Here is a 72089-nt window from a genome sequence, read left to right as displayed (position 1 = left end):
TCCATGAACATGGAATATTTGTCCATTTATTTACATCATCTTTAATTAAAAGAATCCACCTGCAATGCAGGAGACCTGTGTTTGATCCCTGGGTCGCGAACATCCCCTGGAGAAGGAAATGGCTACCCAGTTCAGTAGTCTTGCCTGGGAAATCCATGGGCAGAGGAGCCCCGAGGCCTACAATTCATGGGGTCACAAAAGAGTCAGACACGAGTTAGTGACTAAATAACAACAACAAAAGTTTTCAGAGTATAATTTTTGCACTTTTTTGGCTAAATCTATTCCTTAGTAGTTTATTTATTTGACACTATTGTACATGTTTTCTTTATTTCATTTTTGGTTTGTTCATTGCCAGTGGGAGTGAAAGTTATTCAGTCATGTCTGACTCTTTGTGATCCCATGGAATAGTCCATGGAATTCTCCAGGCCAGAATACTAGAGTGGGTAGCCGTTCCCTTCTCCAGGGTATCTTCCCAACCCAGAGGTCGAATCCAGGTCTCCTGCATTGCAGGCAGATTCTTTACCAGTTGAGCCACCAGGGAAGCCAGTGTATAGAAATGTAATTGTTTTTGGATATTAATCTTGAATCCTATAGCACTGCTGAATTCAGTCTCCTAACAGGTTTTTAGTGGATTTAAGTTTTTTATTAGTTCTAGTAAATTTGGTGGATGACTTAGGGCTTTCTGTACACAAAATCATGTTATCTGCAATTAAAAATATTTTAACTTCTCCCTTTCTAATATAGTTGCCTTTTTTTTTTTTTTTTTTTTGGCCTAATTATCCTGGCTGGAACCTCTAGAACAATACTGACTAGAAGTGGATATAGAGTGGAGTTAGAAGACAAAAGAGCTCAGTGTAGGTGTCCTTGGTTCTTTTCTAGTCCTCCTGTTTAGGCAGGACTTGTTGGGTAAATAGGTCTGACCCACTCATTGTTGAGTAGAAGCAGTATGTTTCAGTTCTGGTCAGGATGCTTAAACCAACATAAGATACTCTCCTCTTTCTTCTCCCAAACCCCAGAAGTATTTTTTCCCCTCTTATACAGTGAGAGGAAATTTTCCAGATGGTGGCTACTTCAAAAGTATGGTTTCCTGAGTGAAAAACATAGAACAGGGCCACAGCTGGCCACTGACGGACATGTAGCGCAAACAGGAAATTAGGAGTGGGAGGGAGCCACTCCCCAGCTCTATCTAATGAAATAACAGCATGCCCATCCAGCTTCCCTGGTGGCTCAGTCAACCCACCTGCAGTGAAGGAGACCCAGGTTCCATCTCCAGGGAAGAGCCCTTGGAGAGGGAAACGGCACCCACTCCAGCATTCTCGTCTGGGAAATCCCATGGGCAGAGGAGCCTGGCAGGCTCCAGTCCATAGGGTTGCAAGAGTTGGAAACAACTCAGCAACTAAGCACCGACACCACCAACAGCATTGCCCTGTGCTTTGCATGGTTGTCTCCAGAGGCTTAGAAAAGTCGGTTCATTTGCTCGAATCCCTGGGAAGGGAGAGGGTAGAAAGCGAATTCAGGAATGACTCATAGCCCTTGCCTCAACTGCCCCCTTTAATGACCATACCACGCACTGGACCTTCTTGTCCCAGACCTCTTGGGGTGGCTCACTTGGTGCAGACCTGCCCTGAGAGTCAGAAAGTGCTCCTCTTTGAATTCTTATCTGCCTCCTGGAAGATTCTAGCAACTGGTTCTCATTTTGTCCTCTGGAGCCACACAAAATGAGTCTGGTTTTCTCAGAAACTGCAAAGTAGATTTAATAAACTCCACTAAGGTATATAATCTCATAGACAGGATGCAAATGTTTGGATTTTTCTCATAATCTCTAAAACCATGAAAATTGCAAGGATTAGAGACTTGACTGGAAATGTTGGTGGATTGTATCACCAAGAAAGTACAAATAAACTGAAATTCCTGCACAAGAAGGCCAGCTAGAATTTGCATTAAATTGGGAGATAGGTCCAAGTCCATTAATTCCATGAGAACCACCAATGACCTTCTGGGATTTGTTTAGGAAACTCAAAAAACAGGGAGATTTTAGGTCTTTCTTTAAAAGATAAATATATTATTAACAACATACTCAGTGGTGACACTCTGAAAAAACTTTTCCTCTAAAATCTGGGAAACGAAAAATATGCCTACTTTTACCACTTCTATTCAACAGAGTACTGAAAATTCTAGTTGGGGCAATTAGATTGTTTGTAAAAATGAACAATCTGAAAAGGAAAGTAAGAGAACAATCCCATTCACAATAGCATCACAAAGAATAAAATAATGAGAAGTTGGGTTAGCAAATGAAGTGAAAGACCTGTACACTAAAAACTACAAAACACTGCTGAAAGAAATGTAGGAAGATGTAAATAAATGAAAATATATTTTATGCTCATGGATTTGAAGACTTTTATTATAAACTTAATATTAATGCATTAATGCTAGTCAAAGCAATCTACAGATTCAATTCAATCTTGATTTTTTTGCAGAAATAGAAAAATCCATTCTGGAATTATTACGGAATTGCAAGAGATCCTGAGTAGCCAAAAATATCTTGAAAAAGAACCAAGTTGGAGGTCTTACACTTTCTGATTTCAAAACATATTACAGACTACAGTCCTCAAAAAAGTGTTGCACTGGCACAAAGACAGAAAATATACACCAATTAAATAATCTGCTTGCAATTCAGGAGATCCAGATTTGATCCCTGGATCAGGAAGATGCCCTGGAGAAGGAAACTGCAACCCAGTCCAGTATTCTTGCCTGGAAAATCCCCTAGACAGAGGAGCCTGGCGGGCTAAAGTCCATGGGATTGCAAGGAGTCAGACACGACTGAGCAGCTAACACTTTCAAATAGGGTACAGAACCCAAAGATAAAGCCTGCATGTGTGGTCCAGTGATTTTCAACAAGTCCCAAGAACATTCAATGGGGAAAGAGCCAACTTTTTAACTAATGGTATTCAGAAAACTGAATATCTATATGCAAAAGAATGAAGGTGGACCCTTATTTGCAACATATACAAAGATTACCCTGAATTACATTAAGAACCTAAATGTAAGAGTTAAAACTAAAACTTTTAGAAGCAAACATAGGTGAAAACTTCAAGACATTGGATTCAGCAATGATTGCTTTGATATGGACACCAAAAACAGACAACAAAAGAGAAAAAAAAAATAGATAAACTCGAGTCCATCAAAAATTTTGTAAAATCTTCTGTACATCAAATGACATGATTAACTGACTAATAAGGCAACCCATAGGATGGAAGAAAATATTTTCAAATCATATATCTGATAGAAAAATGCAACCTAGATGTCCATCAGCAGATGAATGGATAAGAAAGCTGTGGTACATATACACAATGGAGTATTTCTCAGCCGTTAAAAAGAATACATTTGAATCAGTTCTAATGAGGTGGATAAAACTGGAGCCTATTATACAGAGTGAAGTAAGCCAGAAACAAAAACACCAATACAGTATACTAATGCATATATATGGAATTTAGAAAGAGGGTAATGATAACCCTGTATGAGAGACAGCAAAAGAGACACAGATGTTTAGAATGGATTTTTGGACTATGTAGGAGAGGGAGAAGGTGGGATGATTTGGGAGAATGGCATTGAAACATGTATACTATCATGTAAGAAACAAATCAGCAGTCTGTGTTCGATACAGGATACAGGATGCTTGGAGCTGGTGCACGGGGATGATCCAGAGAGATGATATGGGGTGGGAGGTGGGAGAGGGGTTCAGGATTGGGAACTCATGTACATCCGTGGCTGACTCATGTCAATGGATGGCAAAACCAATACAGTATTGTAAAGCAAAATAAAGTAAAAATAAAAATAAAAAAAAAAAGAAAAATGCAAATCAAAACCACTTTATACTTATTAGGATGGTTATAATCTAAACAATAGAAAATAACAAGTATTGGCGAGGCTGGAACCCTTGGACACTGCTGATGGGAATATAAAATTGTGCAGCCACTGTGGAAAACGACATGACAGTCCTTTAAGAACATGCAGAATATAATCCAGCAATTCTACTTCTGGATAGATGCCTCAAAAACTAGAAGTCGAGACTCAAAAGACATTTTTGTGTCAAGATTCCTAACAGCTTTATTCACAATAGCCAAAAGATGGAGACCATTCATTCTGTCAATCCATCCATTGACAGATGAATGGATCAACAAAATGTAGTGTACATACACAATGAAGTACTACTCAGCCTTAAAAAGTGGTGAAATTCTGAAATGTGCTACGATGTGGATGAACCTTGAAGACACTGTGCTCTGTAAAATAAACCAGACACAGAAGGACAAATATTGTATGATTCCACCTATATGAAGTACCTGGAATAGCTAACTTCTTAGAGACAGAAACTAGAATAGTGGTTACCAGGTACTAGGGACAGGGGTTGGGGAATGAAGAGTTAATGTTTAATGGGTACAGAGTTTCAGTGTGGAATGATGAAATTCTGGCAGTGGATGGTGGTGATATGAATATATTTAATGCCTTCAATTACAATCTAAAATGATTAAAATGGTAAATCCTATGTTATTTATATTTTACCACAATTAAAATGTAGAATACATATAGAAGCTTACATTTTAACAAATACAAAATAGAAAATCCCAGATTTATTAACTGTGAATGCTGGAAGAATTCTTGGAGAAGAAAATGGCGACCCACTCCAGTATTCTTTCCTGGAGAATCCCCTTGGACAGAGAAGCCTAGCGGGCTACAGCCCATGGGGTCGCAAAGAGCTGGACATGACTGAAGCGACTTAGACCGATTACTTCTTCCAGGTTATGTAACATTTATCCGCTACCGCGGCCTATTCCCTCCTACTCCCCGCTCTCAGGAAGAAGAGACTTGCTCAGGTACAAGCAGCCGGTTTATGGGAACCTGGAACTAGAACATGGACTTTCTGACACCTCCCAGTGACCTTCTCACGGCATTGCTCAGTCTGGCTTCCCCTCAGCTTTGATAATGTAATTTACCGGATAGTCCTCAGAGTAGCAGGGAACACCATGGCGGTAAAAGCAGAGCCTTCTCTTCATACACCTGTGTGGTCCACAAGAAACAGAAGGTCATGGGTGATGGAGAAGGGCCTGAACCTCCCAACCTCTCTTTCACTCCCTACTTCCAAGCACACAAATTGTACAGACATTGCTAATCAATGATAGCAACTGCCCTGCTGAGTCTGGACCAGACCTCACGATTGTATTCAATACTAGAGTTCACACATGGAATGAAATCTCTCTCTCTTCCCTCATTTTAAAGCTGCATCAGAAGAACAATACTTTTTTCATTTCTGTCTAAAAGTACTACTAAACATCTAAACGTGCCTTGTGCTTGGTTAGGAACTTTACCAACATAACCTCATGTAATCCTCCAACCAAGGTAAGTGATCTTTATTTAACACACAGGAAAGCTGAGATTCAGAGCTGAGAAGATATCTGTCCAAGTCTGCTCTGTGAGGCATTCACAGAGCTGGAATCCAAACACAGGGCTTCCTAGTGAAGTGAAACTCACTCAGTTATGTCTGACTCTTTGAGACCCTATGGACTATACAGTCCACAGAATTCTCCAGGCCAGAATACTGAAGTGAGTAGCATGTCCCTTCTCCAGGGGACCTTCCCAGCCCAGGGATTGAACCCAGGTCTCTTGCATTGTAGGCAGAGGTTTTACCAGCTGAGCCACAAGGGAAGCCCAGGGTTTCCTAACTCCACAACTATTCAGTGTACCTGGAAAATCTCAAATATGGGGTAGGCAGACAAATTTCATTTCATAAGCCCATGCCGGTTGGTTGGTTTTATTTTCCTGATCTGTTGTCTTGAAAAGGGATTTGGGGCTGAGTTCAGGTTCAGGAGGGCTTCCCTGATGGCTCAGGTGGTAAAAAATCTGCCTGCAGTGCAGGAGACCTGGGTTCAGTCTCTGGATCGGGAAGATCCCCTGGAGAAAGAAATGGCAAAACACTCCAGTATTCTTGCCTCCGAAATCCCATGGGAAGAGGAGCCTGGTGGGCTACAGTCCATGGGGTTGCAAAGAATTGGACATGACTGAGTGACACATTTCACTTTCAGGTTCAGGAAGAAAGAGTGCTGTGATGGATTAGTGATGTCTGCCTCAGGAGTGCAGAGCCCTTGTACATGCCAGAAGCATGTGTGAGAGAGTTGGGGTCACATGTCAGTGTTTGTTCCTGAGGTAGGACAGCATACATGTGAGTGCTGCCTACTCTGGCCTATGATGGCCCTGCAGTCTTGCTCTCCTCTCAAGCTCCGGGTTCTCCAATTCTCTGCTCCTCTCCAAGAGGAAACCACCTCACCATTTCCCTGGGTTTCCAATGCGACTGAAAGATAGTGGATGAGAAAGCATTTGATGCCCAAGTAAAAATGGTGGAGTAGATATATATTTCACTTCCTTTTCTCAAAACCAACCTAAAGCAACAATCACAAAAAAAAGAAAGAAAGAAAGAAAGAAAGAAAAAATAGAAGGGGGATCTTTTTTCAATGTGAGTTATGCCATAAATTGTTTATAAGTTCAATTACAAAATCTGAAACATGCCTGCCAAGTTTTATAAAATCTATCAGGACAAATGTAGAAACTGATGACGATACATGAACATCCTCAGATAACCTACATGAACCTATATGAAACTGATAACCTACACGAACAGCTATGATTGGGCCACACTGATCACTGAGATGGCAAATACTGAGCTGCACTCCTACAGCAAAGAAATAACTGATGTGAACAGAGACGCTAAGACAATAAATCAAAATGGAAGGCATTTCCCACACTACCTACCCCTTCCTCACTATCCTCCCACAAAGGGCTATGAAAGTGAAAGTCGCTCAGTCATGTCCAACTCTTTGCGACCCCATAGACTGTATAGTCCATGGAATTCTCCAGGCCAGAATACTGGAGTGGGTAGCCTTTCCCTTCTCAAGGGGATATTCCCAACCCAGAGATCGAACCCACGTCTCCCGCATTGCAGGTGGATTCTTTACCAGCTGAGCCACAGGAGAAGCCCAAGAATACTGGAGTGGGCAGCCTACCCCAGTAGGCCTACCTACTGAGCCTACCCTATCCTCTCCAGTGGATCTTCCCAACCCAGGAATCGAACTGGGGTCTCCTGCATAGCAGGTGGATCCTTTACCAACTGAGCTATGGGCTTCCCTCGTGGCTCAGCTGGTAAAGAATCCTTCTGTGATGCAGGAGACCTGGGTTTGATTCCTGGGTTGGGAAGATCCCCAAGAGAAAGGCTGCCCACTCCAGTATTCTGGCCTGGAGGATTCCATGGACTAGCCCATGGGGTTGCAAAGAGTCGGACACGACTGAGAGACCTTCACTTTCACAAATGGCTGGATCCACCTAAAAATGAGTTAGGAGGAAACTAACACAGGACCTGTGCCCAGAGCCACAAAGAGGAGGAAAAAGGAACACAACAAAGGCAGATGAAGAAAATATACCACAAAAGTAATTGCCCAAAGAAAGAGGGAAGACATCAGAAAAACTGGTTTTATGGAGTACCAGGAAATTGCAGACAACATGGCATTTTTTTTCAAATGGATTCAAGTAAAGGCGTATAAAACAACAGCACAAAATTAAACCAAGCTGTCTTTCATGGGAATGAAATCGAATAAACGAAAAGAAACAGGAGAGATGGAACTCACCTTAGAAACAGCAAAAAATAGAAGAAGCATGATGAAAATAGTTTAAGGAACATTGTGAAAAAGCTAGAATTAATTAGAAAACTTTTTTTCAAAGATTAGGAAGAAAATACTATTCTCAAGACAAAGACTGTCAAATATAGAGGCAATCAATGAGGCAACAACATAATCTAAGAAATAATGCCAGCAAACAATTCTGAAGTTAAAAAAAAAATCTAAATTTGTAGATCAAAAACATGCAGCACCTTTCAGAAAAAAAACAACTTGATAAAAATATGTCAACATAAAAACATATCTGAAAGACACAACTGAGATTCAAAAGTAGAATCTATTGGCCGGTTCACAATGGTGGGGAGAAATCAGGGTGGCACAAACTTCTCCAAGGCAGCACGAGAAGACCGTGGGCCATCTAGCAAGGCCTGAGGGCAAGAAAACAGACCACAGAGTTTCATACCCAGTTCAGTTGATTTTCCAGGTCCCAAGGCAATGAAACTCTGTCTCAAGGATGTAGGAACTCAGGGGACAAACTTCATGAGCCTTTCTTGAAAAAAATACCATTAACAAACATATTTGAAAAATGAAGAACTCATGAAAGAAAAGCTGAGGGCCAAAGAATTGATGCTTTTGAACTGTGGTGTTGGAGAAGACTCTTGAGAGTCCCTTGGACTGCAAGGAGACCCAACCAGTCCATTCTAAAGGAGATCAGTCCTGAATATTCATTGGAAGGACTGATGCTGAAGCTGAAACGTCAATACTTTGGCCACCTGATGTGAAGAACTTACTCATTGGAAAAAACCCTGATGCTGGGAAAGATTGAAGGTGGAAGGAGAAGGGGACAACAGAGGATGAGATGGTTGGATGGCATCACTGACTCGATGGACATGAGTTTGGGCACCCCTGAGAGCTGGTGATGGACAGGGAAGCCTGGTGTGCTGCAGTCCATGGGGTCACAAAGAGTCGGACATGACTGAGCAACTGAACTGAACTGAACTGAACTCACGAAAGGCAAGACCAGGAGTGTGTGTGGTGGGGTCTTAGGAGAGGAGGGGAGTAAACAGATGCTGAGTACTGAATCTATACAGACACAGAACAAAGCCCAAGTCTCCGACAGCAGTTGTTTCCAAAAAACACGATAGAGCAAAGCCTTGACACAGTGTGATAAAGTCAGGAGGTGGTGGGATGAAAGCGCTAACTTCCTAATCTCTCTTACTAGGGAGGTATCACATATGGCATAAAATTCAATCAGCAGTTATTTTAAAATCATAGCAACATCTCAATATTTTTAATTTTTTTTCTTTTTAACTGTAGGAGGATACATCTTTTATAAATCAAAATGTATCTGAAGTAAGAAATCCCTTCGACTTTACCACAATTTCTATTTCTTCCTTTAAATTCAAGGAAACGTAATGATGCCATTATGATCCTATTTTTCCTCCTGTCTGTCTCCTGTCACATCCTGTGTAGGTTCAGGGAGATACGCCTGGAAATCGTCCATCAAAAGTTTATCACAGACGTTTCTGAGTAACAGAAATGTTTATTTTACATTCTTTTTTGTTTTGTCTAGTATTTCTTGAATTATTTTTTGCAGTGCATATTTGCCTTTTTTACAACAAAAATCTTTATTCTTTATTAAGATAGAAAGCAAAGTGTTAACGGTTGCATACCTATGAGGTTTATGTTTTGTGTTTATTTGTGTCCCACTTGAGAGTCCCTTGGACAGCAAAGGGATCAAACCAGTCCATCTTAAAGGAAATCCACCCTGAATATTCATTAGAAGGATTGATGCTGAAGCTGAAGCTCCAATACTTTGGCCACATGATGTGAAGACCTGACTCATTGGAAAAGACCCTGATGCTGGGAAAGATTGAGGGCAGGAGGAGAAGGGGGCAACAGAGGATGAGATGGCTGGATGGCATCACTGACTCAATGGACATGAGTTTGAGCAAGATCTGGGAGTTGGTAAAGGATAAGGAAGCTTGGTATGCTGCAGTCCATGGGGTCACAAAGAGTCAGACAAGACTTAGCAACTGAGCAACGTCAATGCCTATTTGTCTAAGAATTGAAGCAACTTCTTAAAAGTAAACAAATGCAAAGCTCTACTATAGGCAACTGGAAGTTGAAGGAGAGATGTAGACAGAAAGCAGAGGAAGGAGAGAGAGGAGGGGAGGAAAAGCAGGAAAGGGGGAGAGGACTAGAGGGCAGGGGAGAGGGGGGAGAAGAGGAGGGGAGGGGGAGGAAGGGGAGATGGAAGAAGAGGAGTAGAAGGAGAGGAAGATCATTATGGAAATTAGGCACATGGACGTACATGCCGTTCATTCCTGGCCCTTCACAGAGGCCAGCTATAGACCTGACCTTGAGTTTCCTAGTGGCCAAAGCGAAGAAAGAAAATGTTCTTTTATATAGTCCTCTGTGTCCGCTTCCCAGGCAGGCTCTCTCCGCCCCTTGACGTCCCTTGTTAGCCTGAGGAGAGGCTGTGGTTTCTCACTGACAAATCCTCCAGGCTGATCCCAGTCATTAGAGTCCTTGCAGCCCCAGGCCCTTCTGCTCCACGTCACTGCACACTCAGCTGCCTTGGCTATTCAGCCCATTTCAACTTCCAGTAGGTCCCTTCAGATCAACCTGCAGGGCAGCCTTTCCTCCAGCTGCTGCCTGGGACACTCTCTGCTGCACTGCCCCTGAGCTCAGGCTTTGCTGCCCCCAAGCTTCTCCTGCCCTTTCCCAGGCTCACAGAGCCCACACCTGGGTTTCCATTGATGTGTATAAGAAGCAAGCTTGGATCCCACGTTTTTTGAAGGGGTTTGACCATGTGTCCCTGACTGGGTTCATCAGAAAGCAGATCCCCAGACAAGAGTTTAGGAAGGGTTCCTAGGGATCACAGGTGAGAAGGGGATGAGACAGGAAGGATGTGAGTAACTGGGGCTTGGCCTACTAGGAACCCTTTGAAGGACCCATTCGAGCCACAACTTTGCACAGAAGCTGGGGTATTTATTCCTCATGCTCACTGGAATTCCTCTCTAGTGCCCCAGGCATATCTCCATAAATATACACAGGATATAGCCCTGGGCTTTGGTACCGTGGCCTCCTCTGCACTTCCAGAACCTCCTTCCTATTTAAGAGATTCTTCACTTTTTAGAATCTTGGTCCCCTGGAGGCTTGCTTAGGAGTTCAGCAATGTAGTTACTTCCATCCTTCTCTAGCTCTGTGTCTTTAGACACGTTTCTCGACTTCTCTGAGTCTTCATTTCCATCCCTGTGGGGCTGTGCTGTGCTTAGTCGCTCTATCGTGTCCGACTCTTTGCGGCCCAGTGGACTGTAGCCCACCAGGCTCCTCTGTCCATGGGGATTCTCCAGGCAAGAATACTGGAGTAGGTTTCTGTGCCCTCCTCCAGGGAATCTTCCCAACCCAGGGATCAAACCCAGGTCTCCTGCATTGCAGGAGGGTTCTTTACCAGCTGAGCTACCAGGAAAGCCCCTCCATACTTGTAACATAGAATGAAAAGAGAGCCTCCCTCAAAGCGTTGGTACAGGATGAATAGAGGAGGTGCACGTAAAGGGACAAAGTAAGTGCTCAGTACACAGGCCCCCCAGGACTGTTATCAGGGCCGTGGCAGCTCTGGGGACTGAGGTGCTATCAGACTGCAAGGCGGTCACCTCACCTCTGCCCCAGGGACTTGCGCCTCTACCTCCGCCAGGGGCCAATCCCCAGTGCATTGGAAGACGTGGCACCATCGAGCCTTGTCCTGGGCCAACGGGCGCTCCTGCCCCTCCAGCATCCTCACGCCCTCCCTCCTGCCTCCACTGCATCCTGACAGCATTTGGTGGCTGTCAGTCATCCTCCAAATTGTTTCCTGCCTGTCAGAAATCAAAGCTGGTGTTTTGACAAAATGTGGAGACTGGAGGAGAGCGCTGTAAAACACAGGAGGATGTCAGGGGCTCGGGGAGAGGAGCTGAGAGGCAGCCTGGGTGGGCATGGATGCCCAGATGGGGTGGGGTGGGCTGGGGAAAGATGACTGTGGGGGCAGGGATGACCTGGCACTCCCTGGACAGACACCATGCCACCCCCAGCTCTGTCAACACTATGATGGATGAGGGCCACCAGGCTCACCCTGGGACCCTGACCCTCCACCCCTTCCACGTTCCTCCCATTCCCCCTCACCTGCCCTGAGCAGTGGGCAAAGGGCTTCCCACCGCACAGGTGAAGACTGGACTCCCAGAGGCGTGGACATGTCCCCTCAAGGTCTCACAGCTCTCGTGCCAGAGCCAGGATGCATATCAGACCTGCCTGAGGCTTGACCCACACAGTCTCAAGCCACGTCTTCCCCCAGGACCAGCGGCCAGAGCAAGACTTTCAGTCACACTAGAGCTTACAGGAACCAGCGTCCTCAGATAATTCCCAGCATCTCAGAGCGGTTCCCGCCCAACCACCCATTCATCTGTTCTTCACCAAACCCCATGAGGTGCGTCAGGCAGAGATGATCGTGCCCACTTGTCAGATGTATAAACTGAGGCCTGGGGAAGGGAAGAGACTTGTCTGGAGCCTCTACAGGGTTGGTAGAGGCAGGACTAGGGGCCTGGCCCATGAGCACTGGAGAGAAGACTACTGAGATGCAGGCTCAGGGGTGAACCATGGGGGGCTTCCTGAAAGAGGCAGCCTCAGAGACCAGCTTGGGAGGATTGAGCAGCCTCTCGGGGCTGATGGAAATGGGTCTGGGGGACTGTCCCTTAGAACACAGGAGCTGGTGGCCCAGGCTCTGTGGTGGTCAGGGCTCCTCAACATCATGTTTAAAGAGCTCTGTTCCCAAACTTTGGATAATCTCCATGCTTTCCCTCAGCTGAGAAATGTTACCTGTGATACAGCTGGGACATGGGGGGGGGGGGGGTGTCCCAGGAGGAGCTGAAGAGCCAGGGGTCTCCCTCTGAATCTTTCCTGATGGGATGAGTCATCTTGAGTAAGACCCTGCCCATCTCTGAGCCTCAGTTTCTCCATTAGCAAAATGAGAAAGTCCTTTCCAGCTTCAAGCTTTATCCATGAAATGAGTTCGCTCCTCTCAGACTCCCCACAGCAAGAGTGAGGTTGCAGGAGGTCCCAGGGGCCTGGGTCAGTGACCTCCAAAGAAGTTCTGAACAGGGTCTTCCAAGGAGACACCCCCGGAGCCTGATGTAACCCCTCTGGCGGCTTCAGTGAGGGCTAAAGGGTTTACTGCTCCTGGTACTCAGATAAAGCCCTAGGGATTCTCCCTACTCCCCTACCCCATGATTAATTCAGTTGAATAAAGTGATATAATCATCATTTCTGATGATAAAGATATGGAAAAACAAATCGAATGTGTCAGGTACTACATTTGGAGAGGTGATCAAGTAATGTGAGGGCTGACCACCCAGCCTCCAAGAAGGCTGCTGTGGACTCTTTTACAGGTCCTTGAAATTAGGCAGTTTTATTTCTGTGATTGTAGGATCAAGAAGCAAGGATGATGGGATGAGAGGAGTGGGGGCAGAAGTGTGTCAGAACCAACGCAAAGCGGCTCACAGAACCAACGGTTAGAATTTCAGGAATTTTGTCAGCCAGTTGTTAAATACAGCCACAATGAACAGTTACATTGTATTAACTCACAATGAAATGGATTCTGTTAAAAGTAAAGTTGATAAACACTCAAAGGCCCTTGGTGCCTAATTACTGCACAGTATTGTATGGCTGCATACACTTAGGGTTAGCTCCATCTGTGGAACAGAAACGCTATGCATCCGTGCGCTGTTCTGTGTCCCTTCCAAACCTCCCACTAAGTGACGGCTCATCAGTAACTTGACCCTGACCGTGGGGGGAGTGTTCACACCACAGAGACTGGCCAAAGGCACAGATCAGGGCTTTGACTCTTGGAGAGCCAATGGGGAAACATCTACCAGTGCAACACTGAGTAAGGGACAGGGCAGGAAGAAAAGGGGCAGAGGCCAGCGTGGAGGTGGAGGGAACAGAGCCTGCCATCCAGCCCCAGCCAGTGGTGATACGAGCCCAGAGAGGGACAGGGGCTGGTCCCCGATGACACAGAAAGCCTCTGGCAGGTGAAGCTGGAATCCGGGCCTCCCACCTCCCAGGATGGAGGGGTCCAGAGTGGCCCCCTCCAAGGGGATCACCAGGAGGCTGGGAGCAGAGGAAAGTGAAACAGACCCAGGCCCCACCCCATGCCCTGTGTTCAAGATAGTCCCTACTGACTGGCTTTTTGCTCCTTGAGTTCTCCCAACAGCCCCACATCCAGGGCAGGAATAATCACCTTCACTTTGCAGGTGAGGTAGCTGAGGCCCAGAAAGGCCAAGTGACTTGCCCAAGGTCACACAGCCAGTCAGCAGCACCAGAACTGAGCCAGGCCCTGATTCCCAGCCCAGGGTGCTGAGTCCTGCCCCTCTGGTTTCCTCTGGGCTGCTCTGGCCCAGGGCCCTGCTGGACTCCCCCACCCTTGGCCTGTCCACTATGACCATCAGCCTCTTCTTCCCATCAATCACACCCTACCCAGAGCTCAGCTCAGAGCTGCTGCCCCTTCCCAAGCCCCCTCTCCAGCCTCCATCCCTGACCCCCAGACCTTTTGCTCCAGCTGCCCCCAGATACCCAGACACTGGGTCAGGGACCCACAGAAGGTCAGGGCTGGCAGGGGTCCCTGGATCATCTGGCCCACCCCTGGGGGCCCAGGTGGGAGCAGTGGTCCCTCAGCACCACGCTGTGCCCCCCCATGAAGCCCCCCAGGGTCCAGTTTGGGGTGCTGTTCTTCTCCCAGCATGCCTCCCTCTGCTTCCTGCCTCACTCAACCCACAGCAGACTGCAAATCTAGGCCTAAGGTTTGATTTACCAACTTCCTGGGGAAGAAGGGTGGTATCTGCACCTGCAGTAACTAAGAGGTCGGTGATTTACTCTGCTGGGAAATGCTGGCTCCTCCCGAGGGATGGTCTCAGCCCCTCCTGGTTGAAGGCTGAGATTTATTGAGGCTTCTCTTTCCCAAGGCCCCTCCTGGTAGCTTCGGGGTGGAGGAAACAGAGGTGGAGTAACCACAGGGCCTCCCATGCAGTGGGGGGCAAACCTAGACAGTGTGGTTGGAAGAAGGGTCACCAAGAGCCTGGGTCTGAGTCCCTGCCTCACCACTGCCAAACTATGTGACCTTCAGCAGACCTCAATTTCCTCATCTGTAAAATGGGCATAATCACAAAACAGAGCTGGTGATTATGGAGCTTAATCTGCTCTCCAAGATGATGAGGCTTAGACAAGGATGTTGTATAAATACCGAGCACATAGTAGGTGCTCAGGAAAGTTGAATTCTGCATCTAGCCTATTTGAGGTTTCCCTTTCCTCACCAGATCACCTCCTCTGTGTTTCCCCACTAGTATTCCTCTAAGTTGGAGAAGGAAATGGCAACCCACTCCAGTATTCTTGCCTGGAGAATCCCAGGGACGGAGGAGCCTGGTGGGCTGCCGTCTATGGGGTCACACAGAGTCAGACACGACTGAAGCGACTTAGCAGCATTCCTCTAAGTGCCCTTCTGCACTCATCTCTGTCCTTCGGGAGAGCAGACCCTCTCAGCCTCACATGTTCCAGGTCCCTGTGGCTCAGGAAGTAGAAGGATGAGGTCCCGTGGGCAGGACAGGGCCAGCTGCATGCCAAGACATTGGGCACAGATGGCTCACATGCCCAGGGATGGTTAGCAGTGCGGCTGCTTTCCTGCTGGTGAGTTAACACCTCTTGTCTACAAAGGGCCCCTGGCAGAGGAAGGGACCTCTGGGGCCAAAGTTGTGCTCTGATCCAAGGAGACAACAGAACTCTTTACCTGCCTGAATTCTAATAAAGCAAGGAGGGACTGGCCAAGAGGCCGGCCTACTTAGCTCAGGTGACCTGGGTCTACCTAGACTCCCATGGGGAAAGGGAGTGGGGATCTTCTACTCTGGACCCAGAGATCTCAGCCTGATTTCACAGCCTCCTGAAGGTGTGTCCAGGCCTCTTAAAACTATCGGAGTGAGAGTCTGAGTCTAAGAACAGCCCCTGCAGGAAGTCAGCCAGCAGGGTACAGGGTCTGGAGGAGGGGGCTCTAGAGTCAGGCCCATGCGGACCCAGAGGGACCACCAAGACCTGGGCTGGCCCTGGCAACCCAGCAGCCCTTCTGTCTCCCAGATCTTGGGCTTCTCACCTGTGAAGTGGGAGTGGAGCTTTCTCTCTATTGGTGGTATGTATTAACTACAATGAGGAAAGGCCTTGCACAGTGCCTGACACACAGTAGGTCCTCAACAAAGACATGTGACTCTATCAAAGTTCCATGAACCAAGTTTTAGTAAAGTGTGTGTTTGGAAGCCAGACCACAAGAGTTCAGAGCTCTCCTTGCCCACATACCACTCTGTGGCCGTGACATATTAGCCTCAAAGCATCTGGATTTCCATCTGGAAAACGAGGAATAATATTGCCCCCATCACAAAGCTGTTGTGAGGATTAAATGAGATAATATACCTAAAGCACTTAGAACCGAGCTGGGCTCACAGAAAGCCTTAGTGAAAGTAGCTTCTTTGTGGTTATTTCTTGTTCCTGTTACAGTGGTCACTGTCCAGTCTTTTCTTTTAGTGGCCCCTCCAGACCTACATGGGCTGTCTTCGTGTCCCTTCTGGTCTGTTCAAAGTCGTATGGTTTCCACTGGGGTCTGCCCTGCCCTCCTTCCGTGCCAAATCCTGACCATCTCTTCTTCTCTGTCCCTCTTTTACACATGCACATACGCAAGCACTTGTCCCCCAAATCCATGACAGGGGGACCCAGGACCATCTCAGTTCTCTCCTGCTGACAAGTTCAAGGAGACCTCTCTCTGCCCAGGAAGGGTCCCATCCTCACAGCTATGTGGACATCGCGAAGGGGCTCCTGGGGCCTCCTGTTCCCAGGCTGACCCATGTCTTCTTGGAAACTTGGACTCTGACTGCCAAGTGAGAGCCCCTGTGCAGGTGGAGAGGGCTCAAAGCTGGTTCCTCTCACTAGGAACTGATTTTCTGTGGACCTTCTTATCTGTCATGGGGAAACCATCTCTGAAAAATGAAGGGCTGCAGACCAGACCCACACAAACAGGTGGGGTTTTAGTAACATAATATTTTTGTCCTTTCATCGATCTGCTAATTTGTAAAATCTGAAGATTTCTTTTAAAAAAAAAAAACTAGAGTCCTGTGTTTTTTAAAATCAGAAGGCAGACATTGTCCCAGTAACCGACAGCAGGAACCAAGACAAGGCCTTGGTGCCCATGGTTCCTCCAGCCTATGTGAGCCACTTGCAATGCCTGCTTGCCCCTGAAGACAAGGGGCTGTGCTCCTATCCTGGACTTCTCCACCCCATACTGCTCTATACAGATGGGTAAACAGCACCCCATCTGTCCACCCGACCCTGGATTCCCCACATGCTTGATGGCAAGAAGAGCTGAGTCCATTGCTGTATCCCCAGCACCAGAAACAGTGCCTTACACATAATAGGTGCTGAGTTAACATTTGTTGGGTTTGTTGACTCAGTGAATCAGGCAGAGCCATGGGTCAGACCCACATCTCTTGTTCCCCAGCCAGGAGCCTCCTCAGCCCCGGTGGTTTATCCCATGATGACCAGACGTGACAAGAGGGTTTCAGCCCTCAAATGCCCCTACTCTCAATCACAGATACATACTCAGCCTTTGTCTCGGTCCACTCAGATGATTTATAGCCTATTCTAAGTTAGCCCTGGACAGGAAGGTGCCTCCAGAAGCCATCACTTATCATCATCTTTGTTGAGTTCAGTTCAATTCAGTTTCTCAGTCATGTTCGATTCTTTGCAACCCCATGAACTGCAGCATGCCAGGCCTCCCTGTCCACCACCAACTCCCAGAGTCTACCCAAACCCATGTCCATTGAGTTGGTGATGCCATCCAACCATTTTATCCTCTGTCGTCCCCTTCTCCTCCTGCCTTCAATCTTTCCCAGCATCAGGGTCTTTTCCAATGGGTCAGCTCTTGGCATCAGGTGGCCAAAGTATTGGAGTTTCAGCTTCAGCATCAGTCCTTGCAATGAATATTTAAGACTGATTTCCTTTAGGATGGACTGGCTGGATCTCCTTGCAGTCCAAGGGACTCTCAAGAGTCTTCTCCAACACCACAGTTCAAAAGCATCAATTCTTTGGCACTCAGCTTTCTTTATACTCCAACTCTCACATCCATACATGACTACTGCAAAAACCATAGCCTTGACTAGATGGACTTTGTTGACAAGGTAATGTCTCTGCTTTTCAATATGCTATCTAGGTTGGTCATAACTTTCCTTCCAAGGAGTAAACATCTTTTAATTTCATGGCTGCAATCACCATCTGCAGTGATTTTGGAGACCAGAACTATAAAGTCAGCCACTGTTTCCACTGTTCCCCCATCTATTTGCCATGAAGTGATGGGACCAGATGCCATGATCTTCGTTTTCTGAATGTTGAGCTTTAAGCCAGCTTTTTCACTCCCCTCTTTCACTTTCATCAAGAGGCTCTTTAGTTCTTCTTCACTTTCTCCCATAAGGGTGGTGTCATTTGCATATCTGAGGTTATTGATATTTCTCCTGGCAATCTTGATTCCAGCTTGTGCTTCATCCAGCCCAGCATTTCTCATGATGTACTCTGCACAGAATTTAAATAAGCAGAGTGACAATATACAGTCTTGATGTATTCCTTTTCCTATTTGGAACCAGTCTGTTGTTCCATGTCCAGTTCTAACTGTTGCTTCCTGACCTGCATATAGGTTTCTCAAGAGGCAGGTCAGGTGGTCTGGTATTCCCATCTCTTTCAGAATTTTCCACAGTTTATTGTGATCCACACAGTCAAAGGCTTTGGCATAGTCAATAAAGCAAAAATAGATGTTTTTCTGGAACACTCTTGCTTTTTCGATGATCCAGCAGATGTTGGCAATTTGATCTCTGGTTCCTCTGCCTTTTCTAAAACCAGCTTGAACATCTGGAAGTTCACGGTTCATGTATTGCTGAAGCCTGGCTTGGAGAATTTTAAGCATTACTTTACTAGCATGTGAGATGAGTGCAATTGTGCGGTAGTTTGAGCATTCTTTGGCGTTGCCTTTCTTTGGGATTGGACTGAAAACTGACCTTTTCCAGTCCTGTGGCCACTTTGTTGAGTACAAGACTGTTTAACATTTTAAAAAGTGTGGGACATGCGCAAGCCACGAGCTGTCCATTTGAGTGGGTGGGGTGGAAAGCAGTGGTGAGGCCATGGTGTTGGGCAGCTGCTGCTGCTGCTAAGTCGCTTCAGTTGTGTCCGACTCTGTGCGGACATAGACAGCAGCCCACCAGGCTCCCCCATTCCTGGGATTCCCCAGGCAGGAACACTGGAGTGGCTGCCACTTCCTTCTCCAATGCATGAACATGAAAAGTGAAAGGGAAGTCGCTCAGTTGTTGTTCGGCAGACCTGAGATCAAATCCTCAATGCACCACATTCCGGTTCTTTGGATGCAGCACTGAATTCTCTGAGCCTGTTTCCTCACCCATAAAATGGGGATAACACAGCACCGACCTCCAGGAGGTGTTGTAAGTATTAAACAAAATAATCCAGGGACTAAAAAGCCTCTTGATGAAAGTGAAAGAGGAGAGTGAAAAAGTTGGCTTAAACCTCAACATTCAGAAAGCTAAAATCATGGCATCCAGTCCCATCACTTCAGGGCAAATAGATAGGGAAACAGTGAGAGATTTTTTTTTTTTTTTTTTTTTTTTTAGTCTCCAAAATCACTGCAGATGGTGATTGGAGCCATGAAATTCAAAGATACTTGCTCCTTAGAAGAAAAGCTATGACCATACTAGACAGCATATTAAGAAGCAGAGGCATTACTTTACCAACTAAGGTCTGTCTAGTCAAAGCTATGGTTTTTCCAGTAGTCATGTATGGATGTGAGAGTTGGACTATAAAGAAAGCTGAGCACTGAAGAATTGATGTTTTTGAACTGAGGTGTTGCAGAAGACTCTTGAGCGTCCCTTGGACTTCAAGGAGATCCAACCAGTCCATCCTAAAGGAAATCAGTCCTGAATATTCTTGGGAGGACTGATGTTAAAGCTGAAACTCCAATGCTTTGGCCACCTGATGCGAAGAACCGATGACTCATTAGAAAAGACCCTGATGCCTGGAAAGATTGAAAGTGGGAGGAGAGGGGGATGACAGAGGATGAGATGGTTGCATGGCATCGCCAACTCGATGGACATGAATTTGAGTAAGCTCTGGGAGTTGGTGATGGACAGGGAGGCCTGGTGTGCTGCAGTCCATGGGGTCACAAAGGGTTGGACACAACTGAGCGACTGAACTGAACTGAACTGAACTGAATCCAGGGACATCACTAAGCTCAGTGCCCAGCACACAGTAGGTACTCAAGAGATGGTGGCTGCTATTGCTCTATTTCTGCCCCCAACTACCACTACTAGATCCCAGAGACAGAGGACGTGCACTACGGATCGAGGGTACTAGGAATGTGGAAATGCTTCCAGATAACTTTCCCTGCCACTCTAATCCCAATGGCACTCGTGTTAGCACAACGCAGCTGTGTTACCTGCAGGTTATTCCATCGAGAGACAGTCTTGGTATCGGGTAAATTCAGGGGCCTTTCCTGATAAGTACCCCCAGGAGTTTGGGGGCTGAGGTTAGGAATCTCAAAGACAGCTCTAGCCAAAGCCAGTGAGGATTCCCGCCATTCCCAGTGATGGTGGCAGTGAAGTGCCAGAGGCCTCTGGCACCCGGCCTCACCTCCCTTCCTACCCCACCCCTTCGGACCAGAACTCGGCCCCGCACAGTTCAGATTGTTTCCTGATCCTGAGAGACAGAAGTCCTCCCCCTCCGCAATCCTCCTTCACCCCTCCAACCTCCAGCAGTGGCAGCTGAGCTCTGCGGCTCTCTTCCTTTCCAGTGAATACATAATCACCTCCCAGGATGGGCCGAGATGATGGTCATAATAAAACCGCTTCATTACATCCTACACAGAGCCGTTTAATGAACAAGCAGCTTCAGGCCCTCCATGGCCCCTGAGTCAAATGCAAATGAAACGCAGAGCGCGGTGTCATTCAATTAGCTGGGGATGAGGGGGGATAGGGAGAAAGAGATGACATTAGAGAGAAGCAGAGGGACAGAAGTTGTGTGTGGGAGGGGCGAGAGGATGAGGGAGCATGCGGGAGGAGGGCAGAGATGACAAAATGAGATTATAAAATGATATCACTTGAGCTACTGGACTCAGCTGCGCTTAAAGATATCAACCCTTGGACATTTGAGGTGAACGAGCCAGGAGATGCCTCATTTTGTGCTGTTTTGTTTAAACCTATTGGAGTCGGATTTCTGCTTCTGGAACTGAAAGTGTCTTGAAAGACAAAACACGTTGTTGGCAAAGGGAACGGCATATGGAAAGTGCCTGAGGATAAAGAATCACAGTCTATTCAAAGACCCCAAATAACGCCTGTGGGTCTGAAGTGTGATGAAGGAGGCAAGAGGAGTGTCTTTGTATCAAGCACAATCTGAGGGGCCAGGAAGCCTTATCAGAAGTTGAGCAGAGGGTAAGGACCAGGGTGGGGTCTAAAGACAATGTACTCTCACAGCGTTTCACTCTGACAATGGGCATCCCCCACAGTCTTCCCCAATAGCCTCACTTCTCAGCATCACATTGTCCACTCCTAGGAAGTCCAGAATCAAAGATCCTGAGACAGTCAGGGCCGGAAGGGACTTTCAATATCCATTAGCGCAATGCACTCCGCTTCTTCGCATTTGTATTGGCCAAGTCACGCATGAACACGTTCCCATGTGTGGGCCGCATTCTCATGTGTGTGCATAGTTAAAAGGCTAACCATTTAGATAAAGGTAACAGTTTACAGACCAGAATAAGGGTGTCCTCTACCACACCTGAGTCGCTGGAAGGGCGACAGGAAGTGCTGCGTGGAAAGCTCATAGCCCCTGCTGGCACACAGCATGTGCCCCATGATGTCGGCTGGTTCTGGGATGTCCTCCTCATGCTGGGGCCAGTTGTCTGTTTCCCTGACTGCTCCTGCCCCCCTCTGGGAGTTCTAAAGGGCAACGACTGGACTGACTCACATATGCGCCCTGTGAGGAGTCGGGATAACCAACGTTTAATAAATGGACCCATGAAAAAGGAGTTGGGGTGCAAGCATATTATGGTCCAGAGAGGGTTTCTGAAGGCAGAGGGGTGGTCGCAGACCCCCACCCACCACCACCACCCATCCCTTACACCTAAAAGGCAGAAAGGCACCACCCAGTGCCCAACAAATAGACCTGGTTCCCACATCATGGAAGGTTCATGATGACGCCCCCTGGTGGAAGAGGAGGGTGAGGACATTGCCTGACTGCTGCCCAAGTCCAGCATCTGTGCTGGGCTTATTCACACGGGTCGCTTGGCGGTGGACCCATGGACCCTGAGGTCTCCGGAGCTGCCCCCAGGTGAGAACTGCAAGGTCCCAGGAGCAGGTGTTTCTTCTCTGCTTACACATGTCACCTGGACTCCTTCATTCCTGCTGCCCGCACGTGGCCCCCTGCCTGCCCTTACTTTCTGCAGGAACCCCTGTGCTCTGCAAGCCCCACACCTGTGTGCACCCTCTGGTCTCTGCTGGGGTGAGAACAAGGATTCGGTTAACACACACTTTGTTTTCACAGAAATCTCCTTTCACATTCGTCTTGCCCCTGAATTGGCCGTATGTGCCAACCCACTTCTCACTCTCATGCCCACTTCGCCTCTCTCACCAGGACGTGTCAGGGCAATGTCCCCTCGCAGAGGGACTGTGAAGCAATACTTCAGCACAAGCGAGCAGGTCACTCTGACCCTCCAGTCTCTGTGCTCGGAAAAGGCAGTCATAAAAGCCTGGCCTGTTCAGTGTTTCTCCAAAAACTCTGCAGAGCGCTCCATCAACAACAAAATTCCTTAAGTAACTGGTCATGTTGAAACTGTGAGGTGCCATTTCTGGGAGGAGGGGATTCTGAAGAGCTCAGCATAGAAAAGAATTCAGTAAGGGGCAAAACGATAAGAAGTGATTTATTAGGCTAGGACGTTCTTCTAATAAGTTCTTGTGAGGTTTACAAGTGGGTGAGTGAGAGAGCTCTATGCCCTGAGAACTTACTGGGCTATAGTTTTATAATCAAAGGAAAAGTGGCGAGAGGGAGAAGACCTTCTTTGTCATTTTTGAGTAGACATCATGTTTCTATTATCAGCTCCTCCTCCAGGTTAGGCAGGGGAGTTTTTTTGTCCCTACATGGTCAAGTTAGGTCCGCATATTATTGTTTTTTATGTGTTCAGAGGGCACACCCTAATTTACTGAGCTTACTGGCAGGGTGTGGGGCTTATGCCTCCTTTTTTTTGTTGTTTATTCTGGGGCATATCTTGTGTTTCTATTGCATGGTTTGTCACTAAGCAAGCCTGCTTGCTTTTGTGGTTAAGCAAATCTGCTTTCTTGAGTAATCATTAACTTACAGGGATCTCACATATTTTTTCTACTTACAATCCCCTAGTGGGATTAGGAGAAGGCAATGGCACCCCACTCCAGTACTCTTGCCTGGAAAATCCCATGGACAGAGGACCCTGGTAGGCTGTAGTCCATGGGGTCGCTAAGAGTTGGACACGACTGAGTGACTTCACTTTAACTTTTCACTTTCATGCATTGGAGAAGGAAATGACAACCCACTCCAGTGTTCTTGCCTGGAGAATCCCAGGGACGGGGGAGCCTGGTGGGCTGCTGTCTATGGGGTTGCACAGAGTCGGACATGACTGAAGCGACTTAGCAGCTGTGGGATTAACTGTTTAATCACCTACTTTGCCCCTTTACTCTGTCTCTTCCAATGTGTTGTCCTTGAATAGAGATCTGAGTGATGGCAGAAGGGAAGTTTACAGCTAGGAAAGATTCAGGACTTAGATAGTCTTGGGTTTGTAACTCACACTTAACATTCAGGCTGTTTGACTTGGAGTATGTCACTTAAAGAAGTGAATCATTGGAAAAGACCCTAATGCTGGGAAAGATTGAAGGCAGGAGGAGAAGGGAACGACAGAGGATGAGATAGTTGAATGGCATCACCGACACAATAGACATGAGTTTGAGCAAGCTCCAGGAGTTGGTGATGGACAGGGAAGCCTGGTGTGCTACAATCCAAGGGGTTGCAGAGTCAGACATGCTGAGTGACTGAGCTAAACTGATGTCACTTAAACTTAACTCAGCCTCAGGTTCCTCAGCTTCAAAATGGGCATTATAATGGTATCTTCCTAGATTCAGAACTGAAGTACAGGAGAAAAATGCACATTTCTCTATATATATGCAAGATGGAGTAATAGGAACTGAATTACTCTCCTGCCTGAAACAACTAAAATACACACACACACACACACACACACACACACACACACAAAATATGAAACAATGGTTTGTAAGACATTTGACATTATGCAGGCAATGGGAACCCACTCCAGTACTCTTGCCTGGAAAATCCCATGGATGGAGGAGCCTGGTAGGCTGCTGTCTATGGGGTTGCACAGAGTCGGACATGACTGAGCGACTTCACTTTCACTTTTCACTTTCATGCATTGGAGAAGGAAATGGCAACCCACTCCAGTGTTCTTGCCTGGAGAATCCCAGGGACGGGGGAGCCTGGTGGGCTGCCGTCTATGGGGTCGCACAGAGTTGGACATGACTGAAGCGACTTAGCAGCAGCAGCAGTGAAAGATAGCGATCCCTGGGAAACAGAAAACAAATAAAGTGAGCCCTGTGTTGCCCAGCTTAAGTCTTGAGAGGGTTTCCAAGACTTGGTGCAGGGCAGGGGAATCCAGACGGAGCCTGGAGGACTCTCTGGGTTGAGAAGATGGAGTTGAGAGTCTGCGGAGAGCTCCCAAGACAGAGTGAAGAAGAGGGGAGAGCTGCACACAGAGAGCCCCAGATATCTGAGAGGATCCTTCAGCCAAGTAGTGATTAGGACATGTGTGTGGGGAAAGAACCGTCTAAGAAGACTGGACTAGGAAATAATCCCTGGTACTCACACAGGACTGGGAATGTTACCTGCTCCAACCAGTCAGCTTGGAAAACTTCATAATTCACAAGGGACTGAGTAGAATACTCAGAAGGCTCTTGCCTCAGCGTTGGGAAAAACTAGCCCTAAATTAAATAATGCTCTGATCTGCCTAACAAATCTTAAAAGCAACAACCAAAAGGATAAAATGATTTTTAAATAATTTAACTACATTCCAGAACAAAGCTCATGAATATTCATAAAAAAAACAAAAATATCCAGCATGCAACAAAGTAAAATTCACAGTGTCTGATACTCTCCAAAATTATCAGGAATGCAAAGAGATAAGACAACATGACCTGTAGTGAGGAAAAAAAAAAAAAAATCAACCAACCCAGAAGTGACGGGCTTCAGAATCAGCAGACAAGAACCCCCTGATAGCTCAGTTGGTAAAGAATCCACCAGCAATGCAGGAGACCTGGTTCGATTCCTGGGTTGAGGAAGATCCTCTGGAGAAGGGAAAGGGGAAATACTCCAGTTTACTCCAGAATACTCCAGTATGCTGGCCTGGAAAATTCCATGGACTGAGCAACAACTAAGCAACTTTCACACAACATCAGAACAATTGTAAGTTTACTCCAGGGAAGTCCCTGGTGGTCCAGCAGTTGAGAATCCACCTCCCAACGCAGTGGACATGGGCTCAATCCTTGCTGGGGGGACTAAGGTACACATGACGTAGGGCAACTAAAGCCACATGTAAAACCTGTACAATGAGGACCAAGCACAGCCAAAAAGTAATAATTAACAAAAAACTATTCCCTATTTTCAAAAAGCCACAAGAAAGATTTAGCAGGACAAATAGAAACATGGGAGATGTAAAATAAGATTCAAATTTGCAACAGTTAACATTTCATCTCATAGAGCCACGGTGAAATCTCAAATCAAATTTAATGTTACATTTTAATAACTTATATGCAGAGTATGTCAGGAGAAACGCTGGACTGGAAGAAACACAAGCTGGAATCAAGATTGCCGGGAGAAATATCAATCACCTCAGATATGCAGATGACACCACCCTTATGGCAGAAAGTGAAGAGGAACTAAAAAGCCTCTTGATGAAAGTGAAAGAGGAGAGCGAAAAAGTTGGCTTAAAGCTCAACATTCAGAAAACAAAGATCATGGCATCCGGTCCCATCACTTCATGGGAAATAGATGGGGAAACAGTGGAAACAGTGTCAGACTTTATTTTGGGGGGCTCCAAAATCACTGCAGATGGTGAGTGCAGCCATGAAATTAAAAGACGCTTACTCCTTGGAAGAAAAGTTATGACCAACCTAGATAGTATATTCAAAAGCAAAGACATTACTTTGCCGACTAAGGTTTCCATCTAGTCAAGGCTATGGTTTTTCCTGTGGTCATGTATGGATGTGAGAGTTGGACTGTGAAGAAGGCTGAGCGCCGAAGAATTGATGCTTTTGAACCGTGGTGTTGGAGAAGACTCTTGAGAGTCCCTTGGACTGCAAGGAGATCCAACCAGTCCATTCTGAAGGAGATCAACCCTGGGATTCCTTTGGAAGGAATGATGATAAAGCTGAAGCTCCAGTACTTTGGCCACCTCATGCGAAGAGTTGACTCATTGGAAAAGACTCTGATGCTGGGAGGGATTGGGGGCAGGAGGAGAAGGGAACGACCGAGGATGAGATGGCTGGATGGCATCACGGACTCGATGGACGTGAGTCTGGGTTAACTCTGGGAGATGGTGATGGACAGGGAGGCCTGGCGTGCTGCGATTCATGGGGTCGCAAAGAGTCGGACACGACTGAGCTGAGCTGAGCTGAGCACTTGCTATCTTTCACTCTATATCATTGTAGCTGTTTCTCAGCCACTAAGCAGCGTCTGACTCTTGTTCACCCCGTGGACTGCAGCATGCCGCACTTCCCTGTCTTTTTCTCTCTCCCGCAGTTTGCTCAAAATCATGTCCATTGAGTAGATGATGCCATCCAGCCATCTCATCCTGTCTTCCCCTCATCCTCCTATCCTCAATCTTTCCCAGAATCAGGGTCTTTTCTAATAAGTCGGCTGTCAGGTGACCAAAGTATTGGAGCTCTAGCTTCAGCATTTGTCCTTCCAATGCATACTGAGGATTGATTTCCTTTAGGATTGGCTGGTTTGATCTGCTTGCTGTCCAAGGGGTTCTCAAGAGTCTTCTCCAGCACCACAGTTTAAAAATATCAGTTCTTTGACACGCAGCAGTCTTTATGGTCCAAGTCTCACATGCGTACATGATTACTGGAAAAACCATAGCTTTGACTAGATGAACCTTTATCAGGAAAATGATGTCTCTGCTTTTTAATATGCTGTCTAGGTTTGTCATAGCTTTTCTTTCAAGGATCAAACGCCTATTAATTTAGTGGCTGCAGTCACCATCCACATGTACACATGTACATGAGAATACTGACCCTTTAAACAAAAAGAAAAATTTAGTGTGGGGAATATATGTATAAGTAAAATGCCTGACAATGATGGCACAACTGTAGAAGAGCCTGACTTCTATAAGGTTCTTAAACTGTGTATAAAATGGTATAATGTCCTGTAGGTAGACTGTGTTAGGTTCAGCAATCACTAAAATAGCAAATAGCAATCACTAAAATAACAAAACAAAGAGTTAAACAGCTAAGAAGACAACACAGAAGACAGAGCAGAATCATAAACGATAGTCAACCTGAAAGAAGGCAAAGAAAAGGGAGAACAAACAGAAAACAAATAGGAATAAGGTGGGTTTCAGCCCCAAAGCATCACTGCTATGATCACCTCTCTCCAGGGAAGTAAACCAAGGCACAGAGAAGGAGCTAGGAGTTACAGAGCCAGCAAGGAATCGGGCAAGCCTTTAATTAAGTCTGCAGACCTGTTCTCCCAACCTCACAAGGAAAGTGTCCCCAGCCCTAAAGTCCCTGGAAACTTTTATTCTTCAGCTTTTCACTTCCTGATAGAATCCCTGACTGATGTGGAGACAGAGGTGCCTGGGGCCACAGAGATGATCTGTTCAACACCTTCATTTTATAGCTGGGGACACTGTGGCCCCGAGAGGCAAAGGGGCTTGTTCAAGGTCTGAAGTAGGAACACACATATGTGAGTGTGACCCAGCAACCTGGCCTGGCCCTTCCCCACTTCCAGCTGCCAGGCTCCTCGTCCCTCCTCCCAGAGCCTTTCCTCCGCCTCCCAAACCGCTGTGCCAACACCTGGCCCTTGATTTTCTCTCCCATCCCAACAGACGTTAATTATAAGCCCTCATCATTGCGCTTTCATCATCTTGGAAATGTTCCCAGGTGTTTTGCAGGAGACATTTGTCTGCATTATTTTCCTCCATATAAATTGGTTCAGTCATCCATCTCCCATAATCGACAAACCCTAAGCTTCAGGCGTGGTTGACTTCGTTCTCAGAGCGCTCCTGGCCCGTATGAGCTGAGCCACCCACTAATGATCACTGGTGGAGACTGGGGAAACTGACACCCAGAGCAGGAGGAACTTGTCTGAGCTCACACTGCAGATAAGAGCTGAGGTTGAACTTGAATTTGGCTCTCTAGGCTCCTGGACCTTGCTCTTTCACTGCAGCCTGTTTGTACCTGCTGAGTGTCAACTGTGACCAGAAGACCCAATTTCCAAGGGAGGAGGTGGTCCATGAGGTCCAGGTTACCTTGTTTCTGCCCCTGAGCATAAAGTCAACTGATTTCCCTTTAAAACAGCTTAATAAAACAGATGATTCACAATCTTTGTGAAAAATGCCATTGATACCAAAAGAAAAATACTCTTGAGAGTTCTCTGAAGTAACACCATCAGTTTTAAAAGAATATTCTGCTAAGCCTCTCTGGCTGGCTTTTATCCACACCCCAGTCATCCTCCAATGCCCTCTGTTCAGCTCTGTACCAGTGAGGCTGACCCGTGTGGACCATCTGGCTTCTGTTGGGTTCAGCCTTTGGGAAGCACTGCCAACAGATGAGGGGTGTGAGGCCAGAAAGGTTGGGGTATTTCTCCCTGCTCCCTCTTGGATCTGACTTTGTGTCTGCAACTCTTGGGTCTCCAGGGACATGGGCAGGGACCAAGCCAGTTCCTGAGAGAAGGGTCCCCAAGATTCTAAGCCAACTCGGACTGCCAGTTACCATATTTCCTGGGCTCTGCCTGCAACACAGACTGGTCTCCTGCTTCCTCACTCAGTACCAGGGCCCTGGCCCACCTGGGTAGCTGCTCTAGGCTTCTGCTGTCTCTCCAGTTCCTGCGTCCTCAGCTCCACTTCCCTAGGGCTCTGCTTCCCATGGCCAAGCCTCAGAAAGCAACTGACCAACCTGCCTATACTTCACTCCTGACTTCACTTATCCTCCCAACATCATTCATCCCCAGGACTTTGCAAGGACCAGGTAGTCACGGTGGGGAACAGGTGGTGACACAGATGAAGATGCCGTTACTGACCAGCTCCTCTCTGATCTGCCACCTTCCTTCCCCTCCCCTGCAGGATGTTTCCCAGGACCTTGCATTATGGAGCACACCTCTGTTTTTCATCAGTTTCCCTCACTAGATTATAAATGCCACAAGGGCAGAATTGAGTCTATCTTGCTCATTTTTGTATTCCTGGTGCCCAGAACAGTGACTGCAGATGCTTAATAAGAAGTGCTCAATAAATATCTGTGTTATGATATATTCAGTTCAGTTCAGTCACTCAGTTGTGTCTGATTCTTTGAAATCCCATGGACTGCAGCACACCAGGTCTCCCTGTCCATCATCAACTCCTGGATTTTGCTCAAACTCATTTTGCAGATGAGGAAACTGAGGCTGAGTTAAGTTTAATGACACCAGTTTAGTTCAGTCATTCAGTCATGTCTGACTCTTTGTGACCCCATGAACTGCAGCACGCCAGGCCTCCCTGTCCATCACCAACTCCTGGAGTTTGCTCAAACTCATGTCCATTGAGTCAGTGATGCCATCCAACCATCTCATCCTCTGTCACCCCCTTCTCCTCCCGCCTTCAGTCATTCCCAGCATCAGGGTCTTTTCAAATGAGTCAGTTCTTTGCATCAGGTGGCCAAAGTATACAAATAAGTAAGCATGAAATATGAATAAATGCAGAGCTCCCAGTCCAGAGGATGATATTGGAGGAGAGATAGAAATGCTCAAGTAACCATGGATACAGAAATGTTTAAGGAGGCATCAAGGAGAAGGAGCCTGAGCAGGATGATGGACATGAAGCAGGAGGAAGACCTGGGTCAGTGTTCACATGCCGCACACTCACACACTTTCTGTTCAGGACCTGAGATGGGAGTAAATGCTGGACACATCACAGCTTGCATCTCTCCCAAGGAGCTCTCAGTCCGGCAGAAGACTCTCCCCAGGCAGCTGTAATCACGGTGATAATCACAAGGGTAAGACATGAAAAACTCCAGTATTTTGGTCATCTGATATGAACAGCTCATTAGAAAAGTCCCTGATGCTGGGAAAGATTGAGGACAGAAGGAGAAGAGGACATCAGAGGGTGAGATGGCTGGATGGTATCACCAGTGCAATAGTCATGAACTTGGGCGAACCTCGGGAGATGGTGAGGGACAGGGAGGCCTGGCATGCTGCAGTCCAAGGGGTCGCAAAGAGTCAGACGTGACAGGGTGACTGAGCAACAACAAGACATTCAGCGACTCCTGGTACAGTAAAAGCCAGCATTGACTGAGCTTCTGACTTCGCAGCTTCAACTGGGTCTTCAACCCTTTCAATCAAAAGACTCAGGCTGCTTTCGCCAAAGAAGGAATTCAGTAGTTTGTAGGACTAAGCAGTTAGCAGGCAACAGCTTCAGACACAGCTGAATCCAGGGGCTCCAATTCCGTATCTTATTCTGTCTCAACATCTCTGTTTTTCTTCTGACTATATGGGAGCATCTTTTGCTTTGGTATGGATTTATTCATGAGGTGGGAAGATGAGAAGGCAAAGTAGAGTCATAACCAATTGCAGTGACTCCAGAGGGATAGCCATATATAAAGCCCTGGTTGAGGATTCTGATAGGCGTGATTTTGGTCACGTGTTTCTTTGGACCAATCACTACATCCTGGGGGAATGGAGGGCTGTGATTCATTCAGTCTAGGTTTGCATCTATTTCTAAGTAGGAGAGTGGGATAGAGTCACTGATGGATAAATCTGCCAGAAACTCAGGGCCTGGGGAGAGCAGAGGCTTAGTTTCCTGAAGGAAAGTGGTGGGAGCGATGGTTGCTGAAATTAGAGGGGGAGAGGGATGCTGCGTGGGCCAAAACAGCACATCTGCCAGTTACAGAAGATGTTCCTGTTTCCCTTCTATCAATAAAGAAACCGAGGCTCCAAAAACTTCAGTAACTGGCGTAAATTAGCAGATGGCAGCGCAGGATCTCAGACCCCTCTCTGTTGGATGTAAATGCTTTAACAACAAAGCTACAGTGCTTCCCAAAGACCCTGGCTCCTGCAGCATCTCCAGCACTCCTGAACCTGAGTTCCAACAGGTTTAAACTCCTAACTCCTGCCCAAACAGGAAGATCCTCAAAGCTCAGACATTCAGGCCCCGGAGCTTACAAATCTAATCTTCATGAAGGATTTAATTGGAGGCTCCCTTTCCTTCCAGACCACAGGGTGCAGAAAAATGCTGCTCCTGGCAATTTCTTGTCGATTAAGCAGTGCTGAGAGGTGGCTCATCAAAGAGAACAGAGAACAGGTCGGCATCGCCGGGGGCGACATTAGCAGGGAGATAGGGGAAGCGTTAAGGAGGCTGAAGTGTGAGCCGTTTCATGAGTGAACGTATTCTCCAGCGAAGCACGCAGCTCCAAACATTCTGACGCAACCAGAGCCTCCCCAAGTCTCCCCTTCACTCCATCCCTCCTGCTGGTCCCAGCCTGTCCATGTCATTTAAGGAGTGACTCACAGATGTATAGCTCAGGAGGCTGGAGGGAACCTGAGCCCAACCCCACTCACATAACAGAAGAGAAAATGGACTTGCTTAAGGTGAAAGAGTAAGTTAAGGGTGAGGCCAGATGACATCAGGCCCCACAGAGGGTGGGCATCTCTGTGCCACGCCCTCTTCTGGACACCTGCACAATTTATTTAATCCTTATACAAGGACCCTGTGTGTAGTGGGGGGAGGGGGCATTATCCCCATTTACCTGCGGGTAAATTAATGCTCTGAGAAATGTGCCGGGGTCCAGCCCCGGTGGATACAGGGTAATTCAAAGGTGGGGATGGAGTCGGCGTCCTGGAAAAAACTTATTTAATTACAGATATAGAGGGAGATTAGAAACAGATAGTGTAGTAGGAGAATTAATGGAGAAAAGAGGCTGACTAACTGGTTTACGTGGAATACTAATCACCACCTACATAGGCCACAGGCGTCTTTCCATTCTCCCGAAGGAGAGGAGGTACTGAGGCCTCCCCGGTCCGATCTCAGAAGCCCAGGCAGAATTAGCAGGCTTGGTGAGTACCCACATTTCAGATGGAAATTCAGCCAGGAAAACGGAGAGCGAGAAAGAGACGACACGGGGGAATCAGTCTTTCCAGAAACGGATCCGATTTCTTTATTTTTCATGTTTGTTTATATACCTTTTTGTTATACATAGGGGTGAACAGAGAGTCACGCGGGGGTCAGCAGACCTGACCCTTGTCACAATCAGGTGCTTCATATAAAATTATACAAAGGTCTTATGAGTTTCATCATCTTCTGGCCATGAGGTCTGCTGACATTTTATGGCCCTTTCTGATACTGGTCAGTTAACCAGAAAACTTTTTTTTCCAGGGGTGATTTTTTCTTAAATCAGGCGCCACCCTCCAAATAAAGTTGTATTCCTATAGGGTGAGGGTGTAGTGAGTTACAATCAAAAAAGGAATTTACTTAACCTAAGGTTTAACATGATTAATCTTAAAGGTTAATACTTATTTCTCCTATATGCTAGTTATATTCATTATAAGGGCAGGAATATGGAGATTTAGCAGCAAATATTTGCTCAACAAATGTAAACCCTTCACCAGTGTTTCCCCTTAAGATCTATTTTGTCTTGAGATAGTGATAAAGTTACATTTTTGCATAGCAAGGACACAGTGATTTATAACAAAGTACAGTGATCTATAACAAAAGAGAAAATCTATTAATTCAAAAAGTCTAGTATTGCTAACATCAAAAAACTACTATATTTCCTTTTCTATATTCCAAATACATTGATTAATATATTCCCAGGTGCCTAAGGATATGCAGGCCTGATGGCAATCATTGACTCATCAATGAAAAAAGCCCTATGCTAATACTCCAAACTCTCTGTGCTGTTTATGCGTGAGAGGTTGTCACACGAGCTAGTCTGCCAGCAGAGAGGTTTGACCTGAGACATCCTTGTCACACTCAGGGCAGGGAATTAGCAGTAATTATTGGCACGACAAATGAAGAAAAAACCCTTCACCAATATAGTTCCTAATCGACCCACTAATACTATACTGATGATCTTCTAACTTCTCAAAAGAGTCTGTATTTAGAAAGTTTTAAAGCATCCTGTGCCTCTCACAGTTGGGAGGCTGTAAACAATCACATGCGGCCGGACAAGCCTGATCAGGCAGGCCAGAGAACCTTCAGAGTTCGTAAGTTGAAACACTCTTGTCACGCCCAGGAATTTTTATTAACTGGAGCTGCAAGTAAACTCCTTCTCTGAGAGAAATGGTTATGGGGGAGAGCTCTCCGTAAAGTACTCTGGTTTTGAGGGTAGATGCTCGGGAACAGGGGGTTTCATGAGGCTTGATCACGCCTTTGCGTATGCCAAGCTTCCTTCCTCATGCCCTTTGCCATGGGCGGAGTTCCTCACGCTGACTCCCAACAGAAATGAAGCGACGTGCTCAGGGGCACACTGTCAAATTTGACCAGCACCAAAGTCCGAGCTCTGGACCCTGCTGTGCAGGTCACTTGGTCCTTGATCCATTCGCTGTGTACTCTGCTTCATTAACCAGGTCGTGTGATGCTGGAGTTTGCCTAAGTCTTTTCCCCAGACCTCCTTCTTGCCTGCTGGCCTCTGGTTAGCCTCAGACCCTGGAAGGTGCTAGAGGAGGAAGGAAAGGGGGAGGGGAGAAGCTGTTTGAACCCCCTCCCTGCACTGGCAGCAGCAACAGTGGTCAGCGGCAGCTGCAGAGGGCTTGGGGGCGCTCTGGCATCTGTGGGGTCAGCAGTGGCAACAGCAGTGGCGGCAGCATGCCCCGGAGTCAGCGGGCACTGCAGTCCCCAGCTGGGAAGCACCTCCCACCCCCTCTGTTTCCTCCAGCCTTAGACACCCTCATCTTTCTGTTTCACTCTTTCAGCCCTTTCAACACTTTATAATCAGCTCCCTGCACTGAATCCTATCTGTTTGCAATTCCTAGTGGAGTCTCTGTCTTTTTGTTGTTGTTTTTTCCCCTAAATGAGCCTGGAGTGAGGCAGCATTTGATATCAGCAGCGACAGCAAGAAACAAGCCTCGCTGCTGGGTTTGGGGCTGGGCTGTCTGTCTGGTGAGGCTTGAGCTCAGTGAAGGAGACCTCACCACTGGGGCAAAGATGCTCATGGTTCTTCCTGGCAGGCGGGGCATCCAGTCACTGGAATCATCCCCTGTGGTGGCCTGGGATGACATGCCTACCTGAAAGTGGCCTTTGTCATACCAGTGGCGGGCCCCTTCTTGACCTGCACCCCTTCCAGTCTCTAGGACCAGCTGCCCTGATACCCAGGCCTCAGGACCCAGAGTCACAAGTGGTCCTCCACTCTGCAAGCCACGATGCTCAGCAGCAGGCCCCGCTAGGCCACTCAGCACAGCTGTCCAGGTGTTCAGTACAAAGCCATATCTTCTCCTGCAGGTAACTGTCCCCCACTTGAAAATAGCTCTTGGGTTTTTCCTGGGCCCTGGTAGAGACGGAATGACTGCTGGGCACTGGGCTGCCAAGTGACCATGAAAGCCAGGGGCCCCTCTTGCCCTTGAGTGTTACTGTGCTGTGTGTTGTGCCAAGCCACTTCAGTAGCGTCCGTCCGACTCTTTGTGACACTATAAACTGCAGCTTGCCAGGCTCCTCTGTCCATAGAATTTTCCAGACAAGAATACTGGAGTGGGTTGCCATGCCCTCTTCCAGGAGATCTTCCCAACCCAGGGATCGAACCCACATCTCTTACATCTCTTGCCCTGGGAGGCAGGTTCTTAACAACTAGCGCCATCACCGAGCACTGGATTATAGAGTTGGCCTCAGCATCCATCCAGCATCTGGTGAGAGTGGCCTGTGCAACTTGGGCTTAAGCTCTTCCTGAAGACAGGTTTGGAAAGGACTCACAGCACCCTCTCCAGCTGTATGGCCACCTTCTCTCAACCCACCCCACTGGCTTCATGCAACATTCTCCATTGCTGGCCATGTTCATTTCCTGTGGCTATTGTAACAAATTACCAGACACTTGGTAGCCATACTCCCTCTGGGGGAGAAACTTCCTGGCCTCTCCCAGCTGCCTCTATCTCCACATGGCCTTCTACACCCTGTGGGTCACTGTATTTCCTTTTCGGTCTCTTAAAAGGACATTCATCATTGGATTTCAGGCCCATCCTAAGATCTCATCTTAACAGCCCTACCTTAATTACATCTGCAAAGACCCTTTTACCAAATAAGGTCATGTTCTAAGGTTCCCAGTGGAGATGGAACAATTCACCCCATTGCACCAAATATACCGGCAGCGGCCCAAGTGGCCTCTTGCAGTCATACTGATGACCCTGAGGACAGAAAGCTGGAGGAGACCTCTCAGGGGACAGCTCCTGAAGCTCATCAAGCAGCGTATCTCCATGTATTGAACTGGGATGGGGAAATGGTCAGGGGCAAAGATCTAACCAGTTCACAGGAAATGGCTAACAGTTTGGCTAAATGATCAGGGTCTTGCAGAGAACCAGATGAAAGGATGGGTGCCAGGGGGTTTGGGGGAAGATGTGTGTCGATGGACCTCCCAGAACAGCGTACCAGTTCAGTTCCGTTCAGTCCCTTGGTTGTGTCCGACTCTTTGCGACCGCGTGGACTACAGCACACCAGCCTTCCCTGTCCATCACCAACTCCCGGAGCTTACTCAAACTCATGTCCATTGAGTCGGTGATGCCATCCAACCATCTCATCCTCTGTCCTGCCCTTCTCCTCCTGCCTTCAATCTTTCCCAGCATCAGGGTCTTTGCCACTGAGTCAGCTCTTTGGATCAGGTGGCCAAAGGATTGGGGCTTCAGCTTCAGCATCGGTCCTTCCAATGAACATTCAGGACTGATTTCCTTTAGGATGGACTGGCTGGATCTCCTTTCTGTCCAAGGACAGTGTATAATGTGAGGATATTGGGACCCAACAGACGCTCACTCAGGAGCACCCACTGCACAGAAGTGGCTCTTGGTGGTCCCAGCAGCAGTCATGGGCTCTGTCAGCCAGAGCAGTGAGTGGGTGTGGGCTCTAGTGGACCTTGGTGGGTCTGGCAGTGGAGGTCAAGGGTGGGCAGTGGCTATGTCTCCACCAGAATCACAGCCAGTGCTCCTGGCTCTGGCTATCCCACCTGTGAGAACTAACCTCTAGGTTACCTCTACTTCTGTTTGGTTCCTTCTGCTCTTCCAACCTTCTCATAACTGGTTCCTTTTATTAAATCCCTCCATTTGAAACAGCTGGTATGGCTTCTGCACGACCAACCCCGGCCCTGCCTTCAGGGTCTGCAGCCAGCCCCTGATTCCCATGGGCCCACCTGCCTCACTTCAGCGCAGCGCCCTGTGGCTTGGCCTGACTTCTCCTGGGAGGAGGCTGGCCCACCACCCTGACCACCTGCCACCTAGCAGACCCACAGTGATTTTTTTAAAAGGCACAAACTAAAAAAAAAATAAAAATAAAAAGGCACAAATTTTTACCTGTTGATATTTTCAACCTGACCCTAACCCTGACACTTCAGAATCATCAAAGTAGAGCTTCCAAGACTGCAGGGTGTATAAGGAGAGAGACAGAGAGAAAGATGAGAGTGTTAGGACATGACCACCAATGCCTCCTCCAGGTGGGGGACCAAATCGCTAAGGTCATCCAATGTCAGAGCCAGCAGGGGCAACCAGACCACCAGCTCCTGCCCCTCCTGGTTCTGAGCTCTGGAGACAAGCACACCGAGGTGAGGTGAGTGCCCAAGGTCACAGGTCAGGCTGTGCCTGCTGGGACAAGACCTCAAGCTCTGGACTCCATCCTGGAGCTGGTGTAGAAGCAGCCAGGCAGCATCTTGCATCGTGACACATAATACGCATTTCTTATTTGTGGTGTGATGCCTACTTCTATTTCAATAACTAGCAAGGGGAAGATGAAATTGCCATCCAGAAAATAAGAGGACAGCTCCTGAAGTAAGACACACCTCCCCTCACCATCACCCTAAACTCCCTGCCAGCACTTACGCTCAACACCAGGGTAATTAAATTTTACATAGTTTTTCTTTTTTAACACTTCAATAAATATCGCCTGTGAAAATCAATTGGCATTTTCTGTACTTAATGCATAATGGCTGGTCTTATAAATTTAAATTATCCCTATAAATCTAAATTAAATGCCCAGGTTTCAATGTATTTAGGACACTTAATTAATAAGGTGCTAGCGCTAGACCACTGCTAATCTGTTTACTTGAAGTGAGCTTTCATTTTTAAAGCCTATATTTCTCTGCAGTGTGTGGGTGGGAAGAAGAAGGGAGCCCAGGGTTCCTGGGCAGCTTGCTGGCTGCCATGGGCACTGCCCATCTTTATGGCACCTCCAGAGTTGCCTGGGCCTCCCTGTATTCGGCTTCCTCCCTCCTCTGGGTCACCTCCCTCCTGGTGCCCAAGGAGAAGGTGGCCAGAGTGTCCTGAAGGTTGGAGGAACCCTTGATGGGCTCAACCACTAATGCACTGTGTGGTCCTGGAAGAGTTGCTTGCCCTCTCTGGGCCTCTTGCATAATAAGGAAGGGCCTGTGCAGCAGCTGCGGGGAGGGAGCTGTGAGGGATGGGGGCGCTGGAGAGGTTGGTCCAGAACCTAAGAGCAGTGTGACCGTGGGCAAGCAACTTAGCCTCTTCGTATCTCGTCTTCGCCTTCCGTACACTGGGGACAGTGGCAGCACCCAGCTGGCACGGCGTGATGAGCCCGGGACAAGGTGGTGAGTGTGGCGCGCTCAGTTTACAGCCCTGTCAGCGTCAGCTGTTGTCATTCTCCCACGGGTCCATCTCTGGTAGCTTCTAGAATGGTTATCAGACTCTGATAAAAAGACCTGGAGGAAGTGATAACGAAAGCCAGAGGGCCTGGAGGGCTAAACCGCCAGCAGTCAGTGACTGTGCCTCTCTCTGGGGCTCATGCCCTCCCCTCCCTCTCGGGTTCAGGACATGCCATCTGTTCGCACTTTGGACAGCCCAAAGTCCCGGGCTAGGAGCGGCAGCTTCTCTGAGTACCCAGGAAGAGGAAGCACACATCTGGAGAGGATCGTGGCCCCAGGAAAGCCCCCACCTCCAACTCTGGGCAGAAAGCCGAGGTCTGAGACAGACGGTCATCAGGGATGGGAGGGGAGAGTGGAGTCTTGGCACCCAAATACCCAGAACCTCCCTGGGAGTCAGGCCTGTGTCCCCACCCCTCCCAGAGGACCGCATCTGCAGGAAGCTCCCAGGAAACAGCCCGGCAGTAGGCCTGAAAAGAGTCTGCTTACTCTGGCTGGGGGGCGGGAAGCTAAAGGGCCTTCCTTGGCCCCCTTGTGACCTGGCTCCAACTGGAGCCTAGAGATGAGGTCTGAGGTGTGGGCAGCGCTGTCACCTGGGGATGCCCGAGGCCCCTGGGAGGGCTAGGGGGTGAGCTTGGGAGCTCTCCAGTGGGCCCCACTGACAGGTCTAGGAGCCTGTGTGCAAGTCACACTGAGACCAGTGAGAAGCAGACAGGCCATTCGAGGAGATGAGAGGCCTTAGGGGAATTGGTCTCTATGTGCTTCTCCTGTGTTTATCCCATGTTTATCCCGGTCACAGGGTGCCACACGGGCTGCAGATCTGGTCATCAAGACCCACCACCCCTTCTGCCCCATCTCTGTGATCACCAAGTCCTCTCTCCTGTGCCTCCTCCCAGGGTTCTCCCAGGGAAGTGAAGTAAAGTTGCTCAGTCATATCTGACTCTTTGCAACCCCATGGATTGTAGCCTACCAGGCTCAACCGTCCATGGGATTTTCCAGGCAAGAGTACTGGAGTGGGGTGCCATTTCCTTCTCCAGGGGATCTTCCTGACCCAGAGATCGAACCTGGCTCTCCTGCATTGTAGGCAGACGCTTTACCGTCTGAGCCATCAGGGAAGTCCTTCTCCCAGGGAAGGCCTTCCTTTAATCCCAGTGACCTTCATCTAGGAAATTGTGGAGCACAATGGCCCCCTAACTGGTTCAGGCTCCATTTGCCTGCAGCCCACCCTCTCTACCAGTTCCCCTCCCCTGCACCCCACCCTCTTCATCAGCTCCCTTCAACCCTCATCATCCCTCTCCCCTACCCCACCCTCCCCATCACCCCTCACCCCCACCCCACACTCCCCACCACCCTTCCCCCCACCATCCTCATCACCCCTCCCACACCCCACCCTCCCCGTCATCCCTCCCCATCACCCTTCCAACACCCCACCCTTCCCATCATCCCTCTCCATCACCCCTCACCTCTACCCCACCCTCCCCATCACCCTTCCCCCACACACACACTCCCCATCACCCTTCCCCCCACCATCCTCATCACCCCTCCCACACCCCACCCTCCCCATCATCCCTCCCCATCACCCCTCACCCCCACCCCACACTCTCCACCACCCTTCCCCCCACCATCCTCATCACCCCTCACCTCTACCCCACCCTCCCCATCACCCTTCCCCCCCACTTCTCTCACGACCCCTCTCATACCCTACTCTCCCCTCCACCTCCCCTGCTCGTTTCTCTCTTACACCTTTCCCCCCTCCACTCCCTAAACAGCAGTAAGATCGTTCTAAAATGCACATCCTGCAGAATCTTTCTAGGGCTGCCTGAGGGCTGCCACTGCCTCCAGTCCCTGAGGGCTGCCACTGCACTCAGGGTCAAGGCCACGCTTGTCCATGTGAGGCTCCATCAGGACGCAGCCCCCACTGCTTCCCCCTCTTCTGTCTTTGGTCCCCCCACCCCACCCCCGAGCTGCCTGGACCACACAGACCCGCTTTCCATCCTGTTAACATGTCTTGGTCACTTGCTCTCTCCTGGACTTTGCACAAACCCTTCCCTCCCCCTTCACTGACCACCTCGCCCTGGGCCTCCTGATTTCCAGAGGAACGTCCCCTCCCAGGGAGGCCCTGCCTGCCTACTCTGAGCAGGGCCTCCCCTGTGCTCTCATGGCACCCAGAGCTGCAATTAACCCCCCAGACCTCACTTTGGGCAGGAAACTAAGCTGCTATTGGCCAGAATCTCTGTTATATGCAGCCGAACCCAGTAGTAACGGATCCAGACAGATCCTTGTTCTGTCAGTGACCAGCTGGGTTGCCTTGGGCAAGTCCCTTAACTTGTGAAGCATGGTTTCTTCATCTATTCAATGGAGTTAACAGACCCTAGCTGGTAGGTACATTCCACAAGGCAGGGGTAGTATCTGGTTCAGACAGTGACCAATACAATGCTAACAACTGCTAACATTTATCAAGAACTTCATGTGCCAGGAATCGATGAAGTCACTTTGCATGGACTATCTACCATAATCCTCACCAAAACACTGTGTGATATTTAACGTTGTTATCACATGCTGGATGAGAAAACTCAGGCACAGAGAGGTTAAGCAACTTTCCCTAGGATGCACAGCTGTCGCAGAGGTGGGCTGTAAACCAGATAGGTTCCACCATGCTGCACTGCCCTGGCATAAGAAACAGTTGTTTGGTAGAGGAATGAACACACAGCACAGCTTGCTCGAGGACACGTGGCATCTTACTCCAGCCCCCTCTGCTGCTATCTCAGATTTCAGGGGAATGCCGGGTCAGGGATGATGTGGGGGGAGCCCCTGAGCTTGCCCCACCCCACCCCCACTCAAGGCCACCCCTGTCCACCCCACCAGGATTCATGACTCTCCAGGTGCAGAGCTGGGCTGATTTCTGGACACCCTCTTATGGGATCTGTGATGGAAACAATGTATTTGCTTGTAAGTTAACTTTTATTAGTTATTGATTTTTCCAGTTTGCTTTAGCTATGTCTATGTTTGTTTGTTGAAAGTAATAGACTCTTTTTGGTGGGAGAAGCAGGACGCAAAATCCTATGATCTGAAGATCATATTAATGGCCTATCATCTTGTGAGGAGGGCCAGGGACAGAGCTCCGCATCTCTCTGACCACAACCACTAAGCTGGAAGAGCCCAAAGGAGGGCTTGTGCCTTTCTGGTTGTGTGAGGATCCCTGAGTCTGGGTCTGGTGAGCAGAGGCAGAGGGTTCTAGCAGTGAATGCAGGGCCGTGTCCAAGGCCAGCACGATGCTCTGACAGCACGTAGGTGGAGGGACCATGGGGCAGCCAACAGCTCTGCCAGGCCAGCCCAGGTCACAAGAGATCGGCCAGCAATCCCAGCTTCCCTTCTCTCCCTTGGCTGATTTTGCTGCCATTTGCCACCATCCACAACTTAACAGAGACTCTGAATTTTCTAACCCTTAACTTTCAGAACCTTCAAGCCTGCTACACAGCCCTAGCACACAGTAGGTTCTCAGTAAATAGCTACTGAGTAGATAAATGAATACATAGCGCGGATACCGGCATCAAAAATATAGGCACTAATAGTTTTTGGTAAATTATTAATCGGTACGTTAGTCTTTCTGTAGATAAGTTTTTGTAGAATTAGTCCTCCGGGTGGCTGGGCTCTAGAAATGCGTTTTCAGTGAAGTGCCCTAACCCTGATGGAGAGTGAAGTCGACTAGGAGAAGGGTGTGATCTGGGCTGGATGCTGATGGGAAGGGCCGAGCAGTCCCAGGAGAGGCACGTGCTTGGTGGTGAGGGGCGCTGAGCGGGAAGCCACACCCACAGCTCTGCTCTAGAAAGACCACCCTCAGGCCACCCCCAGGCCACCCCCAGGCCCTGCCCTCAGGCTTCATCCCCTTACAAAAAAGCCTTTCTCCTCTCCTTGCTGTCAGGACAAGCAGGTGAGCCCCAGCCCTGGCCCCAGAGGTCAGCTGGGAGTGAGTTTCTTGCTCATCCCTTTATTTTGACTATTAGAACTCCCTGATGTTCAAGCTGGTTTTAGAAAAGGCAGAGGAACCAGAGATCAAATTGCCAACATCTGCTGGATCATGAAAAATGCAAGAGAGTTCCAGAAAAACATCTATTTCTGCTTTATTGACTATGCCAAAGCCTTCGACTGTGTGGATCACAAGAAACTGTGGAAAATTCTGAAAGAGATGGGAATACCAGACCACTGAACCTGCCCCTTGAGAAACATGCATGCAAGTCAGGAAGCAACAGTTAGAACTGGACATGGAACAACAGACTGGTTCCAGATAGGAAAAGGAGTCCGTCAAGGCTGTATATTGTCACCCTGCTTATTTAACTTATATGCAGAGTACATCATGAGAAATGCTGGACTGGAAGAAGCACAAGCTGGAATCAAGATTGCCGGGAGAAATATCAATAACCTCAGATATGCAGATGACACTACCCTTATGGCAGAAAGTGAAGAGGAACTAAAAAGCCTCTTGATGAAAGTGAAATAGGAGAGCGAAAAAGTTGACTTAAAGCTCAACATTCAGAAAACGAAGATCATGGCATCTGGTCCCATTACTTCATGGGAAATAGATAGGGAAACAGTGGAAACAGTGGCTGACTTTATTTTGGGGGGCTCCAAAATCCCTGCAGATGGTGACTGCAGCCATGAAATTAAAAGACACTTACTCCTTGGAAGAAAAGTTATGACCAACCTAGATAGCATATTCAAAAGCAGGGACATTACTTTGCCGACTAAGGTCCGTCTAGTCAAGGCTATGGTTTTTCCTGCGGTCATGTATGGATGTGAGAGTTGGACTGTGAAGAAGGCTGAGTGCCGAAGAATTGATGCATTTGAACTGTGGTGTTGGAGAAGACTCTTGAGAGTCCCTTGGACTGCAAGGAGATCCAACCAGTCCATTCTGAAGGAGATCAACCCTGGGATTTCTTTGGAAGGAATGATGCTAAAGCTGAAACTCCAGTACTTTGGCCACCTCATGCGAAGAGTTGACTCATTGGAAAAGACTCTGATGCTAGGAGGGATCAGGGGCAGGAGGAGAAGGGGACGACCGAGGATGAGATGGCTGGATGGCATCACAGACTCAATGGACGTGAGTCTGGGTTAACTCTGGGAGATGGTGATGGACAGGGAGGCCTGGTGTGCCGCGGTTCATGGGGTCGCAAAGAGTTGGACACGGCTGAGCAACTGAACTGAATTGAACTATTTTTAAACTCAGAAGCAGGATAAACCCAAGGCGAAACACCCCAAGACACATATTAATCAAATTAACAAATATCAAACACAAAGAACAAATATTAAAAGCAGCAAGGGAAAAACAACAAATAACACACAAGGGGATTCCCATAAGGATAACAGCTGATCTTTCAATAGAAACTCTTCAGGCCAGGAGGGAATGGCAAGACATACTTAAAGTGATGAAAGACAATAACCTACAGCCCAGATTACTGTACCCAGCAAGGATCTCATTCAAATACGAAGGAGAAATCAAAAGCTTCACAGACAAGCAAAAGCTGAGAGAATTCAGCACCACCAAACCAGCTCTCCAACAAATTCTAAACGATATTCTCTAGACAGGAAACACAAAAAGGGTGTATAAACCCAAACCCAAAACAATAAAGTAAATGGTAACAGGATCGTACTTATCAATAATTACCTTAAACGTAAATGGGTTGAACGCCCCAACCAAAAGGCAAAGACTGGCCAAATGGATACAAAAACAAGACCCCTCTATATGCTGCTTACAAGAGACCCACCTCAAAACAAGGGACACATACAGACTGAAAGTGAAGGGCTGGAAAAAGATATACCACGCAAATAGAGACCAAAAGAAAGCAGGAGTGGCAATACTCATATCCGATAAAATAGACTTTAAAACAAAGGCTGTGAAAAGAGACAAAGAAGGCCACTACATAATGATCAAAGGATCAATCCAAGAAGAAGATATAACAATTATAAATATATATGCACCCAATATAGGAGCACCGCAATATGTAAGACAAATGCTAACAAGTATGAAAGGGGAAATCAACAATAACACAATCATAGTGGGAGACTTTAATACCCCACTCACACCTATGGACAGATCAACTAAACAGAAAATTAACAAAGAAATGCAAACTTTAAATGATACAATAGATCAGTTAGACCTAATTGATATCTATAGGACATTTCACCCCAAAACAATGAATTTCACCTTTTTCTCAAGTGCTCATGGAACCTTCTCCAGGATAGATCACATCCTGGGCCATAAATCTAAACTTGATAAATTCAAAAAAATCGAAATCATTCCAAGCATCTTTTCTGACCATAATGCATTAAGATTAGATCTCAATTACAGGAGAAAAACTATTAAAAATTCCAACATATGGAGGTTGAACAACACACTTCTGAATAACCAATAAATCACAGAAGAAATCAAAAAAGAAATCAAAATATGCATAGAAATGAATGAAAATGAAAACACAACAACCCAAAACCTGTGGGACACTATAAAAGCAGTGCTAAGAGGAAAGTTCATAGCAATACAGGCATACCTCAAGAAACAAGAAAAAAAGTCAAATAAATAACTTAACTCTACAACTAAAGCAACTAGAAAAGGAAGAATTGGAGAACCCCAGAGTTAGTAGAAGGAAAGAAATCTTAAAAAATTAGGGCAGAAATAAATGCAAAAGAAACAAAAGAGACCATAGCAAAAATCAACAAAGCCAAAAGCTGGTTCTTTGAAAGGATAAATAAAATTGACAAACCATTAGCCAGACTCATCAAGAAGCAAAGAGAGAAAAATCAAATCAATAAAATTAGAAATGAAAATGGAGAGATCACAACAGACAACACAGAAATACAAAGGATCATAAGAGACTACTATCAGCAGTTGTACGCCAATAAAATGAACAACGTGGAAGAAATGGACAAATTCTTAGAAAAGTACAATTTTCCAAAACTGAGCCAGGAAGAAATAGAAAATCTTAACAGACCCATCACAAGCACGGAAATTGAAACTGTAATCAGAAATCTTCCAGCAAACAAAAGCCCAGGTCCAGACGGCTTCACAGCTGAATTCTACCAAAAATTTAGAGAAGAGCTAACACCTATCCTACTCAAACTTTCCCAGAAAATTGCAGAGGAAGGTAAACTTCCAAACTCATTCTATGAGGCCACCATCACCCTAATACCAAAACCTGACAAAGACGTCACAAAAAAAGAAAACTACAGGCCAATATCACTGATGAACATAGATGCAAAAATCCTCAACAAAATTCTAGCAATCAGAATCCAACAACACATTAAAAAGATCATACACCATAACCAAGTGGGCTTTATCCCAGGGATGCAAGGATTCTTCAATATCCGCAAATCAATCAATGTAATTCACCACATTAACAAATTGAAAAATAAAAACCATATGATTATCTCAATAGATGCAGAGAAGGCCTTTGACAAAATTCAACATCCATTTATGATAAAAACTCTCCAGAAAGCAGGAATAGAAGGAACATACCTCAACATAATAAAAGCTATATATGACAAACCCACAGCAAACATTATCCTCAATGGTGAAAATTTGAAAGCATTTCCCCTAAAGTCAGGAACAAGACAAGGGTGCCCACTTTCACCGCTACTATTCAACATAGTTCTGGAAGTTTTGGCCACAGAAATCAGAGCAGAAAAAGAAATAAAAGGAATCCAAATTGGAAGAGAAGAAGTAAAACTTTCACTGTTTGCAGATGACATGATCCTCTACATAGAAAACCCTAAAGACTCCACCAGAAAATTAGTAGAGCTAATCAATTAATATAGTAAAGTTGCAGGATATAAAATCAACACACAGAAATCCCTTGCATTCCTATACACTAATAATGAGAAAGTAGAAAAAGAAATTAAGGAAACAATTCCATTCACCATTGCAACGAAAAGAATAAAATACTTAGGAATATATCTACCTAAAGAAACTAAAGACCTATATATAGAAAACTATAAAACACTGATGAAAGAAATCAAAGAGGACACTAATAGATGGAGAAATATACCATGTTCATGGATTGGAAGAATCAATATAGTGAAAATGAGTATACTACCCAAAGCAATTTACAAATTCAATGCAATCCCTATCAAGCTACCAGCCATATTTTTCACAGAACTAGAACAAATGATTTCAAGATTTGTATGGAAATACAAAAAACCTCAAATTGCCAAAGCAATCTTGAGAAAGAAGAATGGAACTGGAGGAATCAACTTGCCTGACTTCAGGCTCTACTAAAAAGCCACAGTCATCAAAACAGTATGGTACTGGCACAAAGACAGACATATAGATCAATGGAACAAAATAGAAAGCCCAGAGATAAATCCACACACCTATGGACACCTTATCTTTGACAAAGGAGGCAAGAATATACAATGGAGTAAAGACAATCTCTTTAACAAGTGGTGCTGGGAAAACTGGTTAACCACTTGTAAAAGAATGAAACTAGATCACTTTCTAACACCACACACAAAAATAAACTCAAAATGGATTAAAGATCTAAATGTAAGACCAGAAACTATAAAACTCCTAGAGGAGAACATAGGCAAAACACTCTCAGACATAAATCACAGCAGGATCCTCTATGATCCACCTCCCAGAATTCTGGAAATAAAAGCAAAAATAAACAAATGGGATCTAATTAAAATTAAGAGCTTCTGCACAACAAAGGAAAATATAAGCAAGGTGAAAAGACAGCCTTCTGAATGGGAGAAAATAATAGCAAATGAAGCAACTGACAAACAACTAATCTCAAAAATATACAAGCAACTTATGCAGCTCAATTCCAGAAAAATAAACGACCCAATCAAAAAATGGGCCACAGAACTAAATAGACACTTCTCCAAAGAAGACATATGGATGGCTAACAAACACATGAAAAGATGCTCAACATCACTCATTATTAGAGAAATGCAAATCAAAACCACAATGAGGTACCACTCCACACCAGTCAGAATGTCTGCGATCCAAAAATCTGCAAGCAATAAATGCTGGAGAGGGTGTGGAGAAAAGGGAACCCTCCTACACTGTTGGTGGGAATGCAAACTAGTACAGCCACTATGGAGAACAGTGTGGAGATTCCTTAAAAAATTGCAAATAGAACTACCTTATGGCCCAGTAATCCCACTGCTGGGCATACACACCGATGAAACCAGAATTGAAAGAGACACATGAACCCCAATGTTCATCGCAGCACTGTTTATAATAGCCAGGACATGGAAACAACCTAGATGTCCATCAGCAGATGAATGGGTAAGAAAGCAGTGGTACATATACACAATGGAGTATTACTCAGCCATTAAAAAGAATTCATTTGAATCAGTTCCGATGAGATAGATGAAACTGGAGCCGATTATACAGAGTGAAGTAAGCCAGAAAGAAAAACACCAATACAGTATACTAACACATATATATGGAATTTAGAAAGATGGCAATGACGACCCTGTATGCAAGACAGCAAAAAAGACACAGATGTGTATAACGGACTTTTGGACTCAGAGGGAGAGGGAGAGGGTGGGATGATTTGGGAGAATGGCATTCTAACATGTATACTCTCATGTAAGAATTGAATTGCCAGTCTATGTCTGACGCAGGATACAGCATGCTTGGGGCTGGTGCATGGGGATGACCCAGAGAGATGTTATGGGGAGGGAGGTGGCGGGGGGGGGGGGGGGGGGTTCATGTTTGGGAATGCATGTAAGAATTAAAGATTTTAAAATAAAAAAAATAAATTTATTAAAATAAATTTTAAAAAAAGAAAGGAAAAATAAATAAATAAAAAATAAATAAACTCAGAAGCAATGTCTGAACCACAGCTGTGGGTGAGGAAGAAGCCCTGTCCCCATGAATGAGAAGATGTGACACCTCCAAGGCCAGCAACCTGGACCACTCACTTCCCTCCAAGGCCTCAGTTTCCTCATCTGTAGAATGGGGCTTTAGGAGTCAATGCCTTAAACCCCTTCCAGTACTATATTCAGGTTCTCTCTGGCTTGGGCTGGTCTCAGCCATCCTTGTGGTTCACCAGGAGCCCTGTGTGTAGAAGAGGACCATTTATTGAGCACCTGCTGAATGCCTTCATTATCTCCCTCATTGCTCACAGCAGTCAGTCCTTCTGGGGATTCTCCTGTGTCCCTACTTTCCAGATGAGGGATCTCAGGCTTGAAGAGATAGCCTGTGTCACTCAAACAGAAAGATGTTAAGCCGGCTGGAGATATTCTGGAGCCCAGGATTCATCATCTCCACTCAGCAGCTGTGAGGCTTTGGGAAAGTGGCCATACCTCTCTGTGCCTCAGGCTCCCATTGGGAACAGGGCGAGGGCTTCCCTGGAAGGGCTAATGTAAAGGTTAAACAGGTTAGTCTATCTACGGGGCTGGATTTGACATACAGTATGGAGAAGGCAATAGCACCCCATTCCAGTACTCTTGCCTGGAAAATCCCATGGATGGAGGAGCCTGGTGGGCTGCAGTCCATGGGGTTGTGAAGAGTCGGACACGACTGAGTGACTTCACTTTCACTTTTCACTTTCATGCATTGGAGAAGGAAGTGGCAACCCACTCCAGTGTTCTTGCCTGGAGAATCCCAGGGACGGGGGAGCCTGGTGGGCTGCCTTCTATGGGGTTTCATAGAGTCAGACACAACTGAAGTGACTTAGCAGCAAGCATTCAATATGAAGAAGGCAGTGGCAACCCACTCCAATACTCTTGCCTGGAGAATCCCAGAGACAGGGGAGCCTGGTGGCTGCCGTCTATGGGGTCGCACAGAGTCAGACGTGACTGAAGCTACTTAGCAGCAGCAGCAGCAAGTGCTCAATAAATGCCTGTTCCCTTTAGGCTCTCTGGAAACTCCTCATCTAAGCTGGAGGGGTGATCATGAGGAGAGCTGCTTAAAAAACTGGAGCTCATGCTTGTATCCATCCTCATGGGGACGGCTCTTCCCAGCCTTCACTCTCCGAGTTCCAGGTCCCAAAGCCCATGCTGATTTTTGTTTAAAAAGTAGAACAAACAAGATGCTTCAGGGTCAAGTAGGGTCTTAGATCTCAACAGTGAGATGAAGGGCTTCTCTGAGAAGTCGCCCAGAAATTCCTCAGCCACGTGCACAGCCCTGTCTCACCAGCTGTCAGCGTTGTGTCAGCCGCCCAAACCAAGCCCCCTCCTTGCCGCTTGTCACTTGGTTTGCTCCCTTCTTTCATTCATTCAGTCAACAAATGCTTGTTTGTGAGCAACTGCTGTGTGCTGGGTCCTGGGCCTGATGTTGGGAAGGCACTCCAGCTTTCCCAAAGCTGTGCACTGTCTAGCGGAGGGAATGCGATGATCTAATAGTCTCGCCGACAAATGTGGAATTGGGATGCGATGCGTTCCGTGGAGAAAGGCGCTGTGTTTGTTTCATCCAGTGAGTGGATGTGTGCATCTCGGTGTGCGTGCACACCGGTGAGTGGATGTGTGCGCCTCGGCCTGCGTGCACACCGGTGAGTGAATGTGTGCGCCTCAGTGTGCATGCACACCAGTGAGTGGATGTGTACGCCTTGGTCTGTGTGCACACCAGTGAGTGGATGTGTACGCCTCGGTCTGCATGCACACTGGTGAGTGAATGTGTGCGCCTCAGTGTGCATGCACACTGGTGAGTGAATGTGTTCATCTCAGTGTGCGTGCACACTAGTGAGTGGATGTGTGCGTCTCAGTATGTGTGCACACCGCTGAGTGAATGTGTGCGTCTCAGTGTGCGTGCACACCGCTGAGTGAATGTGTGCGTCTCAGTGTGCGTGCACACCAGTGAGTGAATGTGTGCGTCTCAGTGTGCGTGCACACCGCTGAGTGAATGTGTGCGTCTCAGTGTGCGTGCACACCAGTGAGTGAATGTGTGCGTCTCAGTGTGCGTGCACACCGCTGAGTGAATGTGTGCGTCTCAGTTGTGTGCACACCAGTGAGTGGATATGTGCATCTTGGTGTGCGTGCACACCGGTGAGTGGATGTGTGCGTCTCAGTGTGCGTGCACACCGGTGAGTGGATGTGTGCGTCTCGGTGTGCGTGCACACTGGTGAGTGGATGTGTGCATCTCAGTATGTGTGCACACCGCTGAGTGAATGTGTGCGTCTCGGTGTGCGTGCACACCAGTGAGTGGATGTATGCCTATGTGTCCACGTGGGTGCACATGCGCATGTGCATATGTGTGTATTGTGCAATTGTGTGCATGTATGCGTGTGTGTATACATATGTGTGTGTCTGTGAGTTGTCTGGGAGGTCAGGGAAGCATTCCCTGTCTCTGTCTCTTGCCTCACAGACACAGCCTGTCCTGATTGGCTCGTGGAGTAAGATCGGTGTCTTCCTGGGTTTCTTCTCAGCCTCACTCCCACCCTCTGCTGTCCCCATCTCCTCACTGCCCCCTGCTCTCTCCTCTCCCTGCAGGTGAACATGGCCATGCTCTTGGAAGGGTCACCTGAACACTGGGCACACCGAGTCCTGGAGCTGCCTGACTTCCCACCCAGAAAGACACTAACTTGGAAGAAGCTCTTTGCTACCTAGGCGTACAGATCCTGGTGCTGAAGGCGTGCACAGACCTCCCTGCTTTGTGACGCCCTCCTATTAGTGAAAGTGGAACAAGTTACCCCAGAAGACCAGTGACCCCAGGAACATTAGTGTGATGGCATGAGTGGGGTGACTGGCCAGTGAGCCCATTCCAAGATGCTTCTGGTATAGCCCCTTCTACCGCCCCCTATGTGTGTTCATAACACAGGGTCTGACCCTTCTTGCTCTCCATTTTCTGCCCATGTCCTGGCACTCGTCAGCTGCCCAGGAGGTGTCCATTTCCTATAGAGCCCTTGGTCTCACCTCCCGGGCCACCAGGCTCTGAGTGAAGCCAGTGTGGGCTGAGCGTCCACCGCGACTCTTCCCCATCTCCTTCCCCACTGGCAGTCATGTCCACAAAGCCGCATCCTGACTGCACTCCACCACAAGTCTAGCAAAGACCCAAAAATCCATTAGAGTTCCAATAAATAAATACATACAAGAACCATGGCTTGTTTTCCTCCTGCTCGTCTCTGTTATTGATTAAAACATGATTCCCCCTTTCCCATCATCTTCATGCCCCATTCATCTGTCTCCTTCTTCTGCACCCCCTCCTTGACCAACATGGTCACTTCTTTTCAAGACCAATGGAACCAATGAATAGTTAACACTGGAGAAAAGACCACCTGCCTCAAGTGGGGGGTGGGGGGGTGGCGAGGCTCAAGGCAGCTAAGAAGAGATTAGCCTGGCGCAGCTGCAGATTGAAGGCTGAGCAGGGCAGAGGACAGACACTCACACACCCAAGGGCCATACTGTGTGCCCATAGAGTGCTGGGCACACTACTTCCTCTCTGATGACCCAGGGCCAGTCACTTCCCTGACATGTGCCTCAGCTTCTCAAGAGCAAAATGGGGACAAGGTTAGCACCTATCTCCTAGGGGTGAAATGAAGATGAAATATACTAATTTGTATAAAGCTAAGCCAAAGCACAAAGGGAGCTAGCTGTTCATCAGTATAGCAACCATCATTATCACTTCCTGAGCCAGCAACCTGCCAGGACAGCTGTTAGGATTTCCATTTGACATATAAGAAAACAGACGCTCTGAGTGGAGCTACCTGCCCCAAGTCCTGCAGCCCAAATCCTGTGAGGAAGCTTGTGTAAGGCTGCAGAGAGAACAGTGTCTCTTGGGAGCTCACTCTGCTTCAGGCACGGTACTCAGGCTTCGGAGGCCTCGTCTCATGCTAGCGCAACCACATCTTAAGAGGCAGGAGCTCTTGTTGATACCTCCATGACAGAGATGGGAAGACAAAAGCTCACAGAGGAGACCCAACCTGCTCAGGACACTTGGGAGCTTGGGAGAAGAGCAGAGGTTTAACCAGGGTCTCTGACTCCAGATACCCTGGTATTAATGACCCCCATTCATTGTTAATTCCTTCAGTCAACAAGCACATCTGAGCATCTAGTGTGTGCAGGCACTCTTCTAGGCAAGAGAGCCAGTGTGGACAGGACAGGTCTAATTCCCTGCCCCAGGGGACCTGGCATTCTCATGAAGGGTAAAGAAAATAAGCAAATAAACATCTGAATATATGGCACCTGTTGATGAAGGTTGTGAAGAAAATAAAGCAGGGAGAGGTGACAGTGTGGTAGGGGGTCAGGTCACTACAGTGTCTTTACAGAAGGGACACTCACACATTTTTCATTAGGCAGGATCTTGGGAGATGAGTTGTCCCCATGCCACCTGACATTGAGGCAGCTTGGGGTTTACATAGCCCCTTCACAGAGTCAAGGGATTCAGCCAAAAACAGTTGGGTTAAGACAGGTGGGGGCTCCTGGGCTGGGAGACCAGGAAAGTTTCCCTAGACCAGATGGCACTTGACTGGGTCCCTGAACCCAGAGTGTGTTTTTCCCACTGGAAATGGCATAGGGTGGGTGAAGTCTGCCCTGGGCAGGGGACATGGCAGGTGTAGCACTGAAGCTCAGGGTTAGGAGCACAGGTGTCCGAGTGAGGCAGCCGCAGTGGCGCTGGTGGCCAGTGTGGCCGCTGACCTCATCTTTAGGTTCTGATGGCTCCACCCCAGTGGGCGCAGTGAGGACAGAAGGATTTAGCGCCCGGAGCACACTTCCAGGGGTCCCCGGAGTCAGTGGTGACACTAGCAGTCCCTGGGGGACAGAGCCCACAGACAGCAGGTGGGAAGACAGTGGACACAGGGTGGGGGCCATCTCTGAGCCCAGACAGGAGTGGCCTCAACCCTGACTCTGGAAGCCTCTCTGGGCCCCCTCCCATCTATAAGCGGGGGTCAGGCCCACCTTGCAAAGCTTCTGGGGGCATCACTGACAAACTAGCAAAGCACCTGAAGCTCAGAGCAGGTATCCACGTGAGCGCTGCAGGAGGGCCTGGTGTCAGGCAGAGCCCCTTAGGCTGTGAGGGGTATGACAATTATCAGCAGAGGGGTGATAACAGAGAGATGGCTTCTTCACACTGAAAGAGCAAGATGACATCAGAAAGGTTCCTGAGAATGTCTCTAGAACCCCAAGCTGTCCTGGGTCCCTGAGGATGGGGTCTTGAAGGATGGAGAAACTTCTGGCCCTCCCAGAAAGGATACAAATGCATAACCAAGGCCTCAGGCAGACCAGACTCTGAGTATTCACATACTTGAGTGAAGTATAACTATTCAGTTCAGCTCAGTTCAGTCACTCAGCTGTGTCCAATTCTTTGCGACCCCAGGGACTGCAGCACGCCAGGCCTCCCTGTCCATCACCAACTCCCGGAGTTTACTCAGACTCATGTCCATTGAGTCCGTGATGCCATCCAACCATCTCATTCTCTGTCATCCCCTCCTCCTCCTGCCTTCAATCTTTCCCAGCATCTGGGTCTTTTCCAATGAGTCAGGTCTTCACATCAGGTGGCCAGAGTATTGGAGTTTCAGCTTCAGCATCAGTCCTTCCAATGAATGTTCAGGACTAATTTCCTTTAGGATGGACTGGTTGGATCTCCTCACAGTCCAAGGGACTCTCAAGAGCCTTCTCCAACACCACAGTTCAAAAGCATCAATTCTTTATAATCCAGTTCTCACATTACTCTCACACTACTGGAAAAACCATAGCTTTGACTAGATGGACCTTTGTTGGCAAAGTAATGTCTCTGCTTTTTAATATGCTTTCTAGTCTATTTCCATGTTACAAATGAGGAAACTGAGGCTCAGAGAGGGAAAGTGACATGCCCGAAGTCACGCAGCCCAGATTTGATTTGAAGTGGTCTTCCCAGTTCTGTAAGGCTGCCCGAGCAGAGCAAGCACCGTGTTTCCTGTCGCGTGGAGCCCAGTGCCTTCCTCGCAGGGGGCCCTCCAGTGGAGGGAGTCACCTGGGGTTCCATGCTGGGCAGAATTCTCATCACAGTTCCTGTCCTCTGATAATTTCCAACTCTGTTGGTAGATCCATGGTCCTGAAGCTTCTAGAACCATAGGCTCTGAAGGACATGACATCCCGGCTAAGCATACTCTCAGACACTCAGTGCTCTCAGGCTGTGACCCTCATCCTTTACACAGATTAGAAATCTGAAGCTCAGAGAGGCCGAATGAACTGCCTAAAGCTGCACAGCAAGTCAGGGGTAGAGGCCGTCCAATTTTCGGGCCACTGACCCACTAGCTCCTAGGCGACTTTCCCTGGCTTTAGCCTCCTTCATGGATGTTAGTGAGTCCATGACCAGTGGCAGCTCATGTTTGCTTCCTGTCTGATGTTTGCCTAGGGCCCATCCATTAGTATTTATTGAATAACTGAGGAGATGAACCAGATTTTATGTCACTTAATCCTCACCATCTCTCTTCATAGCAGGAGAGGTAAGCCCCATTATACAGGTGTGGAAACTGAGGCTCAGAGACAGGAAATATCTTGCCCAAGATTTCTGAACTCATGGAATTTGAACAGGAAGTCACCTTCTCTTGTTTCCCACTCTCCCTTTTTGCATCTCAGTTGCCTCTCTACCCATGCTCATATTAGATGCCTGAGATCTACTCTGTAGTGTCTCTGAGGGTCCCGGAGCACCCAACAGGACCAGTCCCTGGAAACCTCTATCATAAGCTTTGCTGAAACTTACAAGGTAATATGGAGAAGGGAATGGCTACCCACAAGTATTCTTGCCTGGAGAATTCCATGGACAGAGGCTCCAGGCAGCCTATACAGTCCATGGGGTCCCAAAGAGTCCACGGGGTCACAAAGAGCGATGAACACTTACACACTTACAAGATCACGGAGTTGTCTGGTCTTAAGCCAGAGAAAGGAGGGTGGGCTACAGACACTCCCATCTGAGTCCCCCTGCCTCTTCCCTGGGGTTCACCTCTAACACAGCAAGACCTCTGCTCTCAGCAGGATCTGAAGACACATTTGTGAGCACACACAGCCTCGTGCTGTGGTTCTGGCTCTGGCCCTGAGAGTTGGCATTATCAGACTTAATACCATGCTCAATTTGATCTCCATGTTTAGCAATTTGATCTCCAAGCTTAGCAAAGCAGATTTTCCTCATTAATCTGCATTTATGCTTCAAGGCAGTGCAGCAAAGTTCAACCCATTTTTACTTAGCTGAATGAACATGAAAAGGTCAAAAGACTTCTTCATAATTAGAGAGCATCTCCCTCCTGCTCTCTCCCTGCTCCAGCCAGCCTTGCCCCTTCTCCTCCTGGTCTTTCTCTTCTGCTTCTCTGCTCCTAAAATCCCCAAGGATGTGCCTATACGTCCTGAGTCAGGTGAAGTGAGAGATGAACTGCCTAGGGCCAGAGGGGGTGATGACCTTGGGTCAGACAGACCCAGACTTGAGCCCACAGTTTTTCACTTTCTCCAGGTGCAACCTGGAGCAAGAGACTTGATTGAAACATCTCTGTAATGGCCACGAGACCCACGAAACCCACGCCTACTCCATGGGGCTGTTACAAAGATTAACTGAGATAATATGCATGAGATTAACATGGTGCCTGCACGAGGGAACTGATCAATGGCTGCACTGGGTGAGCTGTAATTTGGATACTGAAGGGCTCTCCACTGGGCACCATGAGCAGGGGTTCCAGGTCCACCTTGGCCCTGACCACAAGTGATGCACCTGGCTCTGGTGGGGGGTGGGGGTATGGAATCTGGCCTTTCACTCAAGAAATAAAGTGTTTAAATTGAGTCTAATCAAAGGATAGTGAAGCTGGAAAGGCTATTGGGAGCTATTCACGTGATGGGTGGTAAAAACTGAGATCCTCAGACTCAACTCACTAGAAAGTAACTGATGGGTCACGGTGTCATGGCCAGTTACTCTCAGCTCCACCCACATCCCACAGTGACTCAGGGACTATGGGAGCTGAAAGGACCCCAAGAAGGTCATTTTGACCTAAATGAAAATGAAAACATATCAGCATTTGTGGGATGTGACTAAAGCAGTTATTAGGGGGAAATGCATAGCACTAAATGCCTACATTAGAAAAGAGGTTTCAAATAAGTTATGTTAGATCCCCCCTTAAGATACAGAAAAAAAAACAGAAATTTAAACCAAAAGTAAGCAGACAAGAGGAAATAAGAAAAGTGAGAGCTGGTATTAGTGAATTGAAAATAGAAAAAGAAAAAACATAAAACTGAAGGCTGATGCTTTGAGGTTAATAAAATAATATATATATCAGTCCAATCCCCCAATTTACCCCCGTCTACACACATTACTCAAGGCTGTATATTATCACCCTGCTTATTTAACTTTTATGCAGAGTACATCATGAGAAACGCTGGGCTGGAAGAAGCACAAGCTGGAATCAAGATTGCCAGGAGAAATATCAATAACCTCAGATATGCAGATGACACCACCCTTATGGCAAAAAGTGAAGAACTAAAGAGCTTCTTAATGAAAGTGAAACAGGAAAGTGAAAAAGTTGGCTTAAAGCTCAACATTCAGAAAACGAAGATCATGGCATCTGGTCCCATCACTTCATGGCAAATAGATGGGGAAACAGTGGACACAGTGGCTGACTTTATTTTTCTGGGCTCCAAAATCACTGCAGATGGTGATTGCAGCCATGAAATTAAAAGACACTTACTCCTTGGAAGGAAAGTTATGACCAACCTAGATAGCATATTGAAAAGCAGAGACATTACTTTGCCAAAAAAGGTCTGTCTAGTCAAGGCTATGGTTTTTCCTGTGGTCATGCAAGGCTGAGCACTGAAGAATTGATGCTTTTGAACTGTGGTGTTGGAGAAGACTCTTGAGAGTCCCTTGGACTGCAAGGAGATCCAACCAGTCCATTCTAAAGGAGATCAGTCCTGGGTGTTCATCAGAAGAACTGATGCTGAAGCTGAAACTCCAATAGTTTGGCCACCTGATGAGAAGAGCTGACTCACTGGAAAAGCCCCTGATGCTAAGATTGAGGGCAGGAGGAGAAGGAGACGACAGAGGATGAGATGGTTGGATGGCATCACTGACTCGATGGACGTGGGTTTGGGTGGACTCCAGGAGTTGGTGATGGACAGGGAGGCCTGGAGTGCTGCAGTTCATGGGGTTGCAAAGAGTCGGACACGACTGAGCGACTGAACTGAACTGAACACACACTACTATACATAAAACATAACAAATAAGGACCTAGTGTATAGTACAGGGAACTCTACTCAGTAGTCTGTAATGGCCTATGTGGGAAAAGAATCTTAAAAAATAAAAAAGTGGACATATATATATATATATAATTCATTTTGCATATACCTGAAACTAACACAATGTTGTAAACCAACTACACCCCATAAATTTTTTTAAATAAAATAATAACTATATACCCAGAGCAATCAGTTAAAAATAAAAAAAAATACAAATTGTTAATAACAAAAGAGGTAACATCACTATATATTCTACAGACATTAAAAGGATAGTAAGGGAATTTTCATAACAACCTTATGACAATATAGTTGGCAACTTAGATGAAATGGACAAATTAGTTTGAAACACTAAAACTACCAAATTTCACTCAAAAAGATATAAATAACTTGAATATTCCTATATCTCTTCAATAAATTGAATTTGTAGTTACAACACTACCATAAAGAAAACTCCAAAACCAGATAGTTTCCCTGGTAAATTCTATCAAACATTTAAGGAAAATATAACACGAATTTGACAGAAATAATAACTCCCAACTCATTTTACAAAACTAGAATCATCCTGATACCAAAACCTGACAAAGACATTAAAAGAATGGAAAGCTATAGACCTATAACCCTCGAGAACATAGATGCAAAAATTCTAAATATTTGTTTAGCAAATAAAATCCAATGGTATATTAAAAAGTTAATACATCATGTTCCAGCAGGAGGGTTATCCCACAAATGCAAGATTGGAATTCAAAAATCAATCAAAGAAACTCATTATATTAACAAATTTAAAAGGAAAGACCATACGCCCAGTTCAGCAGATGCAAAAAAAAAAAAAAATTGACAAGATACAATATAAATTTGTCATGAAAAGTCTCAGCAAATTAGGAATAAAAGAGAACTTTCTCATTCTGATGAAGGGTGTCTAGAATTTAACATCATACATTATAGGAAAAGACTGAAAGTTTTCCCACAAAGGTCAAGACACAAGATAGGGATATCCATTCTTACCATTCATATTCTAATTGCGCTGGAAGTTCCAGCCAGTGCAATAACATAAGAAAAATAAATAAAAAGCACCCCGATTGATAATAAGGAAGTAAAATTGCTTTTTCTTGAAAGTGACATGATCATCTACATAGAAAACCTGCAATGGAATCCATTTAAAGTAGTAACTATGTTTAGTAAGGTTGCAGGATATATAAAAATCAATTGAATTTCTGTATACTAGTAATGATCAAAACTGAAAATTAATGAAAGGATACCATTTATGGGCTTCCCTGGTGGTTCTTGATAAAGAATCTGCCTGCCAGTGCAGGAGACACGGGTTCAATCCCTGATCTGGGAAGATCCCTCATGCCACAGGGTCACTAAGCCACAACTATTGAGCCTGTGCTCTAGAGCCCAAGAGCCTCAACTGCTGAAGCCTGTGTGCCCTAGAATTTGTGATCCACAGCAAGAATATAGCTCCCACTTGCAGCAACTAGAGAGAGTTCATGCAGTGATGAAGACACAGCACATCCAAGGAGAAAAAGGAGAAAAGATACCATCTATAACAGCGTCAAAAATAAAAAGTGCTTAGAAATAGATCTGGCAGAAGTGTATCCTGAAAACTGCAAAACACTGTTGAGAAAAATTAAAGAAGACTAAATAAATATAGAGATAAACTATGTTCATGGCTCAGAAGACTCAATACTGTTAAGATATTAATTCTCTCCATGTTGGCCTCTAGATTTAAGGCAATCCCAGTCAACAGCATCATTTTTGTGTGTGAAAGTTTACAATCTGATACTCAAATTAATATGGAAATTCAGAAGAGCTAGACTAGCCAAAGCAAGTTTAAAGGAAAAGGACAAAGGAAAACTAATACCACCTGATTTCAGGACTTATTATAAAGCTATGATAATAAAGACAGTGTGGTATGGATATCAAGATGGATGAATAGGTCAATGGAAGACAATAGAATCCAGAAGGAAATTCACACATATATGGACATCTGATTTTTGACAAAAGTAGAAAGGCAATTCAGTAGAGAAAAGACAATATTTTCAACAAATGGTGCTAGAATAATTGGAAGTCTATAGGTTGATTTTTGAAATTTGATTCATATTTAAAATTTATTTCACATGAATTATAAACATAAATGTAAAACCTAAAACTCTACACTTTTAGGGAAAATTATAGGAAAAACCTTTGTAATCGGGGGTTAAGCAAAGATTTCTTAGATTGGACACCAAAACACAAAACATATAAAAGAACAAACTGATAAACTTAACTTTGTAAAAACTTAAAACTTCTGCTTTTCAAAAAATGCTGTCAAGAGAATGAAAAGACAGGCCATGGACTGGAGAACATATTTGCAAATATGATAAAGGGGTTGTGTGCAGAATAGTTAAAGAACTTTGGTAACTCAAAAACAAGAAAATAAACAACTCAAAGACATGGGCAAAAGGTTTGAATAGACATTTAACCAAACAACATAAACAGGCAGCAAGTAAGCACATAAAAATATTCAATATAATTAGTAATTAGAGAAATGCATTTTAGAACCACAGTGAGATCCTTATACTGCTCACATAAAAATTTAAAAATTGATGCTACCAAGTGTTGGTGAGGGTGTGGAGGAACTAGAATGCTCATAAACTGCTGTTGGAAATGTAAAATGTTATGGTCACTTTGGGAACAAGTTAGTTTGTTAAAAAGTGACACTTGCGTATACTATAAGTAATTCCTCTTCTAGATATTTACCCCAGAGAAGTGAAACATATGTCCATGTAAAGACATGTTTAAGAATGTTCTTAGCAGTTTTATTTGTGATATCACAAAAGTAGGAACAACCCAAATATCCATCAACAGGAAAATGGACAAATTGTATATTTGTGTGGTAGAATAGTAGTCCATTACAAAAATGAATAAATTCTGGATACACACACATACAAATAGAAGAATTTAGGAAACTATACTCAATATCTTGTAAAAACCTGTATTGGAAAATAATCTGAAAAAAAAAATATATGCACATATGTAAATGTATATATATACATGCATACATATATACATATATGCATGTATATATGTGTATATACATGTACACATATATACATATATACATATATGTATGTATATGCATACACACATGTATATATATGTCTGTGTATATGTATATACATATGTGTGTATACATATGTATATATGTATATATGCATATATAAATATCTACATATGAAATATATATTTTTATATATAAATTTATATTTATATTTATACTCAATATCTTATAATAACCTGTATTGGAAAATAATCTGAAATTTATATATATATTTATAATATAAATTTATATATAGTATACATTTATATATAATATGAATTTATATATAATTGAATATATAAATATATATGTGAAATATACAAATTTATATTATATAAATATATAATAAAATATTTATATAATATATATTTATAATACATAATAAACATACATATTTATATATAATATAAATTTTTATATAATATGAATATATAAATATATATGAAATTATATATATATTTATATATAAATTCATATTTATATTTATACTCAATATCTTGTAATAACCTGTATTGGATATTCAGATATATATTTTTATATATGAATATATATAAATATAATATAAATTTATTATTATAGAAACATATGAATTATACATATGAATAAATATATATAAATTTATATTTATGTTTATATAAATTTATATATATATTTCATATATATATAACAGAATTTCTTTGCTGCATACCTGAAACTAGCATAATATTGTAAGCCAAGCAAAATAAAATAAAAAGAATTATGCTAAGTGAAAGAAACCAGGCAAATAAAGAATGCATCTTGTTTGGTTTCATTGATTTATTCTAGAAAATATAAATTAACCCATAGTGACAGAAAGCAGATCAGTGATTGCCTGGGGAGATGGATGGGGCTTTCTGGGGAGATGACTAAGGAGCTGAAAGAAATTTGGGGGAATGATGGATATTTTCATTATTTTGATTGCAGTGATGGTTTCATGAATGCATACATATGTCAAAACTTATCAAACTTTCCCTTTAATTATGTCTTTAAATATATCACTGTTAATATGTTTAATTTATCATATGTCAATTATATTTCAATGAAGTTGTTAAAAATATCCACTGCAATTGATGAGCTTTGCACAGGAAAGAGCATGTCTTCCATCCAGGGAAAGCCAGGCCTGAACCCTGAGCGTTTTGCACAGGAGACTGAGACAGACAGCCAGGCAGATGGGAGGGAGGCAGGCAGTTCCACGGAGTCAGAGCGTTTCCAGAAGGAGAGGGGCATGGCTCCTCATGTCATACACCTCCAGCAGAGAAGCAGTCATAAGTGTGACCTTGACAAATCAGGAAGCAGTAGATGAGGCGTGAAAGGGGCCAGGGCAGGAGGTGAAGAGCATCCTGCGGTCCACCTGCTCAAGGTGGAGAGGAGGGAGCAGGGGCCAGCAGAGAGCTGGTGGTGTGGAAGGAGCTGAGGTTAGGAGAGGTCTTCTTGCTTTCTCTTGATTTTGTTTGACCTGCCCTGCTTTGCTTTCACATGGAGGTGAGAATTTACTTTGCAAACCTGATGACAGCATGGAGGGAGTGAGACTGGAGATTCCAGGCAGCAGAGGTTGGAATCCAGGGGAGGCTCGACCTTTGTCAAAGCAGAACACGACTTTGGGGGGGTCAGGAAGACGACAAGCAGGGGGATATGACTATCAAGGTCAGGGAAGCCAGGTTCCAGCTAGGGTGCCCTTGTCCCTTGGAAGAATCTAGTGTAACTGGCTTGAGCCTTTGGCAGCCTATGAGCCCCCGGGGGCCTTGACCCCAGAACCCCTCCTCCTGCAACTGGGCTCTTCCATCTGCTTCACTGGCTGTATTTCATTTGAGGTTATTTCAAAGTGCAAAGCTCAGCTCCATCAGTGGTTTCTAAAATATCCACCTACTCCAAGCATTTCTCAATTTATTAGCCTTTACTGCAAATTTGTAGGCACAGAGTCACTGCCTCCCTGGCTGCTCTCCCCTCGTGCCCACATTCCCTTCTCCAGAAGAAACAGGCCTCCCCATCTCTTGTAGATAGCTTTTACCCTCTCCTTCTAGAAAGTCTTGATACCAGCTGGCTCCATACCCTCAGGATACTTGCTTTTGTCATAACATAGAATTCTCTTTTCAGACTCTTTTGTACTCTTCCTAAGAAGCATTCTGATGAACAAAAATGTCTTCGTGTTTCATGCATATTAGCATCCCTGTTTTACAGATGAAGAAACAGAGGCACAGAGAAGGTAAGCAACTTGTCAGGGTCACAGAGCCTGGGAGACATTCTGGCAGCAGAAGCTCCATCTGGGTTGTGGCAGGTAGACCCTTGGTTTCTATCCAGAGAGCCCTGGTCTGATCATGGCTCAACCACTAACCAGCTGTCATAGTGCCCACATCACAGGCTATCTATGGTAAACGAACTGACACGTCTCATTTCAGTTCAGTTCAATCGCTCAGTCGTGTCCGACTGCTTGCGACCCCATGGACTGCAGCACACCAGGCCTCTCTGTCCATCACCAACTCCCGCAGTTAACCCAAATTCATGTCCATTGAGTCGGTGATGCCATCCAAACATCTCATCCTCTGTCGTCCGCTTCTCCTCCTGCCTTCAATATTTCCCAGCTTCTGGGGTCTTTTCCAGTGAGTTAGTTCTTTGAATCAGGTGGCCAGAGTATTGGAGTTTCAGCTTCAGCATCAGTCCTCCCAATGAATGTTCAGAACTAATTTCCTTTAGGATGGACTGGTTGGATCACCCTGCAGTCCAAGGGACTCTCGAGAGTCTTCTCCAATACCACAGTTCAAAAGCATCAATTCTTCGGCACTCAGCTTTCTTTATGGTCCAACTCTCACATCCACACATGACCACTGGAAAAACCATAGCCTTGACTAGATGGACCTTTGCTGGCAAAGTAATGTCTCTGCTTTTTAATATGCTCTCTAGGTTGGTCATAACTTTCTTCCAAGACACATCTCAGGTGCTTGCAATGTCCAGGCACATAGTACATGCTCAAGTAAACACAGCCACTCTTGTTCTTACTGACGAGCTGACTGTACCTCTCCCAGCCCAGGTCCTAGAACCTCTCCCAGCCCAGGTCCCACATCTGGACTCTCCTCCCCTCCCAACCTCCTTACTGTTATCTGATTCTTATTGCTTTCTTCTTTCCAAAACTAGATTAGAACTCATGTCCTGGGAGAAACCCTCCCTAGTTCCCCCTACTTAATATCCTGCTTGGCAGTCTAGTGAAAGATGGGGTAATACAATTTGGGAATTAGACAGGTTAGACTCAATTCTGTTTTCTCCCCTCACCAGTGAGGAGGCCTTAGACTGGCCCCCTGAACTGAGACCCAGTTTCCTCACCCGCACAGGGGGACAGTGCTCAAGGCTAGATGAAAGAACACAGGTGAAGAGAGCTGGACAAATGGCAAACCACCCTAACCTGTGGCTGCTTTCTTTGGTGTCGGAAGGATCCACTTGCAGAAAGAGCCACACCCAGAAGGGTTGCAGAGCTGCAGTCTGACAATTCCAAGCAGAGTGAGTCAGGCTCTTCCCACGCCCCCCTCCACCCCGAGCGCTCTGGCTGCCTCCACCCTCTGTCCCTCCTCACCAAACCCCTGCAGCTCTGCTGTGCACACGCTCCCTTCCCCCTACCCTGGGTGTGTGCAGACGCCTGCACAGCCTAGCTCACCCCTTTTGCCCATTCTCCTCTCTCTGTCCCTGTCTCCCCCTCCTTCTCCTGGGAAGTCCTCCCTGACTCCGAGATCTTCAGCCCCGGTGGTACACACTCCAAGGTTCACAGAGAATTAGCAGCTTCTCTTCCACGAGAGGGGGCTTCCCAGGTGGCTCAGCCATAAAGAATCTGCCTGTCAATGCAAGAGACACAAGTTTGATCCCTGAGTCAGGAAGACCCCCTGGAGGAGGAAATGGCTACCGACTCCAGTATTCTTGCCCGGAAAATCCCATGAACAGAGGAGCCTGGTGGGCTCTACAGTCCATGGAGTCACAAAGAGTCAGACATGACCGAGCATGCATGCAGTACAGGCTCCCATCATACACCGTAAATTTCCCCGGGGAGCGGACTATGTCTGCCTGATTAGCCTTGAATCCCAGGGCGCCGGATCTTGTCTGGCCTGTGATTTCTATGGAATCTTCTATCCACTTAATAACACGCTGTCTGGGTCTCAGCCTCAGCGTGTGACTCCACCTCATCCCTACCCTCCCTGGAATGTCATTCCCTCAGCAGCTTAATGAAGGGGCTGGGATGATGGTCTCCAGGGTCCTCGTTTGCTTCTGCCCTTGACTTTGAAGGCAGTTTTTGGACATGTGGAGATCAATGCTGCTCGTGGTCTAATGATGTCAGCAGGACAGGCTGCAGGGACCCCCTGGCCCCTGTGCCCCTCACTATAAACAACTTTCTCTCCAAGTGCTGGGGTCACCCTCCCCTGAGGGCAGCAGTAGGTGGCCAATTACTCTCAGGAGCTGGAGAATCAACAGGGAGGGGATGTCAGATCTGAGTGGGTGCCCTGGCCCTGTAAATAACCCACTAGCCCAGCTATAAGACCAAAATGAGAGGTCACTTGGGTCCCTGCTCTGGGCAGGGGCTGCAGTCACCCAGCAATCATCTGCAGGCCTGAGGCTCATGGATGACTCTGAGTTGTCAATTACCCCCTACCAGTCAAATGACTCAGAGCAGAGAGTCAACTGCAGGAGCCCTGGCCTGTTCGGAGAGCTATGGGCAGAGGGCCCCCCTCAGCTCGCCTGCCTCCTAGATTCAGGACGGGTCAGTGCAGGGCTGTCCTGTCCAGCATTGAGCTCCCTGGTGAGCATTCTCCCAGGCCCTGAGTTAGTGGGTTCTGGAAGGAGTGGCCCCAGTAAGTCCCTCTGGACCCCTGGCTCACAATCCCTTTGTATCATACAAGGTCTGGTAAGAGAAGAGGCACCCAGGGCTGTGGGAAAATCAGACTGGTGACTAGACCTGTGGTCTGAGCTCCCTCCATGTCATTTTCCTGCAAAATGGGAGGCCAGAGATGCCCACCTGGCAGATGTAATAAGAGGGCTAAGTGACATAATGAGGTCAAACAGCTAAGCACTGCCTGGCACACGTAGGGTGTGCCTGGATCGGCAGGATTCTGGTAGTGTGTAGAAGGATCAGCTCATACTGGCTTAACCAGGCAAGGGGGATGGCTCTAACAGTGACACTATGACATCTCCTAGAACCCAAGGATGAGGCAGCACAACCTTGGGAGGAGAAAGCTCCAAGGAGGGGCCAGCACTCTCTCTTGCTGCCCCTTCCAGATGGAAGCTGGTCATCGCAGCTCCCGAGTGCAAACACCTCCATTTGTGAGAACATCCCAGACGGAGACAGATTTCCTCAGTCCCCACCTCAGATTTTTCAGAGAGAATCTACCTGGTCCACCTTGGATGGGTTTTCTGCCTGTTTGTTCGGGTCTCACTAGAGGAGGCAGGTCAATCAGCAGCTGTAAATAACCTGGAAAAAAACCTTGTAGGTGAAGAGGGCAGAGCAGGGGGGTCACCGTGAGCTGGACAGATGCCCTCAGAGGATGAGGCTTTTGCCAATTCTGGGGGGTACTGACTGTAACCTGAGGGGCCCTGCCCTTGAAGAATATACTCGGGACAGGGACACACAGCTGCATCTACATGTGGCCAGCACAGGTCCAGGGAAGATGAGCACGCGGAGGGTTCAGTGGGGTGAGAACCACGCTCTCTGTAAGCCTGCCTCCCCAGCCCTGCTATGTAGACACACGCAGAGGAGGCGGAGCGAGCCGCACAGCAAGGATGCCGCCAGATCCAGCCTGGGTGCTAAGCCTTCCCGTGCAGACATGCCTTTGGGACAGTAGGGGTCAGGCCTCGAGGCAGCCAGCAGGGGCAGCTATTTCATGGCTCTGCCTCAGCTACAAGACCCCATCAGCCCAGATCTCTTTACAGCTGCTCCAAAGAGCCAGCATATTTTCAGCTACAATCCTGAGCCCAGGAGGCAAGCAGGAAATGATTCATCCTCTCTCTCAGACATGAAGGCAGAACTGCATTATTAATATTTACCCAGGGGTTTCTCCAAGGGCCCCGAACAACAAACGAATCATTGGGAGAGAAGGGCATGGATCACCAGCATAGCTGAGGTCACTGGCTGCCTCCAAGTGAAGCAAAGGGACTGCCCCCCCCCCCCAACCGTCAGGGCTGAAAGGGACCTTGTGGCTCTGTCTCCCTGGTTTATCAGAGAAAACTGAGGTCCCAAGAAGAAAGAGGCTGGACCAAAGAAACCCAATAGGATGGTGGCAGAGGAAGGAGCAGAGCCTGGAAGCTCAGGGAATGGAAAGAACACGGGCAGTGAGCCGCCCATCTGTAAAATGGGAATGCAAGGGCTGGTCAGGTGGTGTTTGACCAAGACTTGAAATGACCCCTCAGAGTGCCTGACAAGGAGCAGATCCTGCACGCATGAACCTTGGTGAGGCTGCCCCTGGCATTCCCTGCCCCCATGTCCTTGTGTGCTTTGCACTGCCCGCAGCAGCCCTGTTTGTGCCCTCTGACACCAGCCTGTTCCACGCAACCTCACAGGGACAGGATCATGCCCCAGCTGGGCAGTATCTCTTCCATAAATGTAAGACTGAGACTAAAGGGAGCTAGTTGGGTCTGCTGGTTGTTTGAGCTGATGATGAACAAAGTCCAGGACATGGAGAAGGGTGGAGGATGGAGTCCCATGGAGAGAGATGGAGAGTGAGGTGCCTTCTCGATGGTGCCCATCCCTGGTCTGGGTCCAGGTACCGCAGTAGTTCTGGCTGTTTGCTTTGCCTTGAGCACCTGAGAGACCCTTTCCCTGCAGCTGAGCAGGTTCTGTTACCTGTACCCCAAATAAGGAAGAACTGCTGGATGCTCAGGGGGGTCCAGAGCCAGGCAGCCGGCTGCCTTCAGGGAAGAGAGCCCCCTTCACGTCTGGGGGCCAGGGTGCCCTGCTCAGCACTCTCTCTCCTAGCCCATCTCTTCCCCGCTTTGTTTTCTCCCTCCATGTCTCTCTCTGCCTTTTCTCCCGCACTCACCCCTTCATCTGATTATTCACTCATCCCACTGGCATAGTCTGTGGCCCACCTGTGCGTGTTCAGCCTCCAGGCTGGCCACAAAGGGGACACTGAGGGGGCTGAGGCCATGCCCCTGCCCTTGGGGAAGCTCCTGGTCTGGCTAAGAAACAGATGAATCCATCATGACCCAGAGTGATCAGTGCTGAGATGGGGGGAGAGGTTGCATGTGACGGGGAGCCCCGGGGAGGACCCTGACCCTGGACCAAAGTCAGGGAGGACTTCTGGGAGGAGGTGGTGCCCATGCTGAGACCTAGAGAAGAAGCAAGGAGCCAGCAAGGGGATGGGGTTGGGGGTGGGGTAGATGGGGGAGAAGGTTATCACTGGCTGCCGCAACTTAGCACCTGCAGAGGTCTGGCAGAGAGGGAGGAGCCGGGAGCCTTGCGAGCGGCAGGCAGTGCACGGTGGCTGGGGTTGGGGTGTGAGCATGGAATGAGGGGTGGGAAGGTGGGGAAAGACCGGACAGGACTCCTCTGGGATCAGATCTCAGAGGATGGGGCTGGGCTGTGCAGGCTGGGCTTCACCCTGAGGGCCCTGGGAGCCACGCAGGGATGGGGGAGGGGGTCAGGGAGGAAGGGACCGCTCTGTAGGCACTGGGGTGGGGGGAGGATTCCAAGAGGATAGGGCTTCTCCAAGCCCTGGATGGGGCTCCTCCTCCCCTTCCCGCCCTAGCTTTTTTCCTCCTCCCTTCTCCGATCCCTCTGCTTCTCTCTATCTCTCTGTCCTCTCCTCCGGTCCCCTTTCTGTCCCCGCTTCTCCCATCTCTTGTCCTTTCCTCCTTCCTCCGCCCCGCTTTCCCCATCCGCGCGCTCCATTCTCTCCAGACCCTCCCCACCTCCAGGCACAGGGCTACATCCCGGCTGAGCTCCCCTTGCGAGGATCGGCAGCGCCACCTTCAGGTCAGAGCCGGGACCGCCGCGGGGTCTCCCACACCAGGAAGACGCGGGTGCTTCTCTGCCTCCTGGAGAAGTCACGGAGGTGCCCGCCCACCTGGCCCGGTCCCAGTGCCCCCTTCTGCCGCCCGCAGCCTTGGGTCTGGCTGCTCTGGGTAGACCCTGGCATCAATACCAGCGCCGCCTCTGTCTCCCCTAACAACCCTAATTACCAGGCAAGCTCTTCTCCCCAAAGACCAGACGCCAGAACTAATTCTGGAAGCAGAATTCCTTCCCCTTTCACAGCCCGCTTGAGGATACCAATGTTCTCTGCTCTCCTGGGAGGGAGGGCCCCACAGGGGCTCAGCTAAGTTCAGTCACACAGTTGTGTCCGACTCCTGGCGACCCCACGGACTGCAACACACCAGGCTTCCATATCCATCACCAACTCCTGGAGCTTACTCAAACTCAGGCCCATTGAGTCAGTGATGCCATCCAACAGTCTCATCCTCTATCATCCCCTTCTCCTCCTGCCTTCAATCTTTCCCAGCGTCAGGGTCTTTTCAAATGGGTCAGCTTTTCCCATCAGGTGGCCAAAGTATTGGAGCTTCAGCTTCAGCATCAGTCCTTCCAATGAATATTCAGGACTGATCTCCTCTAGGATGGACTGGTTGGATCTCCTTGTTGTCCAAGGGACTCTCAAGAGTCTTCTCCAACACCATAGTCCAAAAGCATCAATTCTTGGGTGCTCAGCTTTCTTTATAGTCCAACTCTCACATCCATACAAGACTACTGGAAAAACCAAAGCTTTGACTAAGATGGACCTTTGTTGGCAGATGGGGAACTCGAGGCTTGCACAGGGTGAGTGGGGGTGAGTCACTGGGGACCCAGGAGACCCTGGCACTGTGCGCTTCTTTATTTGTTCAATAATTGCCCATGGACACCCAAGCTCTGCCAAGTGGAGTTCTGGGACCAGAGACACAGAGATGGAAAGACAGCGGAGGAAATCCCTGTGTTGGTGAATGTAAGGAACGTGCTGGTGCTGGGTGCCTGGAGGTAGGACCTGGAATGTGTCAGTTACTGCAGGAGCCTAGAGAGGGTGCTGGCAACCCAGGGGTCTTCCAGGAAGGGTGGGAGAGGGGAGCTCTAAGCTGGCTTCACAGAGGAGGTGGCATCTGAGCTGATTCATCCAGGTGGAGTAAGAGTTGGCCTGGAAAAGATGATTGAAGAGTCTTTCAGGCAGGGGGAATGGCATGTCCAAAGGAATAGAGGTCAGAAAATATGGGGTGTAATTGAAAATACTTAGGGGAGCAGCGGGGTGCAGGGGGTATTGGGTTGGAGGGAGTGACCACACCAGAAAGGGCTTTGAGGGTTTCCTGCTCGCCCTGCACCTGCAGGCACTACTGATGTAATATAAACTAATAACACAAACAATTATCATAATTACTATTATTATTATAGGGGCTTCCCTGGTGGCTCAGATGGTGAAGAAACAGCCTGCAATGCGGGAGGCCCAGGTTTAATCCCTGGGTCGGGAAGATCCCCTGGAAAAGGAAATGGCAACCCAATCCAGTATTCTTGCCTGGGGAATTCCATAGCCAGAGGAGCCTGGCGGGCTACAGTCCATGGCATCATAAAGAGTCAGACATGACTGAACAACTAACATGGTTATTATTATAGTCGCTAAGTCCTATTGTGAGCTTTCTGTCTGCCAGGCACTATCTCCAACACTTTACATGTAGTGACTGAGCTCATTTTTATGCAACCCATGAGATAGACGAGGTTAGAAAGTGGCCCAGAATTCACCTGTCCAATGTTGCTCAGCCCTGAAGTGGTGGCGCACCCTGCCTCCAGTATCCACTTTCTCTATTTTCACAGCAACCCTGCCCAGCCCACCCTCCAGCTTCCAACGTAAAGGTTCTGAGATTCTGCCTCCCAAAAAGAAAGCAGCCACTCACTTCCCCTGAGGTCAGAGAGAATTCACATTTTGGAAGAAAACCCACGGAGCCAGGAGAAGACAGCATTTAACCTAAAGCCCCGGTTTGTTAATGACGGGTTCTTGCTTCATCATCTGGGAGCAAGCTGGCTGGAGGGGCAAGTTTGAGGCGACCCATCCCCACCCGCCACCCTCCACCAAGGTAGTTGCCCCTCTTGACCGCAGCAAGCTTCAGCATTTCTGGAGAAGCGGAACCACAGCCCACTGCTGCCCCTAGTGGCTGGTGGTGGCACTGGCAGGTTTATACTGAAGGCGGGATCCACTGCCAGAAAGTTCCAGCCCCAGGAAACCCCAAGTTTCCATCTGAGGGCCCAGGAAGACAGGTGTCTTCAGGCTCCCTTCAACAGCTAGAGGTTTTCTCTGGCTGGACAGAGATTGGGTGTCATCCTCAAATGGGCTTGCGGCAGCACGACTTTCCCCTAAATGGACACGAGGGAAGACTCCACTGAAACACTGAGCTGGGGATTGTGCTGTGTACTTAGTCGCTCCGTCATGTCCGACTCTCTGCAACCCCATGCACTGCAGTCTGCCATGTTCCTCCAGCCACGGGGATTCTCCAGGCAAGAATGCTGAAGTGGGTTGCCATGCCCCCCTCCAGGGGATCTTCCCAACCTAGGGATCGAACCCAAGTCTCCCACATTGCAGGTGGATTCTTTACCGCCTGGGCTACAAGGCCGGGGAGAAAGAAGAGCAAATGGACTTGTTTCCAGAAGTGACCCAAGAAGGGAGTTTGCTTTGTGTCTCTGTGTTATTTTTTTCTGTCCCTGTCCTCCACATTTTGCTTCCTCGTGACTAAACTAAGCTGCCCACGTGGCGCAATGGTAAAGAATCCACCTGCCAATGCAGAAGATACAAGAGACAAGGGTTCAGTCCCCGGGTCAAGAAGATCCCCTGGAGGAGGGCATGGCAACCCACTCCAGTATTCTTGCCTGGGAAACCCCGTGGACAGAGGAGCCTGGTGGGCTACAGTCCACGGGATCACAGAGAATTGGACACCACTGAGAACACACACACACACAACTCAACCAAGGAGAACACCCCATGAGCAGAGGTGGGGTCCATAGGACCAGGTCAGAGCAGTTGGTGGAAAGACCAAGCCAGGCTTTGAACTTCCATACTGTTCTGGCCTCTGTGAGGATGAAGGCAGAGCTGGTCTTTAATGATGAGAAAGCAGGTGTGAGGATGCAGAGAGGCTTCAGGAGTAAAATAACAGCTGTGCCCTGGCTGTCCCATCTGTGCCCCCACCCCACCTCATACAGCAGGGACTGAATGGTCCCTGTTTCTCAGACTTCCCAGGCTCTGCCAGGCCTGCTCCTGTGTGCATGCTGTTCCCCTGCCCAAGAATGCTGGTTAAAAGACCCTCACCCTTCCAGCCACATGCTTCCTCTTCTGCAAAGTCTCCACTCTCCACCACCCATGTCCCTGCTTCCCACCGCCCCCCCCCCACACACACACACACACGGATTTTATAAGACTCTCCCAAACCCAGATACTCCCTTTTAGAAACTCCTTCCTCTATCAGATCAAACATCTCAAAATGTCCCCACATCCCCTACTAAATACAAATTATATGTAACTATGCAGAAACTAAGTTGGAGGAAAAGGTGAGCAGTTGAAAATATTATGCTTTGTAGACATTTGATTAAGCATTTATCAGTTTCAACTTTGCTGCCTTCCCTTTATATTTTGAAACCAAATAAATTGTTTTCCTGGGCCTTAAACATTCTCACCAGCCCTTAAGGGCTCTTAGGCCCTGGCACTTTGCCCAGAACAGAGAGGCTCGTGGAGAAAATGCTCCCCTCTCCTGTCCCCTCCCCACCCAGGCAGAACCTGCATCCCCTTGGCCCCTCTGCAGCATCACATCGCCAGTGAGAGGATGCTAGAATTATCATCTGTCTGGGATCCCACTGAGACTGGATGTCACACCCCAAGGTCACACACAGAGAAAAATCAGTTACTCTTTGTTGTAAGAAAGGATAAAGAGAAGGAGGAAAGGAGAGAGAAGCCAGAGGAAGAGGAAGAGACCAAGGAGGGAGGGAAGGATGGTGGTTTCAGCAGAGCCAACAAGCAGAAAGAGCAGGCAGGATAGTCTGTAGGTTGTGATGGGCTCTCC

The sequence above is a fragment of the Ovis canadensis genome, chromosome 2, assembly GCF_042477335.2.
Source record: "Ovis canadensis isolate MfBH-ARS-UI-01 breed Bighorn chromosome 2, ARS-UI_OviCan_v2, whole genome shotgun sequence".
NCBI lineage: Eukaryota > Metazoa > Chordata > Mammalia > Artiodactyla > Bovidae > Ovis > Ovis canadensis.
This window is presented reverse-complemented; position numbering follows the sequence as displayed.